At 38.7% G+C, this 72,089-nt stretch overlaps 3 protein-coding genes across 3 annotated transcripts in view; all 3 read right to left on the bottom strand.

Moving 5' to 3' along the window:
- Positions 1–1,568, bottom strand: part of LOC308264122 (NF-X1-type zinc finger protein NFXL1-like) — a gene marked incomplete at both ends in the record, with an annotated part of 16,816 nt that extends 15,248 nt beyond the window's left edge. The window contains one exon of the mRNA XM_080697250.1: positions 1,354–1,568. Within this exon, the coding sequence (XP_080553376.1) occupies positions 1,354–1,568 (215 nt within the window). The remainder of the gene's footprint in view (positions 1–1,353) is intronic.
- Positions 1,569–13,752: 12,184 nt separating this feature from the next.
- NFXL1 (nuclear transcription factor, X-box binding like 1) lies at positions 13,753–22,861 on the bottom strand (the record flags this gene model as incomplete). Its single annotated transcript, XM_080697391.1, has 4 exons — positions 13,753–13,887; positions 15,236–15,345; positions 20,037–20,210; positions 22,609–22,861. The coding sequence occupies 4 exons, from the start codon at positions 22,859–22,861 to the stop codon at positions 13,753–13,755; spliced, it is 672 nt and encodes a 223-aa protein (XP_080553517.1).
- Positions 22,862–43,959: 21,098 nt separating this feature from the next.
- Positions 43,960–59,871, bottom strand: CNGA1 (cyclic nucleotide gated channel subunit alpha 1; the record flags this gene model as incomplete). The annotated part of the gene is made up of 8 exons (XM_080697923.1): positions 59,756–59,871; positions 58,775–58,891; positions 57,527–57,589; positions 54,131–54,172; positions 53,938–54,045; positions 51,389–51,496; positions 50,066–50,172; positions 43,960–45,374 (listed from the first exon to the last, which is right to left on the bottom strand). Exons 1-8 carry the CDS (start codon positions 59,860–59,862, stop codon positions 43,960–43,962), a joined length of 2,067 nt encoding a protein of 688 aa, XP_080554049.1. The 5' UTR covers positions 59,863–59,871.
- Positions 59,872–72,089: the final 12,218 nt, after the last annotated feature.

Here is a 72,089-nt window from a genome sequence, read left to right as displayed (position 1 = left end):
AAGACAGGAGCATTGCAGGATCAATAAGTAGTGAGCAAGTAGTGAGGCTCTCTTCAACCTAGTGAGACCCTGTTTCAAAAATAAAAATAAAACAGGGCTAGAAGTGTTGCTCAGAGGTAGAATGCCCCTGAGTCCAATCCCCAGAAAAAAAAAGTATATATATAAATTTATGTAGATAATGACCTAAAAATCAAGCTAAACTTTCTTTTCTTCACTTAATTATTCTGATTTGTTATTCCCATCACAAATTTATTCATCTATGCAGATATGAAAGTATCAGTGAAAGGAATAAATCTAATAAAATGCTATAGTCAATTCAAGCAACTAGTCTGGCTGTTTTTAAATGTAATTAAAGTAAAATCAGCTCAATGTTTAGATTAGTTTGGCAATTATTTTCAAATCACAGCATCAGAAACCACCTAAGGAAGAAAAGTGGAGATAAGCTAATTGCATGTCTTTCCTGGTCACTTCCCTGACTTCCAATTGGTGAGAAATACAGCTACAACCTGTTGTAACTTTTCATTCATGAACACTAGCCAGTTACTTAAAACCTATGCTGCCATCCTAATCCTTCTGGACTTCTCACATGCCCAAACTTTGGAATGAAATACAGAATATAACTGTCTTAAAGAAATGTAGGGTTTTAACTCACAGAACAAGTTTAAGTATATAAAAATGGCTCCAAATAAAATACACCTTACTGAAAAGCAATTAAATATCAAAACTATTCAGAAAATTTTTTTTAAAAAAACCCTCAAGTTACAGTGTGTAGACATACACAGGGCAGCACAGGACAGCAATCTCTATGAGAAGGGAAGCAAGGTGAGTCCTGAGGTCTCCCAGCTACATAAGGAAGAAGAGCACAAGAAGAGTCTGGGAGCCTCAAGTCCATAGCTCAGGGAGGCCAGTGAGGAAAGAATTTGGGTGAGGAGGCAAGAGACCATAGAGCTCTATGATAAAAATATTTTTCACAAAGGATAAAGATATTTTCAGACAAAGTTAAAAAATTCATGACCAACACTATAAGAAATGTTAATGGAAATCCTTTAGAAAGAAAATGAAACGGGATAGAAAGTTGAATCTAAACAAAAACATTAAAAACACCAAAAGTCAATATGATGACAAATATTAAAAAGACTGTATTTTTATTATAAAATCCATACCAATGTATTAAGAATCAACTCAGGGAAAAGGGGAGTGAGATTCCTGGGAAAAATAGTCTCTGGTTTCTCCCTGAGGGGGCCTCTCAACTGGAATCTGTGAAGCCTGTGGCAGTTGGGAGTTGGAGCATATCATCCCGGAGCTGAGTCCACTCTGGCTGAAGTCAGGATTCGGGGAGTTTGTTTCATTCACCTTATCTGTCCAGTTTCTCGAGCAATTCTGTCCTTGAGTAACCCGGGGCACCCCTGCCTACTCTCTCTGGAGCAACGGTTGGCTCCAGGGGCCGGCACACAGCGGCAACAAGATGTGGGTAACAATCCTCCTGGTGATCCACCTCCGGCCCTTACTGTGGTCCTAGGTCCTGGAGGCAGGCTCACAGTGGGTTGTGGGGTGTTAGCCAGGGGCATCAGGGTCGTGCTGGGGCTATACTGGGAGTGGGGATCCTCTTTAGTGGGAAGCTCAAGAAAATGGCAGGCAGACTGTCTTTTCTGCACTTCTGCCTCGACTGTGTGTCCTTAGAGGACAGAACCAGAAGGTGTGAGGGTCGGGCTGGCTGGCTCTCTCTGAGGATCTGCTGGGGATGGTGGTGGTGCTTCACACCAAAACGCAAGCCCAGCCTGGAAGGTGCACCATGTCCCATGGCTCACATGGCGCTAGATCAGCAGGTATGTAGCCACTGTGTCATCAAACGTCCTGCTTGACACTGACAGACAGGTCTGGTGTGTATCATAACCCAGGCAACACATGACTGTCCCGATTGCAGGCTTCCAGTTTGGGCAGTAGCTCCCTAGGAGAAGGTGCGTGCTCCTTACCCTGTCTCAGCCATGAGTACTCCAGGATTTCATCAGCAGTGGCCCTCAAATCCAGGTTAACAGTCAGTAAGTGGTTGAGGACAATTCATGGCTAGACAGTGATATGAGGGGGCACCCTGCAGTGCCTTCTCCTGCAGGTGGTGCTGGTGACTGGGATGCAGCCTATGAGCATAAAGTAGATGACAACCCCCAGGCTCCAGAGGTCTACTTCAGGGCAATATCCTTGTCCCTTGCAGACCTCTGGGGCACAGTAGGTGGAAGTGCCACAGATAGTGGTCAGCCTGTGCCCAGCCTTTAAGCAGTAGCTCAGCCCTAAGTCAATGACTTTGACATTCCCTTTCAAGTCCAGGAGGATGTTATTCAGGTCTCTGTGTAGGATGCCTGTCTTGTACAAGGTGTACTCACAACCTGCTGGAACAGTTGTGCCTCCTCCTACTCCAAGCTACAGAACTCACTGATGTGGTGCAGAAGTAGCTCCTCCATACCCATACCCACCGCTAATGTGCTCAATCACCAGACAAAGTCAGCAATGCCTACTATGATCTGAGACAAGTGGACAACATTCAGGTGCTCCACTGCCCTCATAATAGCAATTTCAAATAGAATGAAGGGGCTATCCCTAAATGAAGACAAGACCTTCAAAGCCACCTTGGTCCCATTGAGGATAAAGCAGGCCAGATTGGCCCAGGCAAAACTGCCCTTAGCAGTGTCCCTCAGGACTGACTGTATAATTGTCCATGAGAACGTTATTACAGGAAGAGCTGGCTTGAAGGCCTGGCCAGGCCTCTCTACTCTCTCTCCTAGTACTGTCCATGGAAAGCCACAATAGCAACTACCAATACTATCTTAAAAAACAACCAACAAACAAAAGTACACAAAGTAAGAAACCCAAACAAACATGCATACAAAACAACAAAGCCAAAAGCTCAAACCAACAAGTCAGATACAAAGCCACCAATTCACCAAAAGTGCTAAGAGTCTGACAGGCCAGGGTCTTATATAGCCAGTCTTGGAGATTCCCTCACAATGGCTCCTTGTGAGATCACATGGCTGGGTGTGGCCACTGTGACCATTTCACCTGTGGGCCCCCAGGACTCTTCCACTTTAAAAAGAATAAGAAGGGCTCTAGAAGCCTTTTTGTTTTGGTGGGTTATGGAGGCTGATGCTTACTTATTTAGGAATTAAAATTTGTAGGATGTTTCAATGGTTTTTTTCATACATATATATTTTTATTGGTATATTATAGTCTCCTATCATAATGCAGTTCATTGTGATAGTGACACACATATACATGGCACTTGGTGGGCTTTCCTTCAGCTCCTTCCCACCCCCACTCCCCATACAGGAAGGATACTGAGATTGACATTGGCATTCTCACATATGTACATGATGTTGGTGGAAATGATTCTTTCATTGATCCTTCCTCTCTTCCCTCCCCTAAACCATTTCCCTGGCTCCACTTAAGTTTCTATTCCAGATCCTTCTGGTACACTGATTACTCTATAGCTTCCATATATTAGAGAAAACATATGAGCCTTTACTTTCTGTGACAGAATAACCTCATAAGATAATGTTCTCCAGCTCCATCTATTTTCCCACAAATGACATTATTTTGTTCTTCTTTAATGCTGAATCAAATTCCATTTGTGGATTTACCAAAATTTTGCAATCCATTCATCTGTTGATGGGCATGTAGATTTGTTCATAATTTGGTTGGTGTGAATTATATTGCTATGAACATGGATATGCATATATCACTGTACTTCTCTGATTTCAGTCCCTTTGGGAAGATACCCAGGAGTGGTATAGCTGGATAAAGACTACATTTTAAATTCTTTTAAAAATAACTATTTTGCCTGACATGGTGTTAAATGCCTGTAATCCTAGTACTTGGGAGGCTGAGATAGGAGGATCTCATGTTCAAGGCCAGTCTAAGCAAATTAGCAAGACCCTATTTCCAAATAAAAAATAAAAAGGGCTGGGAGGCGGGGTTGAAGAAATACAGTGCCACTGGAGTCAATTCCCAGTACTCCCCGAGAAAATGTAAAGATAAAAACAGTGTATTGGAAGTTAGTTAAAATATGGTTATAAAATGATGAGAATTATACATTTTAGGTCAAGAGAAAGAACATAAAAAACACTGTTGGAAGGTTCTTAAAGAATACAAGGACTACTAAAGCAACCAGCCAAAGGAAAGAAAACTAGTTATAACTAATAAGCAATTAAAGAAATAAAGTAGATAAAGTAGAGTCATTGGAAATACTAAATCAAAGAGAAAATAAAAAGGAGAAAGAAATAGATGGACAAAAAGAATATAAATATCAAGATGGGATATTTATTTTTCCTTTTTGTGGTTGTGGGTATCAAACCTGGGGCCTGGCACACACAAGCACTAATAAAGATCACGTCAAGTGATCTATACTTAAATAAATGACAAAGACTGTAACTTGGATAAAATTAAAAAACTAAATGTGCATAAAATGCACTTTTAACAAAAGGATATGAATGGGTTAAAACTTGAAAAAAATGGAGCTGGGTGTGATGGCCCTCACTTGTAATCCCAGCATTTGGGAGGCTGAGACAGAAGGAGAATGATTTGAGGCCAGCTTCAGCTACTTAGTGAGGTCCTTTGCAACTCAGTGAGACCCTGTTTCAAAATAAAGAATAAAACATAGGGTTGGGTGTGTAGCTCAGAGGTAGAATCTCCTGGGTTCCATCCCCAGTACCACAAAAAAAACTTTTAATAATGAAAAAATATGTACCATGTTAACACTAGGCAAAAGAAAGCTGAAATCATCAGTATATTTCAATAAATTTAAGAATAAAGGATCTTACCAGAGAGAAAAGGATATTTCATAATAAAAAAGGAACCTAGAAGAACTACCATCTATGGACTCAATAAAATATTCCAAATACACTTATATTGAGCCAAACATCAATAAATAAGAACAATTGAAGTCAGGTCTCTACTACCACATTATCACTCTAACACCACTAATGATGTTTTAAAGTTATAGAACAGAAAAATCTGAGAACCAAACTGAGAATATAATAGTATAAGGAGACTTTTCATTTAAAAAACCAACAGATTTCCCACTAATACACACAATTACATTTAACTTACAATAGTAACATTTTATACAGAAAACGTGCTTAAACATTTGAGGACCAAGTCAAGAGAGTATATATCATAGGCCCAAAAGTAAAAATTTGAGACAACTACTAAATCAGTTTCCCAAGCTTGCTACACGTACATACCTTTCTCCTACACTGATGCTTCTGACAGTCACGCATCTTAACACATTTAGTTTCACACAAATAAGGTTTATGACATGGCATTCGTTTCGTATGCTTCCCACAGCGACAATGCTTTTCCACTTCCTAGAACAATCCAAAGAATAGTATTAAAACTTACTTCTGCTAATATACTAGTTTTCCACATTGCAACATTTTAATTATTAAAACATGAACAAAAACCATAATAGCAAATTTGTATGAAACCCTCTACCAAAACCAAAGCCAAGTCCTCTAAAATACTTGTTCTATCTCATTTGTTCCAAAAAGGACTTCTTACAAATTTATTACAAATTAAATAGTAAATAATAAAAAATTTATCATAGCTGGGTATGATGGTATATGCCTATAATTCCGGTACTTAGGAAGCTGAGAAAGGGGGATAACAGGTTCAAGGCCAGCCTCAGCAACTTAGTGAGACCCTTTACCAAAATAAAAAATAGGTTCAGGGGTATAGCTCAGAGGAGACTGACTCTGGGTTCAACCTCTAATACAAAAAAAAATTTTTTTAAATATCTTTTTTTTAAACTACACATCTATACATTTTTCTTAGTAGAACAAGAAAACTGATTTATCTAATAACCTAACTTGTTGGCTTTGTATGGTCAAATCCAAAATGGCATATATAACTTTAAATTCTCAAATCTAAGCATGTGTTTCTTTCCATCATCACTAGGCCTAATTCATCACCACTCTTGGGATAAAAAACCCCACACTAGACTATAATGGTAAAAACATTACCAACCAAAAACAAAAGGTAACATACTATCTTGCCTCTTACCATAAATATTGTCATATATATCACATCAATGCATATGGAAGTAAATAATGGACAACAATCACGGAACAATCTCACTTGACATATTATGATATGCAGCTCTTAAAAGTAACTACTATGCCAGGAGTGATGGCGCACGTTTGTAATCCCCACGCTTGGGAGGCGGAGACAGGAGGATCACGCAGGTTGAAAGCCAGCCTCGCTGGCTCAGGAGACCCTGTTTCCAAATTAAAAAAAAAAAAAAAAAAAAAAAAATATATATATATATATATATATATATATATAATAGGTCTGGGAGTATAGCCCGGAGGTAGAAGGGTTTCCAGGAACCCCAGTACCACACACACACACACACACACAAAAGTAATTACTACAAGCCAGATGTGGTGGCAAATGCTTGTAATATACCAGTACTTGGAAGGCTGATTTAGTAGGATCACAGTTCATAGCCATCCTTAGTAGGTCTCTCTGCAATTTAGTAGATCCTATTTCTAAATTAAAAAAAAAAAATTAAATAGGGCTGGGGGTATAGCTCAGAGGTAGAATGCCCAAGTTCCATCTCTAGTACCATACACACACATACACACATACACACACACACACACACACACACACACACACACAATTATCTTTAAAAGACTTTACTAACTTGTCTACACGTTTCACAGGGACCTCTATGACAACGCTGTGAACATCTATGGATTCCACATTCAAGTACTTTGTCACAACTGTCTCCACAAGTTGGTACATCTTCTGTACAAGGCAAAGAAAACTCTGAAAGCAAACAAAATGCCAGTTAATATATTGTTATCAACCATTAAAAAAGTACCATGTTCTTAGGCTCCCTAAAGATCATAGCATTTCCAACTATAAATTTTTATATGCATGTAATTATTGGGGGGAAATTAACTTTAATGAAAATAACTCCTAATATTTGTGAGATTTATTTTTTTTTAATTTGACATGGGACAAATAACCATTCTCAAGAAACACCTTTGCATGTGCTAGCAACTTTAGAAATAATTATCTAAAGAAATGAGGTGAAAAATTTTCATAATCACAAAATTATTTTTTTAAAAGTTTGCTCTTGCTAGGCATGGTGGTGCACTATTTCAATACCAGCATTTGGGAGGCAGGGACCAGAGGACCACAGTTCGCAGACAGCCTCAGTTACTTAGCGAGGCCCTTCACAACTCAATGAGAACCTGTTTCAAAAAATAAAAAGACCAGCCAGGCGTGGTGGAACACGCTTGTAATCCCAGCGTTGGGGAGGCTGAGACTGGAGGTTCGCGGTTCACGGTCAGCCTCAGCTACTTAGTGAGGCCCTCCGCAACTTAGTGAGACCCTGTCTCAAAATAAAAAATAAAAATAGGGCAGGGGGTATAGCTCAGAGGTAGAATGCCCCTGGGTTCCATCCCCAGTACCACACACACAAAAAAAAAGTTTGTTCTTAAATTTACAAGATTAATAAAACAGATTTTAAAACATAAACTTATTTCTAACAAACATGACAGTATTAGAAACATTAACAAATAATGCATACTATTATTGGTAGCATCAAGGAAGCTGACACAAACTATAATCCAACTTTGCCTTTATCACAAAGCTGCCAAAAACAAATTCACCTATAACCTAATATGCAATAATGACTATGGCACAGCATCCCCACTGAATGGTCCATTTGTAACAATTGATAAACTTACAATGATATATATCATAATCACCCAAGTACTGTAGCTTATACTCTTTATGTTAAACATCTTATGGGTTTGAACACATGTATAATGACATGAATTCAGCACTATAGTATCATCCAGAGTACTTTCACTGCCCTAAAAATCCTCCATGCTTTACCAATGATCACTCCCTCTCCCTAATCCCTGGTAACCACTGATCTTCACACTGTCCCCATAGTTTTAGCTTTTTCAGATTAGCTTCTTTCCCTTAGTAATGATGATCTAAGTTTCCTCCACATCTCTTGATGACTGAATAGCTCATTTTCTTAAAAAAAAAAAAAGTCTTACTTGATTTCTGACATGGACAGAATCTTTTCCCAGATCGAGGGCATTCTCCACAAGCACCCACATGGCAAACCTGCTCACATGTATGATTACCACATGGCAGTGTTTTCCCACATACCTAAAATGAATAGAGCACTGAAGATTTAGAAGTTAACAAAGCAGACTTTGTATAACATAATCCATTTTCAATCACAAATAAACAACTTCATGCCCCTCACGGTGTTATATACATATACACACACATGCACATCTATACACTCATACATGTGTATATTTTAAAATATAATGAAAGAAAAAAGTATATACATCTTCATATGACCATCCACCAAAGACTTCCAAACAGTACTAAAACCATGCCAACTTCAACACAAACAACCTTAAAAGAAAAATCCTACTTCCTCAAAGGGATTAACTCAAGAAGGGGGAAGAGGTTAGTTAAGGAAAAGGGAGAGAGAAAAAGGGAATGAAAATAAGTAAAACTGTACTGAATTCAGAATTCAACAAATAGCTGCTACTTTGAAAATTTTTCTTCCTTCCAGTAACTAAGATATTACATTGAAAAGTAGTCTTCTAAGCCAGGCGTGGTGGCGCACGCTTGTAATCCCCATGCTTGGGAGACTGAGACAGGAGGATTGCGCAGGTTCAAAGCCAGCCTCAGCTACTTAGTGAGGCTCTCAGCAACTTAGTGAGACCCTGTTTCCAAATAAAGAATAAAACAGATCTGGAAGTGTAGCCCAGAGGTAGAAAAGCCCCTGGGTTCTGCCCCCAGTACCACACACACAAATACAAACACACACACACACACACACACACACACACACACACAAACACAAAGTAGTCTCCTAATACATGATATAGTTCATCTGAGTTCTTATTCTTCCTTACCTTTTATTCAACTAAACCAGTCACTTATACTCTCTGTATTCTTTAATACCCACCCCTCTAAGGTATATACACTTACTTGATCACAGTGCCACAGTGGACTTGCACAACTTCTTTCAGCTACTTTTTTACCACAGACACATTTCTGTCTACTAACCCTTGGACAGGGCTGACAACTTCCTAAAACCAGAATGATAAATTAGCTCACAAACCGTTTGTAAAGGCAACAAAGATTGCTTGGGGTTTTGCTTAATAGTCATACTACCTAACAGGTATTACACGGGCTTTTACCTGCATGACAAGGATTTTCACACTTATGTTGCCCACAAAGCAACTTGCGCCCACATGGCAGCTGACAGGACCATTCCTTGGTGCTACATCTACGAGGGATGGGCTTTGCTTTCTTACAGTAACAAGTAGTTGTGACCATCTTTGGACAAGGAGGGCAGGGACCTGAAATGCAATGAAAGGGAAAGAAAAAAATCAGAAGTCAAAAATTAAACCTTTGAATTCCTATACCTAGCAGTGATTTCCAGAAATCTATCAGGAATTGACCATTTAAAATGCAATCACTTTCAATATCTTCTCACAGCAAACTCAAGTTATCAATTCAAATGTCACAATTATTTTTTTTACCTCAACATTAAAAAGAAAAGGCTACCTAGAGTCAACTAAGAATATAATACGTAACTCACCTGGATGACACAGGAGTAGACATTTATGACCACAAGGAGGTTTAAATTCTCTCTCACATACTTGGCCACATGAATGAGGAACAAGCCATGGATCTAAAGGTGGATCTTCTACTTTTCCACAATAGCAATAGTACCTACTAGGAGTTTCTGATTTTTTGTATTCAAACCTACATTTTGGGCTACAAACAAGATTAAAATTATTAAAGTTCATTTCATTTCTAAAGCAACATAAGAGATAAGAATATAAGTATACCTAGTAACAAACTCTGTTCTATAGCTTTGTGTTAAAGAACTCTCCGTTCCATCGTAATAGTAGTAAAAACTAAAATCTTACTAAAAAACTACTTAATAATCTAGAACAGCTCTGTATGATATAATTTCCTGAGACAATGGAACTGTTTTGGTACTGGTCAATACAGTAGCCACTAACCACATGTGGCATTTGAGGTTTGGCTAATACATACAACTGAGGAAAGATCAGACTTTTTTTTCCTGGTATTATTTATTTTATGTGCCACCGAGCGTGGTGGCGCATGCTTGTAATCCCCGTGCTTGGGAGGCAGAGACAGGAGGATCACGCAGGTTCGAAGCCAGCCTCACTGGCTTAAGAGACCCTGTTTCAAAATAAAAATATAAAAATATGTCTGGGAGTGTAGCCCGGAGGTAGAAGGGTTTCCAGAAACCCCAGTACCACCAAAAATTAAAAATAAATAAATAAATAGCCATATGTGGCTAGATGCTAAGCATTAAACATACATATTCAAAATGTAACCACAAAAAGAAAGCAGCATTAGTTTATACTAACCACTAGAACTTTATTTTTGAAGTAATCACCCAGATTTCTAAAAAGCTTTTTTTTTTAAAGTTTGGTTATGTGGTTTCAAAATATATGTTAGCAAAAGCAAACAGAAGAGCAGTCAGGTTAGAAATGGGCAATACAGTAGCAAGAAACACAAATTATAGAATTAAGGGGAAAAATTTAAAAGTAAACAAATAGTTGTATACTTTTCAGCATCTAATACAAAACAGATTTCTCCTCTCTCTCCCTTCTTCCCCCTCTCTTCTCTCTCCTCCCTTCCTCCTCCTTCTCTCTCTCTCTCTCTCTCTCTCCTTCCCTCCCTCTCTCTCTCTGTATGTGGTACTAGGGATGGAACCCAGGGGCATTCTACCTCCAAGCTCTATGCTTGGCCCTATTTTGTTCTTTATTTTTAAAACGGGGTCTAAGTTGTAGATGGCCTTACAAGTTGCTGAAGGCTGGCTGTGAACCTGTAATCCTCCTGTTTTAGCCTCCTAAGTACTGGGATTACAAGTGTGCACCACCTAACTCAGCTCAAAATAGATACATTTCAAATGGGCTTAAGTCAAAGAAAAGCTCAAACACCACTTTGTATTTTCTGCTAAAGCAGAAAGAATAGTAGCCTACATCTTAAAAATAAGTTTTGGTATTAGAAGCTTCAATCTGTAGCTCTATCAAAAATTCACTTGTAGACCATCATAAATCACTTCATTCCCAAAAGATGCTCAAAGCCTTACAATCTCCCAAACAAATGAGTATATTTAGAATATTCTGGAACAGTTTCACACCATCACTTAAGTTTCTTGTGTATCAAAACCAATGTACTTTCATTGTCATAAGAAAATGTTGTTTCCAAATACATACCACACAAATGTTCAATAAAACTGAGAGATGTGCTCTTGTAATTAACAACCAAAAACAAAATGCCATGTATTATAAATAACTGGCATGTTGTTAATTTTCCTTTACTAAAGGAAAAATGTCTACAATTCCTGTTAGCTACTGTGGAAAGGGAGATGTTTTTTAATAAGCCTGGATATGGATGGCTAAAATTAAGCACACATTAACACTACTCGTCAGCACTGAGATGCAACTTTCAGCAAGGGCAATATTTGCAAATGCATGAGTTGTTTCTTAAATGCCAACAAGAAAATGTGATGATAATAAGCATCTTGTTCATCAACAAGCAATGTTTTAATACAAACACATATTTAAAATTTTTTATTTCCATAAGACAACTAATTTAAAACTTAACATTTTTGCACGCTTGTAATCCCCGCGCTTGGGAGGCTGAGACAGGAGGATCGCGCAGGTTCGAAGCCAGCCTCAGCTACTTAGTGAGGCTCTCAGCAACTTTAGTGAGACCCTGTTTCCAAATAAAATATAAAAATAGGTCTGGGCGTATAGCCCGGAGGTAGATGGCCCTGGATTCCATCCCTAGAAACACACACACACACACACACACACACACACACACACACACACCTACCTAACATTTTCACCAAGTTCTCACTTCATCTTTATGACAATTAAACAAAATGAGTTCTCAGGCAGAAAAAGCCATTTATTTTCTCTCTTAAAAAATTGTAAAATAGCCGAGTGTGGTGGTACATGCTTAAAGACCGCAGGTTCATGGCCAGCATTGGCTACTTAGTGAGGCCTGGTTCAAAATTTAAAAAATTTAAAAACAGGGCTGGAGATGTAGCTCAAAGGTAGAATGCCCCTGAGTTCAAACCCCAGTAACACACACACACACACACACACACACACACACACACACACACACACAATGATATACATAATGCAAAGCATTTTACATAGTTGATTAAATTTTTCCTTCTTTTAAATTTAGGGAAAAAAGTAGTAGTTTATTATTCTCTTAACTGGTAACTTCTTCCCCGATAGCAAAAAGACTACTTAAAATAGAAGGGAGGAAAATAAAGTGTTATGTGAGGTTTAAATTAACCTCAGAATTAACAATTAGAATACCTGCTTTATTTCTGTACCCATTAAAGTACCTCTACCATAAATATATAATATATAATAGCAAAATATACTTTAATGTGAACTATTTCAAAGAAGCAAATATTCAATGAACAGAAAACTAGTAACATCTCCTCCAAAAGCAATACCATAAGACAGAACTCATTTGGAAGAATAGAAAAAGCACCAAATTTAGAAGTCAGAAATTCTAGGTCTCAAATCCTGGCTCTAAGTCTGAAACTATGGTTTCCCTTCAACTAACTTCAATTTCCTCCTTGATAAAAGGCAAGTAAAATCACTGACTGCTAAGAATTATTTTTACAAAGTAATAGGCATGTCTGAAATCTTTTTTTTAACTACACCACCATGATTTTACAAATTTATTAGTATTTACTATAAGGTTTATCTGAAATAAATCCAGGTTTTGTGAAATCTGAATCATATACAATTTGGGGGCTTCTGTTAAGTAAAAAACCCACAGAATTATAAATATAAAATTAGTTACAAAAATGTGAAGACACAGAACTCGTAAGTTTCACAGTTAATCTATACCTCTGAGCTACCAATATGGATAAATTTTTTTTACTGTATTTATTTAGCAGAGATACAGTATTTTTCACTCTACAATTCTTCTTCAAAGTAAAACAGAAGTCTGATATCGAATACTCACCAATAAGAAAAACTAATAATGTAGAAAAATTAATGGTATCAGACAATATATACCTGCTGTTTTGAAATATCAAGGATAAACTTGGGAAGCCTAAAGATCAAAACAGGTTAGATAGCCATGCATGGTGGGGCACACTTGTAATCCCAGCATTCGGGAGGCTGAGACAGGAGGACCACGGTTCACGGACAGCTGAAGCTACTTAGTGAGGCCCTTTGCAACTTACTGAGATCCTGTTTCAAAATAAAGAATGAAAAATAGGGCTGGGCATATAGCTCAGAGGTAGAATGCCCCTGGCTGGGTTCCATCCCCAGTACTACACACACAAAAAAAAAAGTTAAATAATCTTGTACAATGTGAAAGTAATGTACACTAATAGAAATTCATATAGTGATACCAAATGAAGAATGATTTTCAGTCCCACAGAAGAGAAGTTAAAGTTCTCTAAAGGCATAATTAAGTTTTTTTGAAAAAAAATAATCCCTGAATCATTTATTGAAAGAAACTAGTACTCGAAAGAAAAAAAATAAAAGCATTACCAAGGTTCCATGTTGTCAAACCATACGACTAACAGCCAAACATGGATACTGAAACTGCCAATAAAGCAACCTATGACCAATTTTCATTTACTCTACAACTTAAAATTCAACTAATTAAAAAAAGTTACCAAGGCCAAGGATAATCTTTCTTTCCAAAATCATCATCCGTCAAAGAAGACACAAGAAACTGGCTGTCTTTAGCCCACTTCTGAATACAGGGCATATGAAATATACAGAAACATCCCGAACAGCTCCAAACCTAAGACAAAGGTGTCGGAAATTAACCTGATGCAATGATTTTTCTTTGTCAATTCCATAATACTTTAAAAAGAGTATTATACTAAATTATTTCCAACCTGAGGATTAAAGAAGAAACGTTTTCTTTGCAGGAAGCCCTTTGAAGAACCATGTAAGGCATGCCCTGGACTGCCCCAGCCCAGCCCCATTCCTAGTAGGAGGCTGGGGTATTCATCCATCCAGCTATCCTGTGATGGAATGTTGCTCCAAGGGATAGTAACTCCCCAGTACTACACTATCCCTATAGACACACTAAGTCAGTTCCTAAGGAGAATGCTTTGAGGGGGGGAGAATAAAAACCCACAAAGAGCAAGTGTTGAAAATGGAACTGTCAGAGACTATTCATCCACTGCAGGTGAAATCAAACTAGGCCAACCAAAGTCGGGCGTGGTGCTGCACACTTGTAATCCCAGCATTCGGGAGGCTGAGACCAGAGGATCACGGTTTGCAGATAGCTTCAGCTCCATAGTGAGGCCCTCCACAACTTAGTAAGACCCTGTTTCAAAATAGGGCAGAGGGTGTAGCTCAGAGGTAGAATGCTCCTGGGTTCCATCCCCAGACCCGAAAAAAAAAAGTAGGCCAACCAGCTGTGACTCTGAACACCAAAACCAGCCACATCTGCTACATTATCCCCTCTGTTCTAAGCATGTTAGATTTCTGATTCATTCTATATGACCAACACATTTCATCTAGACCAATTTAAGTTTCCTCTTCTCTAGGCAATGTAGCTATATAATAGCAATGGACTGATAGGAGGTCTAAAAGTTGAGTCTCTTGCACTCAGCTGTCACTTCTCTTTAATTGTTTCATTAATGTTCTTTTAAATTTATATATAGATAACTTCACCATTAGTCCACAGCTCCTCCAAGAAGTCAGAATTTTCTCTCCCCAATGACCCCTGTCACTTCCCATGATGCTTTTAAAAGAGAAGAAACTAAGAAATCATTTGTGTCACTGCCAAGTTCTAATTCTGTGAGGGTCTTTTTTTTTCCAGCACAATGAAGTAACAGAGCACATTTTAACATTGCATATTTGTGTAAAACTCTAAAGTACAGATGCTAAAAGTGCCTTATCAAATCAACGTGTGTATTGAAGCTGGTGATACTTCAGATATTAATGTGCCAAAAATACTGGAAGTGCATTTCAAGGTAACATTTTTAAATTTCAGATTTACAAAATGAAGATCAATTCACAAACAAAATTCTCAAATGAAGTATTTTAAAACAGATAAAAGCAAAAATAATGGTTAAGTATTATAAACGCAAATAAGATACTGGGGAGGAGACATATTAATAAAGAGAAAAACTTACTGCTTGGGTTCTCTTCACTGAAGCAATACAAATTAAACATGTCACAGCCCCTGCTTGAAAAGCTTCATTTACATACTGTTTTGTTCGCTCTAATTCACGTATATCTCCATCTTGAAATTTAAAAATTGAGAATCTCATGTTAAGCAACATCTAAAAATAACACACACTTACTAATAGTGTCACGTTATGTGACAACTGTTGCACAATATTAATTGTTCAAAAGAGAAAAAGAGTACCAAATAAGCTGTCAAGAAATTAAATCTATATACTTGATTCAAAAGCAGTACCTCAATTCTCTCAGTATATACTTACATTGATTTGTTAGCATCTTTAACAAATTGGTGGGGGCAAAACCATAGGCAAAAGCATCAAGATGGAAAATAATAAGAGAAAGCAAGAAAGCATTAAAAAAAAAAAACAAAAAGAAAAGAAGCTGGGCGTGGTGGCACAAGCCTGTAATCCCAGCATTCGGGAGGCTGAGACAGGAGAATCGCAGTTCGTGGACAACCTCAGCTACTTAGTGAGGCCCTCGGCAACTCAGTGAGACCCTGTTTCAAAATAAAGAATGAAAAATTGGGCAGGGGCCGTAGCTCGGAGGTCAAATGCCCCTGGGTTCCATCCCCAGACCCGCAAAATAAATTAAATAAATAAATAAATAAATAAATGAATAGAAAGAAAGAAAGAAAAGAAAATCAACAGCGGGAAAGATAATAAAAACTGACACTAAATAGGACTATGTAACATATAAGCATAGGTGTGTGGTGTAGTGTGTTTGGCATTCAGCACATTCTTAAAAACTGCTGAACAAAGAAACCCTAGGGTCATTATGGTACAATAAATATGTTTCATTAAATTCTATTTGATATTTCTACTAAAAAAGGTAGTATAAGCGTTTTAGACAAAAAAACTTCCTAGACTGTGTTTTAAGCAATTATTGAGTACTTATTTGATAGGCACTATACTGTTAGTATTTCCATAGGATTAAGTGAACTATTATTTTCACTTTACAGATAAGAAATATGAAACACAGAATAACTATTTAAGTTTGACTACAAAATGAGCTCTTTATTCTGTTTGTGTTGGTAGTACCGGGAATTGAACCCAGAGGCATTCTACCAGAGCTCCACCCCCAGCCCTTTTATTTTGTATTTTTAGTTTGAGGCAGGGTCTTGCAAGGTACCGCATACACTGGCCTTGAACCTGCGATCCTCCTCAGTCTCCCAAGTACTGAGATCGCAGGGTACACGACCCCAAGCAGAGTGAGGACTCAATCCATACGCTGTGCCCTATAGCAGGGTTATGGCAGGAAGGTTCAAGAAATAACAGGTAACAGCAAATTGAAAGAGAGAACAAGAATGCTAAAGCACAAATGACACCAAAGAGAAGGACTCCCGGTCCCTTCAGTGTAACAAAAGTGTGCCTACATGCCTTCAGTACAAGAAAAACGTTCAATACAGGCTGCCTGAGGCTTCAACAATAGGAGATTAATAGTATAAACTAACCGAAGTACAGAATTTACAATAGTAATAAACTGGTTTAAAAATTTAAGTTGCCAGAAAGAAAAATTAAATAAAAAAGACAGCTTGGATAATTCTTTACATTCTAAAATCATCTAAGTAAACATAGCACTTATAAAAGCTTGTCTTACCATAATATAAACACAAATGTAATCTAGAATATTAAAAAATACATGTAAAGCACTCCTAAAACTCGAAAATTAACAAAGACAATAGCTTTGTCTTAAATAAACACTGGAGTTTTAAAAATAATCTTAAAAGCATAATAATGAAGTTAAGCATTCTTGCTTTGCTTTTCAACACAGATGGCTTTAAAATATATATAACATTTTAAATTTCATCTAATTTGACAGCTTAATCATATAATTTAGAATTTAGAAACAAGATGAATTAGGTTTTTGCAAATAAAGTATAACTTTATAGTTCCAAAATTTATGTTAAATTTCTTTGACACTTGATGAAAGTTTGGCTGCAGAAATAAAGCAGACTACCCAGCATGTCACAGTGGGTAAACATGGCATTTCACATCATGCATTTTAAAAACATCACTCTGGAAACCAAAGAAATATGAGTATGAAGAGGCCAAGACTGGTATTACCAGTTAAAGGCAGATAGAGCAAATTTTTAAAAAATGAATCTTGAGTAAGTTATTAATGTGTGTCAGTTTTTTATTCAACTAATAGTAATAACTTCACAATTGTCATGTAATTTTAATCTATATATTGAACAGCTATAAAATGTGAATTAGGGAGTGATGGTATGTTGGAAAGACAATCAAAATATTAATGGATACTAAAAAAATGCCGTAACACTTTAAAATGAAAACCAAATAAAAATGTATAAAATGTATAAAGCTTAAAAATTCCTTAACACTGATATACTGAGGATATACTGACTTACATTCCTGTATTTCCTGTTCATCTAGAATGGTTTAAGTGAAGTCCTCTTAAAGTACAAATTTTAAGATTACTTTCTCTGAAGGCATCTTGAAGCAAGAAACCTCTAAAACTTAAAGTTCCTTTTTGTCACCTTTTTCCTTGCTAACTTAAACTTCTTAGCCAAAGTTCCTACTCTTAACCCCTTAGCAAGTAAGGAAGATTCCTTAGAAACCTGTTTGAAAATGTTGTTCCTATATTTAGGATCCCATCAGGACACTCAAGCAACTACCAAATCCCCAAACACAGCTCACTCTGTGTGAGGGGAAGAGGCCGACTATATGAATCTCTATACCTGAGGATGTCACTAAGCCTCGTGCTTTTGAATTGCTTTTATTCCATCTTGTACTCAAACTCTGCTGTGCTTCTGATCCTGTTGTACCAACTGTCCTAAATCCTGACAGCATTCAGCTTACTCTTCGCAAGAAAGTTCAGTAATAACTAAGGAACATAGCAGGGACTAGACGAAAGCTGATGTGGTCTTATGACATGAGTGGGGCATTATGCCCAAGGGAAGGCAGGATAAAAAGGCAAGGAAAAGGAAAAACTAAAGTAGCTTCTCTAATAATCAAGCTCATAAAATATATTAAACATTATTAGCAAACAGATATACAGCAAATACCACATGGTAAACACTAATAACTTATTTCATCCTAACTATTCTAGGGTATTTACTATCATTATATCCATTTTACAAAAGAAGAAACAGAGGCCCAGAGATGTTAATTACTATGTCAAACATCATTTAGCCAAAAGGAAAGCTAAGATTCAAACCTTGGCAGTTTGGCTTGATAATCAATGTTCTTAACCACTGTGATACTGATTTTCCCCATAAATAGGTGCAAAAGCAGCAGTCTAATCTACCTCAGATTTTTTTCTACTTTTACATAGAGAATACAATCAGCCTAACAATGGCTCAAAGGCTCAGTAAACTAGATTTAAACCCAGATCTGCCATTTACTAACTGTATAACTCTAGGAGAGTTACTTCTATGCTCAGTTGTTTCTAAAAAAAAAAAAAATTTGTCTTGGTTCTAACAAGGCCCTAAAGTGACAGAAAGAACTGAGCAAGAGTTAAGATATATGTTACTAACATAAGAGTATAAAAACAATAAAATAGCCAGGCGTGGTGGTGCACGCTTGTAATCCCCACGCTTGGGAGGTAAAGACAGGAGGAAGACGCAGGTTCAAAGCCAGACTCACTGGCTTGAGACCCTGTTTCCAAATAAAAATATAAAAAATAGGTCTGGGAATATAGCCTGGAAGTAGAAGGGTTTCCAGGAACCCTAGTACCACCAAAAATAAATAAATAAATAAAATATACATATGATATATTTTATGTTGATAAAAAAGATAAATGTTAAATTATGTTGATAAAAAAGATGATATACATCTAGAAAGTATATAGTATATACTGATAGTCTAAGTATGTATTGGTAGCATATGCAAGAATGTTTCTAATTAATGCCTAAGTATAAACTAGGGGAAGTTTAATAATACCTGTATTTACCTTAAATTAATCTATTTTTAAAATATAATACTGTCAGCCGAGCGTGGTGGCACACGCTTGCAATCCCCGCACTTGGGAGACTGAGACAGGAGGATCACGCAGGTTCGAAGCCAGCTTTAGCTACTTAGTGAGACCCTGTTTCCAAATAAAAAATATAAAATAGGTCTGGGAGTATAGCCTGGAGGTAGAAAGCCTCTAGGTTTCACTCCCAGTACCACAAAAAAAAAAAAAAATATATATATATATATATATATATATATATAATACTGTCATATATAGCCTTAATCACGTTCACCCTCTGTAGGATTAAAATGGCTTGAAAAGCAATCCTGACATATACAACAGATAACATGAATATACACGTCAGATCTGAAGAAATCAAGTTTTTAAAAATAGTATGGAAGTCAAATACAAGTAAGATGTAAGATAAAGTAGTAGGTGAACTGGGTTCAAGACATGATTGGTATGATAAAAAGAGGAAAAAAATAAAGAATAAATTGAAAGGAGTATCCAAAGTCCTCTAGTCCAATCAAATGACAACCAAGGAAACATGCCCTTGCCATCTCTCAAGGAGTTTTGACAGTCCCCTCCAAGCATTCTACTGAAATGCTGATTAAGGTCACAGGAAAAGTATTATAGGAGGCCACTGCCGTACTATTTGTTGTATAGAAAGAGTAATATCAAACAACATACATCTCAAATAGAAAACGTACTAAAATTAAAGTCCGTAACACAACATGCTCATTCTTAAGATACAAAAACTATTCCATACACGGTAAGTGTTACCAAAAAATATCAGAAATATATTTTAATTGATGTCAAAACTTAAAAGAACAATACCTGTTTGAGTAGTGTATGTTACAAATGTATTAGCAACTATTTTCCCCTGTTTTCCTTCAAAATCTTCATCTCCTTCATCTTCAGATGAAGAGCTAAACTGCTCTTCAATGAGTTTTTTGGCTGCAGCTTGATTAGCCTTCTTGATTTCCTCAAATTTTCTCTGAGACATTAGCTCTGTTTAAAACAAATAAAACAAAAAATGGTCTCATTACTACAAATCAAGCTCCTCGAAAACCAAGGTATGATATAACAATACAATATTTCTAAACATGCATTTGAAAGTCACCTTTGGAGCATTCTCTTACTAAAATCTATGAGAAAAAGTACATTGAAATTTCTTGACACAAAGACTACAACAAAAATGTTTGCCTTCATAAGGATCCCAACAAAAGTAAATTGTTATAGAAATAGTCATTAAATAAAGAAAAAATTATAAAGGTGATAAAAAGTATAAAAATGGTAAAAAGTATAAACAGGTTGATGATCAACCTTAAGATAAAAACATTAACAAATATTAAAATGCAATGCTTTTATAATGCACACAGTGATCTCAAGAGGCAGGGGCACATGCTCACTGGAAGCACATCAGAAGCAAGGGGATAGGTGCTTCTTCAAACTACCTTATTCTGAACTACAGCCCAGTCCAACCTAGCAGAGTTTGTGCAGACAGTATTCACTGTGTACCTACTATATTTATAAACAGCTTCTTAGAAAGCTCAAAAATGTTTGACCCTTCATGTGGCTTTTGACACTGTTGGTGATGAAAAATAAATATATTTAACACTGACCCACAATAGATGTTACCACGGAAAATGTGCTTCTTTACATCTTCATTCAAAAGAGAACATGAAATCAGTTTGCATTTGTTCTTCCACTATTCTCCTTAGTACTGTCTGTACCTCTCATTTTGTTATTTGATTAAATAATGCAAAACAGAATTAGACTACTTTACAGCACATATTCCCAACAGACTTCAATCCTCTTCAGAGCAAAGACCAGGGGAATTTTCTTCAAGCAGAAAGTGTTAATAAGCTCTTATGAACAAAACCACAGTTTATGAAAGGAACCACAAACAGTTGAATTCATTAGTGCCCATATTGGACAGATTTTAAATTTACTAAATTACTAATCTAAAATTCACTTTATATGTAAAACTAATGAGCTCTCTTATTTCAGATAAGCTCTCATGTTAGGTGGTGTATTTGTACTTAATAATGTTTTGTCTTTTATTTTCTTGTGAAATATTTTCCTTCTCTTGTTACCGCCAGTTTGGAGATTATTAATCAAAACTGTTATTTCAAGTAAAGCTGGAAGAAAATGTGTACACTGCTAACCTAAAAATATTTGTATACAAGGGAAAAAGTAATAAGATATATGACTTAAAATATAAGTGAGGTGATTAATGTCATTAATCGATAGAAAACTAGCACTTAAAAAAGACTTAAGAAAAAAAAGACTTAAGAAAAAATGCTGAATTGTACAGATAAAATGAAAAACATATATATAACCATATATAACATATATATGACAAATTAATTTCCCTGAAATCCTAAGAAAAGGTACAGGCAAGTTGACAAAACAACCTTTATACATATTATTCCTTATAGGCCAATCTCAATTAGAATATGCTTGCTTGCTTTCTACCCACAAAATCCAAAAAAGTTTACTAAAATTGTTCAGAATTCTCCAAATTGATTCTTCCCCACCACCATCACCACCAGCAGCATTATAAATTCTGTAACTGCAAGCTATGGGAATATCACCCAACTTTAAAATTAGCTTTGGAAAAAAGCTGCTCCTTCTCCCCAAAATAAGATATTGTGAAAAATAAATTCTAGACAAAAAGTAAAATGTCAGTGAGTATTCCCTCAGTCCATGTACAACTGTGTTCCACAGCTCCACTAAAACAAGGTCTTGGGTTGCAAGAATGCCATGAAACACAGATATACTCATGGAAGGCCAGGAAATCTGAAAATAGGAACCACGGGGAAACAAAGTACCACCAAACAGAGTGCTCACAGGGCTTAAACAAGTTAAGTCAATAAAAGAAGACAAATGGCAAAGATGCCAAATGCCAACTGGTTCCAAAAGCTGGAGTGACATATTTAAGATGGCTTTGTCTACTCCCAGTCTGGATAGTATTTCTGTGCCCTCAGCCCAGCTGACCGTTGCCATGCACAAAGATATTAATGCCACAAGATCTTAAAAAGTTAAGTAGATTGTTATGGGATTTTTAAAGAAGAAACAAACGCCAGCAACTAATTCAATTTAAAGTACTGTGGTTAAACAAACAACAGCATGGACTGAAAGACAATTTAAAATTTATGGTCTTGGGATTCTGGTGAACAAAAATGAGTGGCTGGCAGAGTACTGGGCAGATGAGTAACAAAGACAGTATCAACTAAAACGTCCACGAAAGAGCTGTGATGGAAATCTGCCTGAAAGGTTTGAGAAGGGGATCCAATAACAAACTCCCATAGGAGGAAAAACCGTGAATGAGTGAGGGCGAGTGCAGAGGCAGCCCTAACCCGGAGAGGGCCATAAAGAGCATCCAGGTGATCGATCCCAGGCCCGGGGCCATTCTCACCATTGGCCGCGGAAGCCTGCGGGGCTTCAGCTCCCGCGGGCCGGTGCCGGCTACCTGCAGCCGCAGGGGTCGCGGCTCCTCCGGGGCTGGGGCCACCGTGAGCGGCGCCCCCCGGCCCCTTCTCTCGCCCTCCTCCCGCACCGCGGAGAGGGACTCCATTTCCAGGGGAGGGGGCTGCAGTGGCCCGTCCTCGGGCGCGGCCTCGGCCACCGGCCACCTGGCGCCAGGAAGCTTCCATCCCTGCAGAGGAAAAATAAAGAGGAAGGAGGGTTAGGGCGGCGGGTCCCGCGGAGAACCGACGCTGGGGGACGCGGCGCGGGGGCTGAGCGGCCAGGGCCCCCAGGCCTCCAGCAGGTCGCGGCCCGGTCTCTCCAGGAGGGCGAGTCCCCTCCACGCCCGGGCTCGGGAGATGACCGAAAAGAGGACCAGGTGGGGGAATGGACCGGGGAAAAGAGCGCCCAGAGCCGGAGAGGAAGACCTGGGACACAGAAAGCACCTCCTCAGTCTCAGGGAAGTGCGGTGGAAGAAGAGCCGCAAGCTGACCCCACAGCTCCGGCCGGGAACCAACTACAGAAGTGGACCCCAAGGAAAGCTACGTCTCCTTACCGACGGCGCCCGCCCGTGGCGACTACAACTCCCAGAAGACCCCGGGCCTCGGAACGCGTGGCGGCGCCGGCCGCGTCCTTACGCGGAAGCGCGCCAGGAGGGGCGGAGGAGCCCTAATGCGCGTGCGCAGATCTAGACTCCGTGCGGCTGCGAGAACTACAATTCCCGACGTGCTCTCCGGCTCGGGAAGTGTCAATGACCAGATTGGATGCCAGGCGGGGAAGTACTCTTGACCTCACAGCTGCTTTCCTGCAGTTGAATTAAAAGCAGCTGGGAGTGGGAGGAAGTGTCTCGCTTCGGGTTGATGGCTTTGAAAAGGGAAAAACAGCCAGGCGCGGGGGCACACTCTTGTAATCCCAGTACTTGGGAGGCTGAGACAGGAGGGTTGTTTCAAGGCCAGCCTCAGCAACTTAGCAAGACCGTTTCAAAATAAAAAATCGAAATAGCTGGGGTTGTAAATTGGAAGCAGAATGTCCCGGGGTTCAATCCCCAGTACAAAAAGAAAAGGAAGGCCGGGCGTGGTGATGCATGCTTCTACTCTCAGCATTTGGGAGGCTAAAACAGGAGGATCACGGTTCGCGAACAGCCTCAACTACTTAGTGAGGCCCTCTGAAATTCAGCGAGACCGTTTCAAAATGAAGAATAAAAAATAGGGTTAGGGGTGTAGCTCAGAGGTAGAATGCCACTGGGTCCCATCCCCAGGACCGCAAAAATAGGGCCGGGAAAGGAAAGCAGCCTGGACTTTGTGGGAGAGTAGCTCTAGTTGAGAAGGCACCCTTCTGAATTGCAGGGGTGATGCAGAAAAATTCAATGCCTATTACTGGCAGACTTCTTTAGAATTTGCAGCATGCTTTCCATGGAGCCAGCCGGTTTTTACCTACAAGACCTAGAGAACATTATGTTAAGTGAGATCAGCCAAGCACAGAAAGAGAAGGGACGTATGTTTTCTCTAATTTGCCCAAACTAGGGAGCATTGGGGATACCAGAGAGACTCCAGATAATGGAGGGGAAATCTCAGCAAAGCTAGAATGGAAGGATAGGAGAGGAAGAAGGCTGAGGTTGATTAATGGAGAAGCAACATCCAAATATGTGTAAAAGTATGAGTGTCCATGATTTAACCTGGACACTCATTGTTGGGAGGGGGGAAGAGGGGAGAGAGCACCAAGCACAGTCTAAATGTATACCATTTTCAATATGTTCCACATATAAATAAAATTTTAAAATATAAAAAATAAAATAATTTTAATATAAATATATAAATGTATTAAATATAAATATATATTAATATATAATAATTTTAATACAAACATATTAAAATTTAAATAAATACACCTTTGCCCAGCCATTTGAAAATGTAATTTAATTGTGTTTGTTTTTCATTATTAACAAATATTCCTTATAACTTGTTTTTGCTAGGATATCTATACAGTCTCCCCAAATACATTTGTCATTGATAAGTACACTTATGTAAGAATGTTCCATATCAATGTATTGCCTGTCTACACCAGTTCACACTTCTGTAATCATGACTTTTTTTGGGGGGAGGGTATACTAGCGATTTAATCTAAGGGTCCGCTACTACTGAGTTACATCCCTAGCCCTTTTTATTATTTTTTTTTAATTTTGAGACAGTGTCACCTAAACTTCGCAGCTTGAACTTGTGATCCTCACTCCTCTACCTCCCAAGTAACTGGAATTACAACCCCATGGCACCTGGTGGCTCAGCAACTCCTTTTAAACATCTCCACAGAGAGATATATTAAATTGTCATATTTTCTCAATAGAGGGCGCTAGAGAAACATTACAGGAGGGAAGATGTGCTCCTGGTATTTCCAGCGGTCACACAGCATATCCGCCACTTGCAACCTCGCCTGGCCTGGCAGTGACCGTCTCTGACTATCCCTCTCAACATGGAAATTGTCCCGAAAGCCTCCTGTTCATTCTAGCATCCTGGTCCCTAAGTCGCTAAGTGAGTCTAGCAGCTAGTCAGTCACCAGTCATCCCTTCTGCTCACAGATGAGAAGGACTCGCTGTAAGTCAAAAAAGGATGAAGAGTTCATGAAGATGCTCAGAACTGGGGACAATCTTAGGGGAAGAAAAAGATTTGAATGGATGGAAGAATATCGGGACAGCATGAACCAAGTGTAAGAAGTGAGAAAAAAACTGGCCTGTGCTTGAACCAGAAAGAAAAAAACAAAACAAGCAAACAGAAAAAACCCTCCTGAATCCTAAGGCAAAGGTGGTAAATAGGGTGAGAAAAGCTGAACAGTTTGGTCTCAATGTTGACATTAGTAAGAAGCCACTGTGAGATGAAAGAGAAGGGAGGTTGCAAGCCCCCCCCCCCCCACAGGAAAACCAGTGTAGAAATAATGAGATGACTTGAGAAGAGTTTTATGGTACAATGGCTACCTAGAATTAAAATGGCAGCAGGCTTGACCCCTAGTTCACAGATTCATATGAAATGTCATATGACTTTCAAACAACTCTGTTATATTTTGACTTTCAACTATGAAAGTCATAGTCTTTCAAACAACTCTATTATAAATTCAAACTCTAAATTTTATCTTCTCGGGTTTACATGGCAAATTGATGTGTTTATTAATTTAGCCAAAAAAATATTGAGATCCTATTGTGTCCCAGGGACTTTCCAGTACTAGAGTTAGAGCAATACATGAAATAAAATATCTGTCCTCGTGGAACTTACATTTTAGTGGAAGAGCTCAATTACAAGTAAATTAAAATATAATATTGAGTAGTGATCTGTGAGGGAGGTCAAGTAATGGAGGTTGGAATTCAGATTAAGTAGTCGGGGAGGGTGCTCTGACATTTGAACAGAATGAAGGAGCACCGCTAGCCTTTGGATGAGGCGGAAAGAGCTTCCCAGAAAGAGGAAAAGGATAGAGGGCATAGCAAAAGGGGACATAACTTGGCATATTCAAGGACAGCCAGGAGGCCAGTATGATTATGAGTGGGCAGGAGAATGGTAGGAAATTAAGTCAGAGGTCACCAAGGGCTACTTCATACAGAGCTACGGTGAGGATTATGTTTGATTTTAAGCGATCTGTGGCAGGGAAGATGTGCTTTGCTTTATTTTTAAATAATCACAGTGACTACTACATAGAAATGAACTACTGGGGGGAAAGGAGCTAGAGAGGAATTACAGAGGCCAGGTAAGAGACTCTTCTAGTAGTATAGCTACAGGATGCTTTGACATTTAAAGATCTGATGAGAGCCAGGCGTGGTGGCGCAAGCTTGTAATTGCAGTCGTTGGGAGGCTGAGACAGGAGGATGGCAGGTTCTTGACCAGTCTTAGCTATTTAGTGAGGCCCTCCACAACTTAGTGAAATCTTGTTTCAAAATAAAGAATAAAAAATAGGGCTAGGGGTGTAGCTTTGACGTAGAATGCCCCTGGGTTCAATCTCTGGTATTGGGGGAAATAAAATCTGAAGAGGAAGAAGCAAGGGACTTGAAATTTCAGTCTGAAAAATGACCAAAAAAGCCTTCTGAAAGTCAAGTAAAAAAAAATGGTTCAATGAAGAGGAAATAGCCAGATGTGGTACTGCACACCTATAATCCCAGTACTTGGGAGGCTGAGACAGGAGGACCTTAGGTTTGTGGCCAGCCTAGGCAACATAGCAAAACTCTGTTTCAAAATTAAAACAGGCTGGGGCCAGCTGTGGTGTCCCACGCTTGTAATCCCTGCGCTTTGGAGGCAGAGACAAGAGGATCACGCAGGTTTGAAGCCAGCCTCACTGGCTTAAGAGACCCTGTTTCCAAATGAAATATAAAAATAGGTTGGGGAGTGTAGCCCGGAGGTAGAAGGGTTTCCAGGAACCCTTAATAAATAAATAAGTAAATAAATAAATAAATAAGCTGGGGGTATGGCTGAGAGGTAGAATGCTCCTTAGTTCAATCACCAGTACAAAAGAGGAAGGAAGGAAGGAAGGAAGGAAGGAAGGAAGGAAGGAAGGAAGGAAGGAAGGAAGGAAGGGAGGGGAATTGATCATTTCTGCCAAATGTTACTGTGAGGTCTAGTGGAGCTTAGACTAAGAACTGACCGCATTCGATGTGACAATGCAGAAGTCACTGGGAGGTTTCTGTGGAGTGATAGCAGCAAAACTTAATTGTGTCCAATCCTAGAAAGAACAGTAAAAGAGAAATTCTACAAAAGCAAAGTCTACAAAAGAGTTCACAGTAAAGGAGAGCAGAGAAATGGGGTGTTAGCTGGAAGCAGAAACAGAGTCAAACAAGTGTTTCTTTGATATTTGAGCCATTGCTCACTATGGCACTATCCTGGAGATAAGTGAAAAGGTCATACAAAGCAACTAATATAACATCAAAATGATCTAGTTTTGAGGAGGAAAGTTGATAATTAAATTTCAGTACATTTTATAATGTAGCCCTATAAAATATTTCATTAAAAGAAAAAGAATCATACAAAACAACTATATGGTTATCAGAGAATAGCTATTATAGTTTTTTATCTAAAAGCAGTGATAATTTTTCATTTCTCTAAGGCCTTTAAAACTGACTGCTTCATCTTTTCAGGGATTACTTAGGTGAGTTCAGTAGTAGTTTAATTGACCTCTGAAGATTATTCCCAGGCTTGTTACCAGATAATTCTGTTGAGTTTATTTTTAGATGGTTTTCATCAAAACTAGAAAGATGGAAACATGATAGTTCCTAATCAGGTCTGGAGATACCCCGAAAAGCACCTAATGCTCCCAATGTTAGTAGGTGCATTTATTTCCACAATTGTGTGTTCTCTTTTTTTTTTAATTGGTGCACTGTATTCATACAGCATAATGGGATACAAACTTTTGTAGACATACATGCACACATCGCCCAGTCAGCCCCCACCCGATGCCCACCCCATTCTCTCCCCATCCCTCCCTCCCATGCTTGGCTTAGTGGTTGACATCTAGTATTATGGCAATTTATCCAAAATTAAAAATGATAATCTCACATAACAGTTTCATTTGTCTGATACCAAGCTTTTGATGACTTAAAGATGACATTTCAATATTTCTTTTTACTTTCTTTCTTACCAGAGAATATTTTTTCTATTTTTTTAGGTGAAACTATCATATATTTATATATTTATTTTTCCGAAAAAAAAATCTATCCTAATATGGAAAATGGACTCTAGATACCCAAAACGATCTTGAAAAAGAACAAAGCTAGAAGATATATATTTTCTGATTTCAAACCATATAAAGCTACAATAATTGAAACAGTGTAGTACTATTATAAAGGCAGATATATAAACCATTGGAGTTAAATAAAAGCCTAGAGCTAAATTCTTCCCTATATTGTCAAGTTATTTTTGACAAGGTTTCCACAAACATTTGGTGGTGGAAATAATAATCTTTTAACTAAATATTGTTGAAACATAATAATTACATGGAAAAGAATAAAGTTGGACCCTTACCTAATCCTATATACAAATATTAACTCAAAATAGATAAAATACCTAAATATAAATATTAAGACTATAAACTTTTAGGAGAAAATCTGGGTCATAAAACCTCACAACATTGAAATTGGCAGTGATTTCTTGGATATGATTTCAATGGCACAGGCAACAGAAGAGTATACAAACTCCCTAAAAAATAAAAAAAAATATTGTATATCCAAAGACAATGTAAACAGAGTTAACAGTTACTAATAGAATGGGATAAAATATTTCCAAATGATATATCTGAAGGTATATTAATATTCCAACTAGAAATCCTAAAAATTAACAACAATAAAAGCAAACAATACCATTTAGAGATAGGTAAAAGACTAACATAAATAATGAATCTCCACAGATAACCAATCTTAGTTGTCTGTTGGATGGAAACTCTTGTTTCTCTGGTTTTAGGTGTGTGTTACCTATTTCTTCTTTGTAGTTAATCTCTTTGAGTATTTTCTCTAGTGCTGGTTTTGAAGACATAAATTCCTTCAGTTTCTGTTTGTCATGGAAGCTTCTTATTTCTTCATCTAATTTGATAGAAAGTTTTGCTGGGTAGGAAATTTTTGGCTGGAAGTTGTTTTCTTTCAAAATTGGGAATATGTTACTCCAAGCCTTTCTGGCTCTCATAACTTGGTTTGGGAAGTCTGGAGTGATTCTAATTGGTTTGCCTCTGAATGTCACTTGGCCCTTTGCTTTTGTTGCCTTTAAGATTCTCTGCTTGGCTTCCACATTGGTCATTTTGACAATTATGTGGCGTGGGGATCCTCTTCTCCGATCCTGTCTAAAGGGAGTTCTATAAGTTTCCTGGACCTGCGTATCGACCTCTTGCTCTATGTCTGGAAAATTTTCTGCTATTACTTCCTTGAAGAGATTGTTGATCCCTTTGGTTTCACTTTCTTTTCCCTCCTCTATTCCAATTATTCTTAGGTTAGCTCTCTTAAAATGGGCCCATATTTCTTCAATGTCAGATTCCTGCTGTCAGATATTTTTTTCTAGATTAGAAACTATGCGTTCATTTTTGGATTGCTCATCTTCTAAGAGCAAGATTCTGTTCTCCATGTGGTCTAATCGATTGTTTGTGCTTTGAATTGAGGCCTTTACTTCATTAATTGCATCCTTTATCTCTTTTTGGCTCTCTCTGAGTTCTTTTTGAAGCACCTCTATTATTTCTACAGTTATTTTCCTGATTTGATCTTCTAGAAATCCCTGATTTTCTGTTTTATCGGGTTCTGATGTTGTGGGGTTGTGGGCATTCATTGCTCCAGTATTATTCCTCTTTCCCATGATTTCAGAAGTTTGTGCCTTCTCTGGGTTCTTCCCTTGGGTCACTATGACTTCACTTAAGGTGTTCTGGATCTCGAGTCAGTAGTATCTCAGACCCCACTACTCCTTTACTGGGTTGTATCACAGAGTCTCCGACCCAGAGAGTCAATAGAGGCTGCTTTAGACTGTGGGGGGTGCCAGGTTGCATGTTCTCCTATGGTGTGATATCTCTGCCACCGCCCCTCCCCGACTGGGTCAAGTCCCAGGGAGTACAGTACTGGGATTTCGCCTCTGTGGCCCGCAATTTGACTCACTGTTCTTGAGTACGCCGATGTAGCTGTACTGGATTCGGTGAATTCTCTGCTGCTGCTGCCGGTGGCAATATGGCGCCGCTGCCACGCCCTCGGCCGTGAGGCTGGCGTATTTCTTCTTGGTTTTGATTTCCACTCTGAATCCCTGCAGCGTGTGCTGAGCTCAGCCACTGGGAGCTTTAGATTTTACCTGCGGCGAGAAATCCCTCCTGGCTGTTCCGCAGTGGCTCACCTCGGCTTGCTGTAGCCGTCCGGTGAAGTCGCCACATGCCACCAGCAGTATGGCGCTGTTGCTGCGGCCTCGGGCGTGAGGCCGGTGTATCTCCTCTGTGGCTCTGAGCTCTGTTCTCAGTCTGCTTTCTCTCTGGAGCCTGGTGATTTTTTTGTTTCTCTGGTGATGGTGTTTTCTGGCTATGAAAGGCGCTGATTTTGTGGTAATGGAGATTAGTTGTTAGTGGGGCTCTTAAGCCCCGCTTTTCTCGGTCGCCATCTTCCCGGAAGTCCGTGTGTTCTCTTGAAGAGAAAATAAAATCTGAGACATCCTTGAGCTGAGGAAACTCAGTGCTTCTTATAAAGCATGTTTGCCAGTTGTCTGTGATCTCAAAAAGGAGTCACTATACAACTAAATGTGTTGAAGGTAAATCACCAATAAACTAGAAAAGAAACCCCTGCAAATAAAGTTGACATTCAGAGGTCACCTTTAAAAAAATACATAAATAAAAGAATGAGCCAGACATGATGACACACTCCTGTAATCCCATTAGTTGGGAGGCTAAGACAGAAAGATCACAGGTTCAAGACCAGCCTCAGCAACTTAATGAGGCCTTCAGCAATTTTGTGAGGTTCTGTTTCAAAATAAATAAAAAGGGCAGGCTAGAAATATAGCTTGGAGGTAGAACATCCCTGAGTTCAACCCTCAGTACTTAAAAAAAAAAAAGAGCTGAGAATAGGGTAATTCATTAGTAAGTTTTAGGTTCAAGGATTAATAGGCCACCACCCTAAAGAAAAAAATTGATATTACTAATTAGAAATAATTAAAGTAAGTTCAAATGGAGAGAATTATCATGGGAAGATGAGGGGCAATGACTTTTTAAACAATTAATATGGGCATATATAATAAAAATTGGAGTATTTCTAAAGTTGCAATGTTTTAAAATTGTATAGGTCAAATCAAAACAAGTAATCAAAAGGGAAATCAGAGAAATGTATTTCAGAATTTACTATGTAAAGGCTTTGTTTTAGTGTACTATGAATAGCAAAGGGCATAAAATATATCTTGGGTATATTAAAAAGCTCAAATTCCAACTAAACAGGTGAAAAATATTCACAAAAATCAACGTTATATAAGTGACATAAGCTTAGAAGTGCATGATTCATGTGTACAAGTGCTACTAGAGATAAGGTAAATCTTTTTGAACTCTGGTGCCTGGGAAATCACCAGCAGAAATAAATAGAAATAATAATATAAAGCTATGAATTCACCATGCTGTCTTCTTTCTTAATCTTAAGAGTAAAATTTACAATTCTGGCAATGTGTGTGTGTGTGTGTGTGTGTGTGTGTGTGTGTGTGTGTGTGTGTGTTACTGGTGATTGAACCCAGAGTCATTTGTCATTCTACTCTGAGCTGAGCTACATCTCCAGCTCTATTTCTATTTTTCTTAGCATTTAAAACAGAGATTCAATAAATTGCAGAGGGCCTCACTAAGTTTTTGAGGCTGCCCAGTCTCAGCCTCCCAATTACTTCAATCCTGTCTCAGCCTCCCAAGTACTGGGATTACAGTGCGAGCCACCAAGCCCAGCTTTATAGTGATAATCTTTATTTGGTACCTGAGACTGACAAAGTGTACCTCTGAAACAAATTTTGGGAGCAGCATATGTGTCCGGATATTTACTCTCAACTATGGCAATGAGCTAGGAAAAAAAAAACATGTTTTAGAACTATTGACTTGATGTTTTATATGAAGAAACTACCAGAACTTGACTATTGTATATTTTCTGTTCTCCTCCCATTACATGATTTCCCTCCTCTCTTGCCTAAAGTGAATTTTTTTCTCTCTTCTTGGAAATTTACCATTCTCTGGAACAGCTTTTTTTTTTTTCTTAATTGCCAGTGTGATGTATTAATTAAGCATAAAAATCAATTTAGCGGTTTGCAACAAGCATTTTTTTTTAAAGAGCTAAAATAGAATAAGACTAGAAAAAAAAAAAAAAGCCAGAAACTTCCCTAGTGCACTGAATGTCTTAAGGGTGAGTACCCGTTTCTGAAAATTCTGTTACAGTTGCATTTTCTGGGTCACAACAGAAAATGCACTTTCCAGCGTGGATCATCCTCCAGGAGGTTTGAACAAGACTGGCCTAGAAACAGCCACCCTCATTATTGCATCTGCCCTCAGTCCTCAGTATCATTTGGTCCCCAGTGAGAAAAGCCTTTCAAGAGTTTTTGTACCGCTGTGGCTGTGTGTCTTAAAATTGCTGCACACACTGGGGAAAGTCCGCATTGCAGAGCAACTTGAAGGGCAGATGCATGGCGCTGTGTTTGGCTTTAAGACCAAGAGTGATTCCAGGTTATCTTTCAGTGTGCTTTTCCTCTCGTTATCAAGGAGAGGCCTGAGGTTTTTCAGCCTTCAAGGGACCTTTATAGACTGAGTGTCAGAGGATGTGACGAATTAGTGAATGTTGTCTTTCTATTGTCTTAGTAAACACCTGGGTGTCTCTGTGTTTTTTGTTGGTGTTGCTTATCTTTATTTTAGTTTTATCTCTCCATTTATCTATTTACTCCATTTTTAAATACCTTTATTGGTGCAATGCAACTATACATTATAGTTAAATTTAAAGTGATAAAAACATACAGGCACACAGCACTTGGCATATCTCCCTGCATATACCTGCACCCTCATTTCCTTCTTTCTCCCCATACATGTTGGTGAGATTGGTAGTGGAGCTTTGTATGGAGATACACAACAGGTGAATAAAAATATGTTGCTTGTTTTTGAAGCACAGTTCTCTCTGCCATTGTCTTTCTGGGCTGGTGCCCCATGTGTCTATTCTACCCCATGTAATCACGTGTGGGGACTCTATCAGACTTTTTGTAGTGATTCTCTAGACCTCTGATAAAATATATTTGGCCTTCACAAAACAAAACAGTATACCATTTCTAAATTCAGACTTTCAACCAAAACAAGAAAATGTATTCTTTAAAGTTCTCCCTAATGAAGCCTAGCCTTTTGGTGCTCTTTTGTTATTTTTCCACTGGGAACATTATAAACTACAAAACTCCTTACCTAAGCCTTAGATGCATTCAGATGCTTACAGCCAATCTTTTTTTTTTTTTTTTTTTTTTTTTTTGCGGGTCTGGGGATGGAACCCAGGGGCATTTGACCTCCGAGCTACATCCCCTGCCCAATTTTTTATTCTTTATTGTGAAACAGGTCTCACTGAGTTGCAAAGGGCCTCACTAAGTAGCCACGGCTGTCCGCGAACCGTGATCCTCCTGTCTCAGCCTCCCAAATGCTGGGATTACAAGCATGTGCCACCACGCCCGGCTCAGCCAATCATTTTAAAAGTGTAATTTGAATTCTTTTGCCCCAAGTGTGCATCAGTGAAATTGATTCATGCTGAATTTATCCAATGGAGTTTCTCCATATTAAAACTTATCTGCTAGTTTTAATACACTGTTTAAAGACATTATCACTATTATAGTTCATATCTGGAATATTCCCCAAAGGCTTGTGTGTTGAAGCTTAGTTCCCTGTGCGGCAATGTTCAGAAGTGGGGCTTTCAGGTGATGACTGAATCATGAGGGCTCTAACTTCATGAGTGGAGCTATTAGTGGATTCACTATTTGAATGGGTTGTTGGGAGGTTGTGGAAACTGTAGGAGGTGGGACTTAGTTGAAAGGTGTGACCAGACATGGTGGCGCACGCTTGTAATCCCAGCGTTTGGGAGGCTGAGACAGGGGGATGGCACAGGTTCGAAGCCAGCCTCAGCTACTTAGTGAGGCTCTCAGCAACTTAGTGGGACCCTATTTCCAAATAAAATATAAAGTAGGTCTGGGAGTATAGCCCCGGAGGTAGAAAAGCCCCAGATTTCATCCCCAGCACCACACACACAAAAAAAGGTGTGGGTTTGGGGGGGAGTGTTCTCTCTCTCTCTCTCTCTCTCTCTCTCTCTCTCTCTCTCTCTCTTTTTCTCTCTCTCTCTCTTTCTCTCTCTGTCTCTTTCTCTCTTTCTCTCTTTCTCATTTTCTGACTACCATGAGCAGAGAAGTGCTTCTTTGTCATGCTTTTCTGCCATGTTCCCCTCATTTCAGAGCAATGGAGCCAGCTGACCATGGACTGAAATCATGGGCCAAAATACATCTTTTCTTTCTAAAGTTGTTTTTCTCATGTATTTTGTCATAACATAATTCTGTCATAACATAACATAATGTCATAACTGACTGCTGCCATGAGGACCAATACCTATTTATTCTTACCACTTATTTCATGATATCTGTTCCCAGCCTCATAGACTGTTTTAAAAAAAAATCATCATCACTATTGTAATGACTCTTTTGAAGTTTACTTCTGAAATTTTCTTGTGTACAATCTACTTATAGATCAAACATTATTTAGCTCTAGCATCCTGTTTGAGAGGATCATAAGCCTTGAGGTAAGCCACCTTCACTGGGTTTAGGTAGCAAATAATAACACCAATATTTATAGCATATTGTATTTGATTACAAAAAGCACTTGAAATATGGCTGGTCCATATTATGTATGTGTATAACTTTTGTAATTTATTTTTGGCCGCTTTATCTGAACTGAAAAGATATACACCGTTTTCTAGTTTGACATGGAGGCCAGAGGAATAGGCTCTTTCTTGAGGTAAAAGATAGAAATGAGATTATTTCTATGGTGATAATTCAAGAGATCAGTATTAAAGAGCTTAGTATAAAAATCAAAATAAGGAATTTCTAAAAAAAAGGAATATTGTTTCAGTTTGGTAAAAACTGATTTATTTTTTAATCACTAGTGAGTCTTGTTTTTCTTTAATCAAGAAATTTCAAGTCAGGCATGGTGGCACACACTTGTAATCCCAGCATTTGGGAGGCTGAGACAGGAGGATCTTGGTTCAAGGACAGCCTCAGCTACTACTTAGTGAGGCTCTTTGCAACTCAGTGAGACCTGTTTCAAAATAAAGAATAAAAAAAATAGGGCTGGGGCCAGGCGTGGTGGCGTGCATGTGTAATCCCAGTGCTTGGGAGGATGAGACAGGAGGATCGCACAGGTTCAAAGCCAGCCTCAGCTACTTAGTGAGGCTCTCAGCAACTTAATGAGCCTCTGTTTCCAGATAAAATATAAAATAGGTCTGGGATAATAGCCCAGAGATAGAAAAGCCCCTGGGTTCCACCCCCAGTACCACCAAAAAAAAAAAAAATTAGGGCTGGGGATGTCTCTCAGAGGTAGAATTCTTCTGGGTTCCATCCTCAGTACAGCAAAAAAAAAAAAAAAAGAAAAAGAAAAAAAGAAAAAAGAAAGAAAGAAAGAAAGAAAGAAAGAAAGAAAGAAAGAAAAGAAAAGAAAAGAAATTTCAAATTTTACATTACTTTTTATATATTTTGTGCTTTGGGGGCTATATCTGAATGGAGCAAATCATATCTGAATACTTGCACTGTAGACCTATTAATTATCAGGGGTTTTTTTGCTTTTGCTCTCTTTTTCAAACTAACACGCTAGAAGTAACTTATTAAATTTAAAAATGAGTAGGTTGCCGGGCGTGGTGGCGCACGCTTGTAATCCCCGCGCTTGGGAGGTGGAGACAGGAGGATCGCGCAGGTTCGAAGCCAGCCGCGCTGGCTTAAGAGACCCTGTTTCAAAAAATATATATATATATATAAAATAGGTCTGGGAGTGTAGCCCGGAGGTAGAAGGGCTTCCAGGAACCCCAGTACCACCAAATAAATAAATAAATAAATAAATAAATAAATAAATAAATAAATATGAGTAGGGAAATGTTATCACCATTCTAGAACTCTACTGATAATGGTGTTAATGACCCCAGAGTGCCACAAAGGGGTCAGTTGTCATTCTTCCAGTGGACAGTAAAAATGAGGCCACTGGGCAAATGATGGAACACTTGGGCTTTGGTGCTACCAGGGTACCCGTGCTCCTCACGGTCTTTGTGACAAACCCAGGAAACAGGCTCCCAGCTCTCTGAAGTACTAAGCCAAGTAGCTTCTTGGACCACATCCAGTTGGCTAAAGCTCAGCCCAGATAAAACAGAAACGAGCCTATCTGGAAAGAAGAGAAATTGGCAGCCTGACAAGAAATCCAATATCAGCTCTTTTGAAGGGTCCACATTGTCAGGCTGGTGAGTAATTTTGTGGCAAATTGCTATTTTCAGCATCCCAGAGGAATTCACTGGTGAAACATCCATTCTTTCACCTCCAACTAGCCAGGAAACCAAGAGCCAGACGTGAAATGTAATTCTAGAAAGTACTGTCTCACATTTACTCAATATAACCAGCCTAACATGGGGACATACAGATAACAGGCATGCTATCACCAAGCAGAAACCCATAAAGCACTCAACTTGGTCTGTGGAGACAGCAATCAAGTACAGCCTCATAGCGAAATAAACACTGAGACAGGGTCAAAAGTCCAGGCTTCGCCACTAAACTAGCTATGTGAATTTATACTAAACTCTTCCTTTTTTTTTAAATCCCTCTTTAATCAATTTTTTTTTTTTTTTTGGTGGTGGTACTGGGGTTCCTGAAAGCCCTTCTACCTCCGGGATACACTCCCAGGCCTATTTTATATTTTTTTATATTTGGAAACAGGGTCTCTTAAGCCAGCACGGCTGGCTTCAAACCTGCGTGATCCTCCTGTCTCCACCTCCCAAGCGCAGGGATTACAAGCGTGCACTACCACGCCCGGCTTTAATAATAGTTTAAACATATCAAAAACTATAGAGATCAACATATATAATATTGTATTTGTAATATGTTATATAATATATAATATGCTATTATATATAATATACTTTATATGATATACTTTTATAATAATTTGAACATATAAAAAACTATAGCGATCAATATATATTTATAATATATATATATATTAATCTGGCTTTGCTAAACTTTAATGCTTGGATTTTTTTCAGATTGTTTTGAAACATACAAAATGTCATAGACAGTTGAAAGTCTATATGTTTCTCACCCTCCTGCCTTCCCATTGTCCTCCATCCCCCGCAGAAGTAGCCACAATTCTAATAACTCTAATTTCTGGAGTCTACCAGTCTACCATTCCTCTGGCTATTATTAACTTTTTTTATATCATAGACACAGACATATAAGCACTATTCAATACTGTGTTCTATGTTTGTCCTTTTGTGTAGGTGGTGTTGCATATACATGCAGAAGTCAGCCCAAGTGAAGAGGTTAAGTTCAGAGACAATGGAGCCACAGTGTGTAGGTTCAAATAGCAGCTGTGCTTCTTCCTTTTGGGGGACCTCAGGAAAATCATCTACCCTCCCTATTTCCCTACTTTTTCATCTGTTCCATATGTTACCCTAGAAATTGTCCTGAGAATGCAACACATTGTTTTTTGGAAAGCACTTGTGATAGTGCCAGGAACAAACTAGGCACTACGTAAGTGCCATCTGTCACTATTCAATGTTTCCTAGTATTTTTGTTGTATGAATATATTTTAATTTAAGCCAGGCATGGTGGAGCATGCCTGCAATCCCAGTGCCAGGGAGGATGAGACAGGAGGATCCCAAGTTCAAGGCCAACCTGGGCAATTTAGTGAGGCTCTAGCTTAAAATAAGAAATAAAAAGGACTGGAGTTATAGCTCAATGTTAGAGAGCCCTTGAGTTCAACCCCAGATACTACACACACACAAAAGAATGTATTCTAATGTATATACTCAGTCTCTTTCGTGAACATTTTGGCTGTTTCTAATTTTTTTTTTTTTTTTACTATTTTTTACATCTTGTATATGTCTCCTTGTGCGTATGTGGCAGAATTTCTGCCAGAGTGACTACATCTAAGAATTAAGTTGCTGGGTTTCATATCATCTCAAACTTGGCTCTCCCATATACTAGCATATTGCCCTCCAAAGTATGGCAAACATTCCCATACTCACTCAAAGTTTCTAATATTGTTCGCCCTCGCCAACTTTATTGTGGCCTGATCATCATTTCTGTATTTGTGTAATGTGGAGCAATGAACCACATTTTCTTCTCTCTTAGAAATAAACTAGTCTAAGGACGATCAAGCTATGTTCTGAGTCTAAAAGCCTGTTGTTTGGAAATATTTGTTCTGAACAGTCTATAAGCTTGAACATCCTATAATACTATTTAAGAAATTCTCAAGTAGCCTAGCCAGACTTCAATTTAGCCGGGCGTGGTGGTGCACTCTTGTAATTCCAGTACTTGGGAAGCCGAGACAGGAGGATCACGCAGGTTGGAAGCCAGCCTCAGCTACTTAGTGAGGCTCTCAGCAACTTAGACCCTGTTTCCAAATAAAATATAAAATAGGTCTGGGAGTATAGTCTGAAGGTAGAGAAGCCTCTAGGTTCCATCCCTAGAACCGCAAAAAAAAAAAAAGGAAAATAAATAAAATAAATGATTCAATTTAATTTTGTTACTTTTTCAATTCAATTTACATTATAAATTTATTGGATCATCTTTTTTATTATAGACTAGTGCATACTTTGCTATACAAAACCCTTCTGGAAATATTCATATTTTTAAATACTTTTTATTGCCAAAGAACACTGCTTTTTACTACTTACAAATTCTTTTAATTTTTTACCACTGGACCAAATTTCCATATTTAATTTCTAGAAATAAGACATGAGTGAAGACTTTTGTAACCCTCAATATGTGACACATTAAATGAGTAGGTCCCTGAGAGCTTTAAGTAGTTTATAAATAAGCTCAGCCCTAGGCTGGACCAGACTGGTACAAGAAACTGACATGAACACCTGGACTAAAGAGCCCACAGTCCTCTAGTCTCCCTTCCTCTTACAATGAAGTGAAGGCGAGGAAAGCCAGAGGCCTAAAATGATCCACAAATCGGATCATCATTATTTAATAAGTCAGTTATTTTTTTGCCTGGCGCAAATTATTTTTTGCCATCATTAGCATACATTAGCAGTGACTAAGGTTGATATTAAGTTGGAAACCTCAGTATGCAACACAGCAGCATTGTACGACAATATGAATTGAGTTCTTTCCAGCTTGTACATGCGAGCCATTTTCAGAGAAAAATATGGGTAGTGTATACATAAAATGTGAGTAAGTAACTTAAGGATTTATTTTGTTTCTGCAACAACTACGTATGTACTAATGTTTTCAGTCTGTTTCACCAATTGCACAAATTACAACATTGTTTTATTTCCAAGTCAAGATTTCATCAATAGAGCAAAGTGTTTGTGTGTATTCACACGTGCGTGCACACGCACACACACACACGCGCACACACACACACACACACAGCTGCAACGCTACTTCAGTTTTTTAATTTCCTCCTGATACTTCTATGCAGCAATGCTTTTATTCTGAGAAGTAAAGCCTATCTGCTCTAATGACTAAACAATACAAGGAAATTTCCCAGAACTGTGACTAGGCACAGGCGCTTACCTTGGCCTGCCAAGCCAAACCATAGGTTCTTGGAAGTGGATGCCAGACCTGTACTTGAGTCCCAGGCAAGACCCAAATCTGTCAGGTGAAGGCAGACATCTGTCACAGGTACCGAACATCTGGGTCCATGACCATTGTGGAGGAAAGGAATTTGTTATTGACTCCGCTCTTAATAGAAAATCCTTCCTGGCTTTTGAATAAACACGTGAATTGCACAGGTGAATGAAGGCAGACTAGGTTTTTACAAACAAAATTTACATTTAGTTTACATAGAGTTCCGGTCTTTAAAATATTTAGCAACTTGTAGATATATGAGCCACTGCTTAACATTGTTTCATATCAGGACTGAGGTCTGGGAATGAAGTCTATGTGTGCTCCCCATATTTTCTGAGAAAAACATGTGGCTTCAGGCTTTGAAGGTTATAACTGTAGACCAACACTGCCACCTAATGGTGAGAAGCTTAATCACACAATACTTAAGTTTGAAAAAGGTGGGATTTTGTTTTTGTTTTTGTTTGTGGTACTGGAGATTGAACCGAGGGGCATTCTACCTATGAGCTACACCCTCGTCCCTATTTTATTTTGTTTTATTTATTTATTTCTGCGGGTCTGGGGATGGAACCCTGGGGCATTCTACCTCTAAGTTACACTCCCAGTCCTCTTTTTAATTCTTTATTTTGAAACCGGGTCTCATTGAGTTGCAAAGGGCTTCACTAAGTAGCTGAGGCTGTCCTTGAACCGGCATCTCTGGTCTCAGCCTCCCAAATCCTTGGATTACAACAGGATCTCACTGCTGGGCGAGGTGGCGCACGCTTGTAATCCCTGCGCTTGGGAGGCTGAGACAGGAGGATTGCACAGGTTCAAAGCCAACCTCAGCTACTGAGTGAGGCTCTCAGCAACTTAGTGAGACCCTGTTTCCAAATAAAGCATAAATTAGGTCTGGGAGTATAGCCTGGAGGTAGAAAAGTCCCTGGGTTCCACCCCCAGTACCACCAAATTAAAAAAAAAAAAAAACCAGGGTCTCACTAAGTTCATGAAGCTGGCCTCAAACCTGCATTCCTCCTGTTTCAGCCTCCCAAGTACTGGGATTACAGGCAGAGGCCACCACATCTGTCAGGACCTGGGGCTTTTCAATGTATGAAAAATTATGAAAGAATATCTTCCTATATGAACATCACATTATAATAGAATTTGGGATGGCAGTGTAAACACTCACCAGACATACGGCAAGATGAGGAGACTGGGTTTCTATTTCCTCACTGATCTGCCATCTTGGAATCCCAGGATTCATTCTCCTCCCCTCCTCTCCTCTTCATGATTCAGGTACTAGGAATCTTCAAGCTTCAGCCTATCTCCCCTTCTTCACTCTCCCCTTCTCCCTCATCCTTATTCCAAGCCCGTCTGTGTCCTGATATGCTAAGATCCTAAGATGTTCATTCTGAACAACAAGTTGGCATCTATAATCAGTTTGGAATATGGATGATTTCTGCCTTGCTTTTCAAGGTGAGCTCTTTCTTTGGCATCTACTTGTACCAAGGTCAGTACTCTTAGCATGAGTTTTCCCAAAGCCACATGTTCCTGTCTTTAAGAAAAAGAGTCCCTAATAGTTGTGAACCTCCGTATTGCACTTACTCCAGGTGTCCAACCTGGAGCCCTCAGCATTGAGCCTGTCACACACCTCAACCTACAGGAGTCTCAAGAAAAGAATTGGCTAGCCTCCTTGCCTAGAGCCTTGGAACTGAGAAAGCCACCCAACCCAGGGCAGCATTAGCAAGAGTCACAGAGCTTGAGGATAGAGGTCACCAAATCAGAACTTTTGTCCATGTTTCTAGTCCAGGTCAGGTTCAAAGCACCCCCACTTGCCGGGTGTGGTGGCACACACTTGTAATCCTTGCACTTGGGAGGTGGAGACAGGAGGATGGCGCAGGTTCAAAGCAGCCGCACTGGCTTAAGAGACCCTGTTTCCAATAATAAAAAGGTATAAAATAGGTCTGGGAGTGTAGCCCAGAAGTAGAAGGGCTTCCAGGAACCCCAGTACCACCAACAAAAAAAAAGCACCCCCACTCTACCCCGGGTGCTGTGATTGAGGTTGCTTCTGTGGGAGTCAGCCCTGAGCTAGTATGTAACTCTCACTCATTCCTGTGCTATCCTATCTGCAAGCCTCTACAGGGCCTTAGAGGATTTTTGTTGCTGTTTGTATTTTGGTTTTGGTTGATTTTGTTTGTTTGTTGTTTGGTTTTGCAGATGAGAGAAGGAAAGATAAGAATAATTAAGGAAAGACTAAAAGAAACACTTGTCTCAGGCAGAAGCTGTGTTACATCTTACATACAGAGCACCAACTTGAGAGCCAGCCATTTCCTTTATTAAGAAAAGATGCCTGCTGGTTGATATTGAAGGAGTAGGCAAACATTTAAGGGAAATGGAGGACTGAGAAGATATCATCGTTCAGTGCATATTCTAGTGATAGAGTAGAATAAAATATACCATAAGCATCCACTGATTGAAGTCATATAAATATGTTTGAAATGTTAAAATTAACAGGAAGCCATGTTCAACAATGTCACTATAGGCAGAAAGAGAAACCTCCTCTCAGTTCTCGTGAGCTAGGTTAAGGACTTTTTGAACCACATCTGGGTTTAGCAGTACAAAGGTGTGTGATCAATTAGCAATGTGTTCTATAGCCACACATTCTTCAGGAAGTTCCCTTTTATTTTTCTCTTCTTTTCAAGCACTGGCCTCCCATTGCATCCTTTCTGGTTTTCCAGAAACCTGTTTCTTGAGTTTGAATCAGTATTAGGGATCTTAATAAAATGCAAAATCTAATGTAGTAAGTTCAGACAAGAGCATGGCATTCTTCTCTCTTTCTCTTTCTTTCTTTCTCTCTTTCTTTCTCTCTCTCCTCTCTCTCCCTCCCCCTCCCCCTACCTACCTCCCCCTCCCCCCCTCTCTGTGTTATTGGAGATTGAACCCAGGATCTCATGTCTGCTAGACAAGCAATCTATCACTAAGTTAAATCCCCAGTCCTGGGATTCTGTATTTCAAAGACTCTCTCAGGTAATGCCCATGCTTGTCCTCAAAACTTTCAGTTCCCCTTGTCTAATATTACAACAATTTCCTTCATTAATTACTCAATGATATTATTTTCATTTCTATTCCTATTGAGTAGGCAGAAAAGTAAGATAAAGCCACTGTTGTCAAGTCTTAATACTTTAAAAATGTTTAAATGCAATATATGAAAGATCCCTAAAACATTTTATGATTTTCAATATTATATATTTCAACATTTATGTGTATAGAGATATTCATGTAGTGAGGTCTTATTTATCGTGCTTTTGTCAGTAAGACTTTCTCCCAACCACCTTGAGTCTTAGACCACACCACAATGACTAGGGTTCTTCAAATGACCTTGAAGCTTTGTGATGTCCTAAAGTCCCTAGTTACCAATTAATTCATATTCACTATGGGTTCATAATTAATTTTACTTTATTGCATTCTAATTATTTTAAAAATGGTATTACACACATGATGTACACAGTAATTTCCAGTTACTCTGAATATATTTTACTCCTCAACAATGCAAATAGTCTGAAAGTGAGGGATACTTATTCACTTTTATGGAGATTATTACATAATAGGAGCATAAAAGACTGCATTCATGTTGGATATCATAGAACCTATGTTACCAACAATGGTAGTAAAAACTTAAAACTCCAATTAAGAAACCAGCCACCTCAAAAACATATTCAGAGTCCAGCACAGGAGGTGGTATTAAAAAAAATCAGAAGATACAGACACCAACAAGCCAGTTGGTTTATATCTTTGCACATTATTCATCTTTAAAAATCCCAAGATAGGATGAGTCTTTAATCATATTACCTCACAGAGAGTATCTGCCTTGTATCATGCACCCAAGCACATTTTCCTTTTGGAAATAGTTCCAGCTGTCCCTTCTCCTTCTCCTGTTCTTCCTTCTCCTCTTCCTCTTCCTCCCAAATTTCAATTGCCCTTGGTAATATGATCGAAAGGACCATGAGATGTGTGTGTGTCCTTATTAGTGACCAGCTTTTTTAGTCCTGGGTAGAGTCTATGGGCCCACTTTCTCCTCCAGGTTCCTCTAGACCTGAAAATTCTGTGTCAATAATTGGTTTCAGGAATTTCTCAACCTTGGTCAATCTTTGCTTCAGCTTCCGCTGCATTGACTCATACTCAGCCAAGATCCGGGCGAATCGTGTTTGCAGGAGGTCTACTGAGCCCTCCATTCGAGTGACCTTCTCTTCGAGATCTTTAGGATCACTGCCAGCATTTGCAATGTTTATATCCAGGAGACCATCTTTCATTAAGATTTGCCTCCCTTTCTCTTCCAGCATGGTTTTGGCATCTGGGTACTCAGTTAGAGCTTCCATGAGGTCATCTTTTGAGAGACAGAACAGGTCTGAGTAGCCAATACTTTTAATATTGGCTGTTCTTCGGTTGCCAGCTTTGCTCCCTTTAATGTTGAGAATGCTGATCTCACCAAAGTAACTGCCATCGCTCAGCACCACAAACTGAGTGATTCCGTCATCTGCCACCACAGCAAGTTTGCCTTCCTTGATGATATACATCTCTCGTCCAATATCCCCTTTCTTGCATATGTAATCCCCAGGACTGTAGACTTGGGGCTGTAATTTCAAGACCAGCTCCACCAACAGACCAGCTTCACAGTCAGCAAAAATGCGCACCTTTTTTAATGTGTCTAAGTGAACGTTGATAGCAATTTCTGCCCTTAGTTTATCAGGTAGATACCTCAAGACTTCTCTTTCATCAACTGTTTTCTTATTGGTCCACAGATAGTCAAACCATTTAATAACCCTCTTTTCCATGTCTTTGCTTACATTTCGAAAATTCATATATTGCTTGATAGCATCGACTCGTGCTTGAAATTCTGCCCTAGCTGCATTCATGTTGGAAATCATAGAGCCAATGTTACCGACAATGGTAGCAAAAATTAAAACTCCAATTAAGAAATCGACCACCACAAAGACATATTCAGAGTCCAGCACTGGAGGTGGTGTTTCGCCAATGGTAGTCAACGTCAGTGTAGACCAATAGAGACTGTAGACATATTTTCTAGCCAAACGGCCAAACTCAGGGTCATTAACATCAGGGTAGACCCAAGTATCATTACCAAATCCAATAGCTTTCGAAATAGAATAGTATACGCATGCATTCCAATGGATAATGATGACGATGTACATAACAAGGTTAGAAATTCTGAACATGTTTGGATAATTCGTCCTTGTTTCTGTTCTCTGGAAAAACTCAAACATACGAGAGATCCTTAACAGCCTGTTTAATCGAATTTCTGGATAGTTCCACCCTAACTTCAAATACAGCAGATCAGTTGGTACCACTGACAGAACATCGAGTTTAAATTGCAAGTTTGATTTATATTTCTCTATGAGTTTCATTTTTTCTTTTACCAGCAATCCTTGTTCTAGATAACCTAAAACAAAAAAGAAAAAAAAATAAACCTAATGTTTCTCCTTTGTATACCACTGTGAAGTTTTCTTTTTTTAAAAATTTTTATTGGTGCATTGTATTCGTACATCATAATGGGATAAAAAACTTGTGTAGACATACATGCACATATTGCCCAGTTAGCCCTTACCCATTCCCCACCCCATTCCCTCCCCATCCCTCCTTCCCATGCTTGGCTTAGTGGTTGACATCGATATGTTTGGTTTTTTTTTTTTTTGTTTTTTTAATGGTACTGGGGTTCCTGGAAGCCCTTCTGCCTCAGGGCTACACTCCCAAACCTATTTTATACTTTTTATTTGGAAACAGGGTCTCCTAAGCCAGCGCGGCTGGCTTCGAACCTGCGGGATCCTCCTGTCTCCGCCTCCCAAGCGCAGGGATTACAAGTGTGTGCCACCACGCCCGGCGATATGTTTGTTTAAGTACATCATGTGCTTTAAAAAGTTTCTAAAGTAACTCCCAACTTTGTTGTGGTCAAAACAAGAATTCATTTTCAAAAAATATGCCTTTAGCAATGTCAAATGATGTGAAAATCAATCAACAGGTGGCTGTGGACAATAGTCGGCTGTGGAAATAAAAAGTAAAGCTTTCTACATGTGAAATACATTTGTGAGATGTATATATATCACAGTCCAGCATACTCATCCAGATAAAGTCATCCCTTTTGCAAATAGGATTCACATCCTTGTCATAAGATGATATAATAAATTATATGTTTAGTTTCCATTCTCATTTCTTCTGTCACAGAGCTCTTAAAATCTTTGTAGCTTCCTAAGCCATGTACATGGTTGTTCTATCCTTCATACTTTTTTTCTTTTTTATTGGTGTGTTGTCATCATACACATAATGAAATTCCCAATGATAAAGGCACGCATGCGCACAGCACTTGGTGGGCTTCTCCTACTCCTTCTCCTTCACTGTACATGATATTGAGATTGGCATTGATAATTTCATATATGTCAATTGAAGTGTTTCCTTAATCAAATCCCTCTCCCCACTTGCCTTCCCTCTCTAGATTCATCACTCCACTAGAGTTTCTCCTCCTTTGTCTGGTGTCCTTTCTGCATCCCAATTTCTCCCTAGCTTCTGCTTATGAGAGAAAACACATGACCCTTCATTTTTTGTAATTGACTTGTCTCACTTAGCATAATATTCTCTCGTTCTATCCATTTTCATGCAAATGATAGAATTTTGTTCTTTATTGCTGAATAGAATTCCATCGTGTGTGCCGGGCATGGTGGTGCATGCTTGTGATCCTAGTACTTGGAAGGCTGAGACAGGAGGATCGAAGGTTGGCAGCCAGCCAGCCTCAGCTATTCAGTGAGGCCCTTCACAACTTTGTGAGATCCTGTTTAAAAAAAAAAAAGAATAAAAATAGGGCTGGGAATGTATCTCGGAGGTAGATACACCTGGGTTCAGCCTCCAGTTCTGTAAAATAATAATAATAATTCCTTTGTGTGCATATCCTATAATTTTGTAATCCATTCATCTGTTGATAGATACCTAGGATGGCTTCATAATTTGGCTATCATGAATTGTGCTGCTATAAACATAGATATGCAAGTATCTGTATTATTCGGTTTGAACCCCTTAGGAAAGATACTCAGGAGGGATATAGCTGGATCCCACAGTATTTGGATATCAATTTCTGACACAGAGCTCCTAATCCCTTGGAATTTGTAGGCAATATGTGTCTTTTATTCTAAGGAAGCAACCCTTGGAGGACTCCTAGATGGGAGCTGATTCCCAGAAAGATCAAGCCATGTTTAGAAACTTAGAACTTTGGGTCCCAATCACCCACTCCTCTTCTTCCAGGAAGGGCAAAGGGCTGGAGATTAAGTTAATATTCTATCATCCCAGATGATTAAATCTTCCATAAAATCCTTAATTATGGGATTCAGAGAGGCTCCGGGTTGGCAAATCCAGGCACAGTGCTAGAGAATAGCATACCCCAGTTCCATGGGGGCAGAAGCTCCTGCTCTGAGGAACTTTCCAGACTTCCCCCATGTATCGTTTCATCCGGCTGTTTATGAAATCATTTATAATAATACCCTTTATTGATATAACAAACTAGCAAATGTGTTTCTGTGAGTTCTGTGAGCCAGGCTAAAAAATTATTGAACCTGAGAAGGACGGTGTGGGAACCCTGATTTATAGCCAGTAGGTCAGAAGCACAGATCACACCCTGGAGCTCATGACTGTCCTCCGAAGTGGGGGAGTGACTTACGGAACTGAGCTCTTAAACCTATGGGTCTGGACTTACTCCAGTTAAGGTTAAAACTGAGTTCAGTTGGAGGACACCCAGTTGGTGGTACACAATTACTTGGTGTGTGGTGTTTCCCCACACACATTTTGGTGACCACAGTGTGTTGGATTGAGAGTATAAGTAAAAAAAAAAAAAAAAAGAATTTGTATTTCTTTTTCTTACCATGCACAGTTCTTGGAAAGATTCTTGAACACCCTGGCACTATGTCTAAAATCATGTTGCTCTCTTGACAGAATCCCAGGCCTACCCTAGAAGCTGGGGTACCTTCTCTCCTGTCTGTTTTACATATTCATGCCTTACCCCTTCCATGTGAGACATAGTGCCCTTTGAGGCTAGATTTTCATCTCTTACTCTTGCCCCCTAGGCTTCCTTAGTCACGTGGGCTCTTTCCTTCTATGCTGTTATCATAGGCCTGTGTGTCAAATCTGGAATTTCAGCATTGTGATACCTCAGGTTAGGGAAAGAGTTTGTTCCTCTGGCTGTCATAGCTACCAGAGCTGCAAACAGGACAGAAAAAATGCCCAGCATTGCTCCATGGCACTGATGCATTGAGAATGTCTTAATTTCCCATAATAATTTATAAAAACTTCTACTCTACGTACACCAGTTGTATTTGATATGGAGAGCTGTACAGGAAAAAAAATAGATTATGCCTACTTACCTAAAACATTTTAAGTAGGAAGCTATCAGACTCTGCCCCTGGTCAATAACGTCCCACCATGAACCACAAAGTTTATGCCTTCGATAATATTTCTAGTTTGGCTCTGCTGGGTGAAATGATAACTCCCCTTGCCTTTTTATTTTTTTTATTTTTTATGTGGATCACATTGAAAATGACTGTGCTTGGTGCCCTCTCCCACCCCCACTTCCCCTGTCCCCCGAACAATGAGTGTCCAGGTTGACCATGCTACATTCATACTTTTATATACATATTCGAATGTAGCTCCTCCATTAATCAACATCAGCCTTCATTGTATCCTACCCTTCCATTCTAGCTTTGCTGAGGTTTCCCCTCCATTATCTGGAGTCCCTCTGGTATTCCTAATAGTCCGTAGTTTGGACATATTAGAGAAAACATATGCCCCTTCTCTTTCTGTGCTTGGCTGATCTCACTTAACATAATGTTCTCCAGATCTTTCTATCTTCTTGCGAATGACATGATTTTGTTCTTCTTTATAGCTGAGTAAAATTTCATTGTGTGTATTTTCCATAATTTTGCAAACCATTCATCTGTTGAAGGAGACCTAGGTTGTTTCCATATTTTGGCTATTACAAATTGTGCTGCTAGGAACATGGGTGTGCATATGTTACTGTAGTTCTCTGGTTTCAACCCCTTTGGAAAGATACCCACTAGTGGTGTAGCTGGATCATATGGTAGATCCATTCCCAGTTTTCTAAGGAATCTCCACACTGATCTCCATAGTGGCTGAACTAGTTTGTACTCCCACCAACAGTGTAAAAGAGTTCCTCTTTCCCCACATCCTCACCAGCATTTGAGAACCTAAACAGAAAGCCTACAGAATTGGAGAAGATCTTTACCAGCCACCACTCTGATAGAGGACTAATATCCAGAATATACAAAGAGCCTAAAAGACTCTACACTAACAAAACAAACAACCCAATCAAGAAATGAGCAACTCAATTGAATAGACACTTCACAAAAGAAGAGATACAAATGGCCAGAGATACATAAAAAGATGTTCAACATCATTAGCCATCAGTGTGATGCAAATCAAAACTACACTGAGGTTCTATCTAACCCCAGTCAAGTGGCAAGCATAAAGAAATCCCCTTGCCTTTTTTTTTAAAGGGATCTCCCTATTAGGTAACAATTGTTCTTTCTCAAAGAGCTGGCAGAAAATATCTGTTCTCTCTAGTTTTCTTGCTCAGCATAAATGCAGTGAACAGGAAGATAAGTACTCAAGAAAATTCATACTCAAGCCAGGCATGGTGGTGCACACTTGTAATCCCAGCATTTGGGAGGCTGAAACAGGAGGATCTTGGTTTGCGAACAGCCTCAGCTACTTAGTGAGGCCCTTTGCAACTTAGTGAGACCCTGTTTCAAAATAAATAATTAAAAATAGGGCTAGAGTATAGCTCAGAAGTAGAATGCCCCTGGGTTCTATCCCCAATGATGCAAAATAAATAAATAAATAAATAAATAAATAAATAAATAAATAAATAATCCATACTCAAAAGATTGCCTAGTAACATCTTTCTGAGTCTGTTGGTGTAGTCAAAACCCATGAATACATTGTTACTCTTGATTTCAACTGTGCTTTTTTCTCTAACAAATTTTTGTGTGTTTATTCTCATGATCCTTGGATTCAAAAATTTATGTAATAGAGGTAAAAGTATAAAATTTTAGAATATTCAAAACTGAACATGTTTACCTGTTCTTGTTCGTACAAACATATCGAGAAGATAGACTACATCTGATACGTAATCCAAAATGAGCCAATATTCTAGGTAATCAGATTGAAGTTCATCAAAACATGCTCTGTAAAAGAAAAAAAAACTTATATAAATAAAATGAAAGGGAGATTAATAAAAGTACAAGTGCTCTGTGTTATTTTTAACATGATACAAAGATTTAGGAGGGGTCCTTAGGACATATTTACTCTATCATGGCTTTCCCAAATCTTTCCCTCAGTGGCTCAATCTTCTTTTTCTCATACTTCTGAATTCCAACATTCTTTCCATTAATACTAATAGGAAAAAACACCAAATAAAAATAAATGGCCCAAGTTAAAGTGAAAACACATTGGGTAAATTACACAGATCACTGGGTTCATATCTATGCCTGAAATGTTTCAGTAAATCATGTTTGCTCCTATACGGCCAAGATATTTAACATCTAAAAGATACTAGAGCTTTGACCATTATTGGACAGATTTTTTTAATTATATGGTAGTACTTAATTGGCATCTACAGAATATTTCATCCAATTGGTGCAGAATACATTTTTTAATCAGTATACAGGACATTCTCCAAAGTCGATTATACATTAGGCCATAAAGCGAATCTTTACAGATATAAAAATCTGAAATAATGTCTTTTATATTATTGGATCATGATTAATAAAATTAGAAATGAAAAAAAATTCAGAAATTATGCAAATACAAAAATGCAAAGGAAGATTAAAAATATTTTTTGAGTTAACAGTGGGTCGTTGAAGAGAAGTCAGTTTAGAAAGATGACTACAATGCACCAATAAAAGAATTTTAAAAAAATAAACAAGAGAAACCAGGAAAAAAGAAATTAATAATATGCCAGTATCAGAGAAAAATAGAAACAGAACCTAGACTGTAGAATAAAGTGATGCTGTTGGAGGAGGAAAGTTTAAAGCTATAAATGTCTACATTAGAAAAACAGAAATTTTAACTAAAAATGTAATGATGCATCTTAAGGCCTTAGATTTTTTCTTATAGGCCCAAAGAAAATATATATTCTCACAATGTTCTTATTATATGATTAAGTAAATGGAAATTTAAAAGTACCCACTACCCCCTGTACTAGTACTGAAGGTCTGTATACACTAAAAACCAAAACACCTCCTCCAGATCTCAAAAAAATACATTAAGAATAATTCAGCCTCTCTTTACAACCTGTGGTATATAAAAGGAGTGTGTCCTGAAGAGCTCCAGGTCAAGTTCTTTAGTCAATGACTTGGAACCTAGAAGTGGGTTGAAATACACAAAAAAGTGTATAAACACCTTGCAATGATCATGGTCCAGTTGTACATCACAGGTAAGGTGATGCAAAACAGCCAGTTGTAGTATGAGTTTCCTGAGGGATCAACAATCACAACTTCTTTCTTCTCTCTAGCAATAGAAATAAAGGGGAAGGTTACCAAGAAACAAGAATATTTTCATTTACTGTATGGTTACACCCACAATTAACAAAATAGAAATAAGCTGGAGAAACTCACCCTGAAGTGGGAAGATTAGCCTAGTAAGTGCACTAGTCTTAAGAAACTGGTTGGTGAGGGGTGAATACATTAGTTATCAGCTGTACATTAAGCCTTTGATTAAACTTTTGTTAAAGCTTCGCTCTTACTGGATTGCTGCAGTCACTTCTATTCCACAGACACTGAGAGAGGGAAGAGTGGCATCGATTATGAAAAACTATGGCTATTCCACGGACTCCTCTGGAAGTTTATGGAGAAGAATGAGTTTGCCACCACCTCTCAACCAGGTAACAAAATGACCAGGAACTAAACTGTGTGTGCAGAGGGAGAACTCATGGCTTCTTTCTCATCTGTAGAGAAAGAGTAATCTGATAAGATTAGATAACCATCTAATTAATTAGATAATAATTCGATGATAATTATAATTTATAATATTAAAACAATACAATAAGCACTTGCTCATAACATGTAGTGAGGATTCTTCAAGAGAGGTGGTAGTGAGCAAGAAGAAGAGAGGATAAAAAATATATATATATATACAGTCAAGTTGATTTAAAAATAAATATTCTGAACTGGGCCTGGTGGTGCAGGCCTGTAATACCAGTACTTGGGAGGCTAAAATAGGAGGACAACAGGTTTGAGGTCAGCCTTAGCAACCTAGTGTCAAAATAAGATAAAAAATAAAATAGGGCTGCGGGTATAGCTCAGAGGTAGAACACCCTTGGTTTCAATCCCTAGTGCAAAAAAACCCCCAATTTTTGTTTTCATTTTATACAAATATGTCAACAACATTCTAAACAGGCCCAGAGAGTAGAACCATTGTCTGATGAAGAGTTTTGTTTCAGTAAGCTCAGAAAACAAGTTGCCTTTAAGAAAAGGTGAAGAGAGTGTTGCCAAAGTCACTTGGCCTTACCCTTGTGAGGTTCTACCTCTCAAATGTTTTATTTTAAAATAATATGTCAAGCCGGGCGTGGTGGGGCACGCTTGTAATCCCCGCACTCGGGAGGCAGACACAGGAGGATCACGCAGTTTCAAAGCCAGCCACGCTGGTTTAAGAGACCCTATTTCCAAATAAAAATATAAAATAGGTCTGGGAGTGTAGCCCGGAAGTAGAGGGCTTCGAGGAACCCCAGTACCACCAAAATAATAATAATAATAATAATAATAATAATAATAATAATAATAACAACAACAACAACAACAACACTAATAATGTCAAGAGGCTGGTGTTTGTACAGCATTCACACTGCTCTCCAAGCAAGGCATGCCTCTTCTGCATTTGCCATGCAGCATTTCCTATTCAAAAATGTTAATAAAATTATAATTCGGGAGGGGGGGGTCACTGGGGATTGCAGGAACACTCCACCTCCAAGCTATCCCAGACCTTTTAAAATTTTATTTTGTTGTTCTTTTGAAATAGAATCACACTAGGTTGAGAGTTGCTGAGGGTCTTGATACATTGCTAAGGTACTGGTAATTCTAAAATCTCAGCCTTCCAATTATTGGAACTACAGGCATCCATCACCACACCCACTGAAATTATTAAATTTTTATTTGAAATGTTAAAGATTGATGGTTACATCCTGGGCACCCATTCTCCTTGAACCTAAATATTTTCCAGTGGTAAGTTTATCTTCGCCAATGCTTGCTGAAGAGAATTATTTATAAGTGCAAAAATTTTTGAAGCAAACACTAATAATTGCTCACTTTAAGGCACTTAGAAAAGTTTTAATTTTAATTCGCATCTGATAGCAGTTTACTTTTAAGTGCTTCAAACACTTATTCTTTATACAGATTTTTTACTTTTTACAATAAAGTTTCTTCCTACTTTTTTTTTTTTTTTTTGGTGGTGCTGGGGTTCCTGGAAGCCCTTCTACCTCCGGCTACACTCCCAGACCTATTTCGTATTTTTATTTGGAAACAGGGTCTCTTAAGCCAGCACGGCTGGCTTCCAACCCGCATGATCCTCCTGTCTCCGCCTCCCACGTGCAGGGATTACAAGCGTGCACCACCACGCCTGGCTCCTACTTTCTTTTTTTTAACTTTAATTTTTTCTTTCTACTTTTTCTCATAGGAAATTATCCCTACATCTAAAATTCACCACAAATTTATTTCATTTCATTTATTTTTTATTTTTTAATTTTTATTTATGTATTAAATTTTTATTGGTATACTGTATTCATACATCATAATGGGATAAAAAAAAAAAACTTGTGTAGACATACATGCACACATCGCCCAGTTAGCCCCTACCAAGTCCCCACACCATTCCCTTTCCAACCCTCCTTCCCATGCTTGGTTTAGTGATTGCCATACAAATTTATTTCTAGTTTTAATTCCAGTAAAAATACTTACTCTTCTTTCTTATCTTTGCTTTTCTCCTCTACTTTTTTCTTCTCTTTGTCCTTTTCCTTCTTTTTCTTCTCTGGATCCTTCTTTTTTTCATTTTTATCATCTGACTTGCTAAAAAAGTTAAGTATGTAATTTTAAAAAATGAAAATACTGCAAGCAAATAAATGTTGGGTCTTTGTGCCAAAACCACACTTACCTCTTCTTTTCTTTTTTCTTTTTCTTTTTTTCTTTTGGTTCTCTAAAGAAGAAACAATATTTCTGTCATATAATCACTTTACACTCTCATTTCTGTTACACTCTGGTTTCTATCCCTTTTTATTTTCCTCTCCACTGATCAAGAATTCTCAGCCTTGCATTTAAAAAACCTGCCCCAGTGCTTAGGAAGTAGACATTTGATCTCCTAATGGAGATTTCTACAAAAAATGGACAGTTATTTAGATAATAAAATGAGCAAAATTTCCCAGGTTAATCAATGTGAAAACTGAAGAAAATGGAGGTAAGTAAAGGCACAAACCCAAAAAGTTAACTTAAGAAACAAAATTCCCCCAGATTGTCTTTCAAAAGTTTTGATGTGTTTTTAAATTTTTTAAATTCAAGTTTCTTGACATTATTTCCATTTATCCTTAAACAAAAGCATCAAGAACTTCAAGAAAATGGCCTCACTGACTAAAGCAGTTCTTCATGAGTAGTCCAAAAGCGTTGTTCTAATTCAACCCAGTCATAAGATTAGGTAGTAATCCATCAGAGTAAATCTGGGATAGAGCATGAGCCAGAGGGAACAAGTAAGTTGCCCAGCAGGTAGTTAAATGCACCCCTCCTCCAGGCCACTTACCATGGCTGCAGGAGCACCCATCCCTCAGTGCCCACCTATGAGATGTGGAATTCTTTAGAAGCAGCTGATGGGTCATGGCCCATGGATGGGTCAGCTTGGCATGTGGATGCAAAATAGACTGTGTCTACACCATAGTAACAGAGAGGCAGCCTTGAAACACAGTAGTGAGATTAATCTCCCCAACTGCACATTTTCAAGTGGTAGACAGTTAAATACTTTGTGTGGAAAAGAAATGGCTCAACTTAAGAATGTTTGAGGACTTATGGGCAGTGACAAATGCCTTGACTGGTTGGTCAAGGACCTGTATGTGAAAGATTAAGGAAAAGAGGTCTGGAGAAAAAGAAGACTTGAGGGACTTAGGAGTATGAGCACTGAGTTTGAAAAATTTTGCATCCCACATTAATGCCCATCAAATAGCATCCAAACAAAGGAAAGATACAAAACAAACAGATAGACAGAATGACTCAGACACCTAATAAAGCCAGCCTCTCTCATATGGGTTGGGAAACTTGGGGAAATGCTGGAACAATGTGATTATAAATGGAGGTGTATGGTGGCAGAGATAGAGGCTCTGTATGGGCCCAACATATGGCTGCCCACTCACTAAGGCTATCGCTAAATATCTAGCCTAATGTTACGGAGACCAATCCTATGATTCCAGCACAGCACTAGCCCTTGAGGAAAGTAATCAGTATTTTGATGGAAAGTTAACTACATTAAACCTTTGCCATCATGAGAGGGGGCATAAAATACATTGATATAAATTGATATTATACTATGAATATTCGTTTGCTTTCCCTTTTTTGCCATTAGAATTTCAACAGTGGCATTATTAAAGGATTTTAAAAGTATGATCCAGCCGGGCGTGGTGGCACATGCTTGTAATTCCCGTACTTGGGAGGCTAAGACAGGAGGATCGCAGAGGTTCGAAGCCAGCCTCAGCTACTTAGTGGGGCTCTCAGCAACTTAGTGATGCCCTGTTTCAAAATAAAATATAAAATAGGTATGGGAGTATAGCCCAGAGATAGAAAGCCCTGGGTTTCATTCCTAATACCACAAAAAAATTAAATAAAAGTATGATCCAAAATATTGCATGACATCATTTTGGACGAAAAGACTTACTTTACAGCACAGGGAATGTGGCATTGGAAACTTGAGTGTGGAATTTAACAGTATCATATGCTACACCACTCAGAAGCTAAGAAGTAGCTTTTGGAAGGCAAGTTTGAGATGATATTATAGAGTTCAGACTCATGGAAGGTAAGATGCCAACCTTCAGAATTTTGTATATATGAAAAAGGCAATGCTCCTTAAATGATGCTGTGTGCTTATATAGAATACATAGTTCTTGGAACCAAGAAGTTGAAGTAGGGAGATTCTCTTAGGAAAGGTATACTTCCCACCCCTGCACCTGTAGGCTCTGTGGGTCTAGAGGTCCTGGTTTCAGGGGTGGGGTCATGCTTCTTTCAGGAAGCACAATTAAACATTAATCTATGACTACTCTTCAGCCAGTTTGGATTCCTCATGCCAAGTATCTAATCAACAAGGAAGAGTCACTAAACTGGGAAGTCACTGACATTGATCATCAGAAGTATGAAATGCTGCTGTTACATAATGAAGAGATGAGAAATATATGTGGCACCCAAGTGATCCACTGTGATGTCTTTTGGGATTTGGTCATAAATGGACCAGTAGCCATAACCCAAGAAGCGTGTAATGACCAGGGGCTCAAATCCTTCAAGGATGAGTGCCTGCATTGTTCCACTGGGTAAATCATCTGAGGTTTTAGCCAAGGGTAGAAAAACTATAGAATGAATGGGAGGAGATGAAAAATTCCAGTTGAATCTTCAAAACCAGCCACAGCTGTGAAAGACCTTAGTATGTTCCACTAACCTTCCTCTTAGAAGTTTCCCTAAAGAAAAAGAACAACCAGAATCCTGAAGTAGATATGCCTAGATGAGATTAGTCTTCTATAAAGAATGTGTATCTGAGCAGTGCCTAAGTAGACTGGACATGAAGATACATGGTATTCCAGTACTCATTCCCCACCTGCCAAGAGTGTTGGTGCTGATAGCTCATAGTTTTTCCTACTCCTTTGTAGGAAATAACATCATTGCTAATTGTCTTTGGCTGAAGGAAACTACTATTTTGAAGGTTATTCTCTACTTCCTAGGGTAAGCCCTTATCCAATGACTGTACATAGGCTCAAAGGCTTAGTTAAGTCCTATGACCTAAATATGGGTCAGCTCTGAAAAACCATCCATGCTCCAAAGCTTCCTTTGGGATCACATTGTATATCAACTCTAGTCTCTGAAATTCAACTCTCTCTGCCCAATTCTCCCCTCCAGCTCCTTTTCAGGTACTGTTCCTGAGAGCATTCCCAACAAACTTCTGCATTAAGACTTCATCTATAGACTATCTTCTGGGGAAACTGACCCAAGACACATTGGTCCATGCTAGAAAGAACTAATGATGCCTCATGTACTTTTTTCAGCCCTTGTCTGACAAGGAAAGACAACTGCATGTGCACTAGAGATATGAATCTTCAACATTCATTCAAATAAATGAACAAGTGAATATATATACTACTATTAGTATGATATAAATTATCAAACAGAAAAATAAAATAACATCATTGCTAATTGTGTTGGTTTGCCTAATAAATATTTGCTCTATATCAGTTTCAGACATACTAATATCAGATTCTCTGGTGTTCTTTACAACAAAGCTTTTGGTTTTTTTAATTGTAAATGTACTTACTGGTCTTTATTGCTGCTGTTGTTAACATTGAAAAGTGCTATGGCACCAGGCAGGTACTGCTTCCTGGGAAATAAGACACAGTAAAAACATAATAGTTACCATCTGTATAATGTCCATGGTAACCAAGAAGTCTAAAAAAATCCAATTCTTTTCAGTTTCTAGTCACTACTAAAGATTGCTCAAATGTGTTTTGAAAACATAGAGCCTGTATAAAGCACAAGTCACCAGATACCAGTGCCTTGAACCAAAGTGGTTGGAAAATGTCTGTGGATCAATGTTCATCCCAAGAATTGGCATTTTCTTTGACCATGAGTGAACTAGGTTGGATACTACTAACTCCCAACAAGTGACCCAAGACTGTCAGGAACTTTAAAAAGAGGGAAAAAGGCCGGGCCGAGTGTGGTGGTGCACACTTGTAATCCCTGCGCTTGGGAGGTGGAGACAGGAGGATCGCACAGGTTCGAAGCCAGCCATGCTGGCTTAAGATACCCTGTTTCCAAATAAAAATATAAAATAGGTCTGGGAGTGTAGCCCGGAGGTAGAAGGGCTTCCAGGAACCCCAGTACCACCAAAAAAAAAAAAAAAAAGAGGAAAAATGGAAAAGAATAACAATGGGAAAACTGGAGCTAGTTGGGGGGGAAACAGGCAAAAAAAAATGAAGTTAATAATTTCAAAGAATGGAAAACCTTGATTCACATCAATGCCTCCTTCTGCATCCTCATGGTCCCATGTTTGACTATGACTTTGACTTCCTACTAGATTGTGTCTTTTCTTTTCTAAACACACCTTGCTCTATTTCCTGGAATGAAGGTCAAATAAGCTATAACTGGTTAGAGAATGATGGCCAAGCTTTTCACACACAATTGTTTTAGGGCCCTGAAAAAAACAGTCCTTTTTTTGCTTCAGAAAGAAGCAGGAAAACACAGGATGGGGGTGTGACATTTCATCAGAAATAGACATAAGTCTCAGGGAAAGGATCAAGTATGTCCATGACCTGGAACCCCCTGTCAGGCAGTAGCATCAATAATTTGCAGGTAATGGAGGTTTTCTAAAAGAGAAGGATAAGGAAGAGAAGGAAGGAGCAAGTTACACCCAAAATCCTGCCTAGTGCCTGGATTTGAGAGTATCTGCTGGCTTAGCCCAGGCTTCGGAAAGGAGTAGATGATCTCCCAGACTGTAGGAGTAGACGATCTCTCATCCAAATAATGGCTTAAAACCACATCCTAAGGGCTAGATCATCCAGCTCACCTCTGTGATGGTTCTCCCCTTCTGTGTGAGTTTGTTCTAGAGGAACCCCTGGCATGGGGCTTCTCATTCTCTGAATCTTCAGATACAGAGGCACTGTCTTCAATATCGGAATAGGAGCTACAGTTCAACAGGAGGCAGAGAGGAATCCAGTTAATGCTTTTCACTGTGGTGGAGGAGCAATGGAGCAGCGTTTCTCATTAGGGGCAACCCCAAGCCTCATCTCTTCCTTTCCCTCTCACAAACACAATTTTTAATTAGAATGAAGTGAGAACTGTACAGAAGACATGGTATTCTACAGAATGCATGTGCTATGCAGGAAAATATAATTAATTAAGAAATCACATTCTACATTTTCCACAATCCTGTTTGATGTGTTGTTTGATGTTAAAATTTGCCATATACAAAAGTGCTATGTCTGGGTTTTAGGTCATATTATATAGTTGCAGAGATTCTCATTTGCTAACATGTACTCCCACTAAAAGAAAATTCAATTATATTCGTTCATTTATAGTGTAACCATTTTAAGTTGTCATTTTAAATCATGTTTATGAGCATTTCATACTTGATATACCTTTTCCCACTTATCTATGACAATGTCATCTGTTTAGATTTTATTTTATTTCTTTTCTATTTTAGTTTCTATTTTTTGTTTTTTTTTAATTTTTTATTGGTGCTTTGTATTCATACATCATAATGGGGCAAAAGATTTGTGTAATCTGTTAATATTTGAAATGTCTCATGATGCAAGACCCTGCCAGTGACTAAAAAAGTATCTGGCTTAGGTGCTTCATATGTATTTCTGAAAAAATTTGGACCACAATAATATCTATGGTCATTTGTTAGACAAGTTATATTGTTCCAAAGTAGAAATAAATTCACTAAATTGAAAATATTATAAAGCATAATGTTATAAATTGAAATTGAAAATAAGCCCAGGTAAATTAGAGAATGGTGGCTGGGATTAGAAATGAATGGATTTACCTGCATGCCCCATTTTCCATTCTTCTTATTTCCTTTTCAATATCTGGTACAATCACATTGGGGACGTTTACAAAGGAGAACCGTGTATTGATAATACTTGTCTTCATGGTTAATTTAATATCTGAGAATAAAAATATTATTAGTGGGAAGACTTGTATGTATTTATACATATAATCAAAAGTTTCACTTATCATTATTGTAAAGCTATGATGACATTCATTTTCAGTTGTACCTAGAAATTATTTTTGAAAGAATACAGACATGGTTTATCCCCTTAATTTTCACTGGCCAGTGTCATTGTGTACTTTAATTCAGAAGTATACAAAGGTGCAGAGATTTTATTTATTTATTTTTATTTTTTTATTTTTGGTGGTACTGGGGTTCCTGGAAACCCTTCTACCTCTGGGCTACACTCCCAGACCTATTTTATATTTTTATTTGGAAACAGGGTCTCTTAAGCCAGTGCAGCTGGCTTCAAAACTGCACAATCCTCCTGTCTCTGCCTCACAAGCGCGGGGATTACAAGCGTGCGCCACCACGCCTGGCGGAACTTTTATTTTTAAATTGGGTTTTACCCCAGCTTTGGAATATTCAAGCAGTGTAGGTATAGAACAAAATCACAAGGGGTCCTAGATAACACCAAATAAGCAATAATAAAAAGTAGCAAAATAAAATGCCAAAGCATGTGCATTCCACTATGAATTTCTAAAAGCATTAAAAGAAAAAGGGAGTTTAACAAGTCACTTAAATACTGAGGATACACATAGTCCAAGCAACATCTTATGAAAAACACTGGCCTACCCTCCAGTCAGGATGTATCATTTTCTTCGAGCAGGCAGGGAAGATTGCAACTCACTGTCTGGTGGCTTCCAGCACCAGCACATCTGGATCACTGCTGTCTACTGTGATGCCTTCTCCCCCTACGTCAGCTTCCCTCAGTTCATGATTTCTGCACATGCTCCTCATAAAGGACCTTCTCCCCCAATCTGATGGTAGCCCACCCCCATCCCAAGAATACCAGACATGAGAAGAACAGCGTCCTCTGTTGCTCCTGCAGCTACAAATACTCAGTTCCAGAATGGTCATGGCTGCAGAGTAGAGAACATCTTCCCCTCTATCCCAGCTGGCCTAGATCCCCTAGGCCTGTAGGGTGATCCTCACCCTTAAAAGAGCCACCGCCTGAAAGAATATGTCTCTCTACACAAAAATCAGCACATGTGAGACACCCCTAGAAGGATTTGCAGGAAAACCTTGGGAGACTCTTTAAGGTGGCAAGGCTGGATGGAGATCCCGTGAGTGTATTTGTGGATGAAGCAGGAAAAGGAATTATATGCTGTTCATAACCATGCAAAGACTCCATAGCCCAAAGACCTTTAGGTTACACAGTCATGCACATTCGAACCCCGTTGCTATTTAATGGTACCCTCTGAGACAGTAGATCAGTTAGTCGGATATAGACTGTATCATTTCTCATTGTAGTGCCCAACAACTGAAACAGTAGTGAAATATTTTTAGTGTTCTCCCTTCCCAATATTATTATTTAACCATTTTGTTCACAGGGCCTCCGCTAGTTTACGAGTTCTGGGAATCCAAGATAGTTTCTTTTTTATTCCTCATCTATTATGATGCTACACAATGAGCACATGCTCAATAAGTGGTTTACTTAGTTACCAAACCAATCCATCAATGGTCTGCTATTACAGAAGATTTCCCTTTGGTTACACATTTTAAAAATGGAAATGATGTGTTCCATTTTAAACAAAAACATTACAATTTATATAATGAATTTTTCAAGCGTGAGCTATGTTATAAAAGCAGATATTTACAAAATAGTGTGCTGGGTGCAGTTCTCTGACCAAGCCATGCTATTTCACATCGCCATCCCTTTGCACATGCACTCCTTAGATCCAAAAGGTACCTCCCTTGACTCCAAATAGGTGCTACCCATCATTCAACTCTTCTGCATCCTCGCCCTTAATAAACTAGTCCCTTTCTCCTCTTCTCTGCCACTGTATTTTGTATACATATCAATTATTTTTTTCCTTTGCTTAATTGTTTCATGCTTTTTCCTGTCTTCCCTCTGCTCTGGCTGCCAGAAAGAACAGGCAAGAAGACAGTGGGCTTTCCAAGGTAGCAATTCCTCTCTAGTCACTACCATTCTGGGTACCAAAGGCATCCTGTCTGGAATGGATCTAGCAGGAGTGGGGTGGCCTGTGAGCCCAGTTGCAGAGGAAGTGGCTTCCTGATTTCTTGCTCACAGCTAAAGTGATGCGTTCTTGCATGGCCTGGAGAGGGCTTCCTCAGCATCCACTTACCGGATTGTGAAGGAGGATCTCCCCTGGGGACCAGTTCCGGTACCTTGCTCTCGAGTCACACTGGGGTTTAGTCTAGAGCCTACAGCCCACACCCTTCCAATGATTGTCACCTCCTGAATTCCCAAAATTAAAGAACTATTTAAAAGAAACAGTGTGCTATTTAGTTTTTGCAACTTAACAGATTACCTTCCTAATAATTCTCAACGCAGGGGATGCTGAAGAACACTGGAAATGGTTGTTGAAATGAGAGTAAAGAAAAAGAGAAAAAGGAAAGAGAGCGAAACATGATAGGAGGAAAAGAAAAAAGAAAAGAGGGAGGATGGGCGAGGTGGGAAAGAAAGCAGAGGACATTGCCCAACTGCTGTTCTTGTCTGGAGAAATAGGGGAGGATTGTTAATGGACAAACTACCTTTTGTGCGGTCACTTGACAATCTACATTATAACAAACTCCAGAGTTCATTGCAAAATTTTATATTAGTCTCACTTTTCTAGACAATGAGAGCATTACTTCATTAAATATATTCATGGATCTCTTACGGAAGGAGCAAAAGTCACTGCTATATCTGCCCCAAATTTACAAGCACTAAAAGAAATTTAAAGAAAGGCAAGGTTAACAATGATGCAGATTAAGTGACTTTAGGAACCACCCATCAGATATAGACTAGATCTCACTGAATATAAAGAGTAGTAAGGTTTACAAATACCGAGGAACCTTAGTTAGCTTTGGCACTGATCTGCCCTGTAAGCATCTGAGACTGAACCAGGCAGAAGTGCTTGATATTTCTGCTCATGCTGATCCCAAATATGGAATTCTTGTCCCTTTTTTGTTCTTCAAGGAAAAATCCTCTTTGTCCTTAAAATATCAGTTCACATATGACCTTTGTGAAGACTTCTATAATGACTTGGGTTCAAGAATGCATCACACCCTCCTTTTTGCTCACATAATTCTGTGTTTACGTCTTTACACACTGGCTAATACACAGCTCCTGACATATCTGGCTTCCCGACTGGACTGGGAACCCTTTGGAAAAGTTCATCCAATAGCTGCTGAACACAATACTTGGAACATACCTAAGTTTTTTAATATTAAAGTAAGATCAATCCTGTACCATTCTGTGAGCCTACATAATTCAGTATTGTAATTATTTTATTTTCCAGTGAAAACAGAAGTTATAAAATGAATATATATATTTATGAAAATATATGAATATATATATATATATATATATATATATATATATATAGTGTGTGTGTGTGTGTGTGTGTGTGTGTGTGTGTGTGTGTGTGTTGCTGGGGATGGAGCCCAGGAGCAGTCTCCCTCCAAGCCACACCCCCAGCCCAATGTTTTATTCTTTATTTTGAAACAGGGTCTCACTGAGTTGCAAAGGGCTTCACTAAGTAGTTGAGGCTGTCTACAAACTGTGATTCTCCTGTCTCAACTTTCCAAATGCTGGGATTGCAAGCCTGAACCACCATTCCCAGCTTGCAGACTATATTTTTCTTGAAGAAATAAAATCACTCATAGCTCAATTATCCTGATTGTTTATTAAGAAATTTTAAAACATAGGGAAAAGATGTTATGTGATCAATTGAAAAAGACATGACAAAGCATGGAAATTTTGAGAAAGGTAGGGAAAATAGAGAGGAAGAGAGGTTGAAGTCACTGGAAGGATAATTAGGTGAGTCATGAGTGCTGACCCTGACTGCATGGGCTGTGTCTTCACAAAAGCTGTCCTGCTTAATCAAAGATCAAGGAAATATCATACAGAATCTTTTTGCTTTGTTTTGTTTTTTTGGTACTGGGAGTGGAACCCAGAGGCATTCTACCTCCAAACTACACTCCTAGCCCTATTTTTTTTTATTCTTCATTTTGAAACAGGGTCTCACTGAGTTGCAAAGGCCCTCACTAAGTAGCTGAAGCTGTCTGCAAACTTGTATCCTCCTGTTTCAGCCTCCCAAATGTTAGGATTACAAGCATGTGCCACCACACCTGGCTCAGAATCTTAAAAAAGTCAAAATCAATAACAAAAATATAATGGTATATAATATCTAAAAGTTTTTGTCCAAGCAAAAAAAAAATGTCAAATTCAATTGTTTCTATTTTTAACTTTGGAAACTTCAATATTTTATGGTCTTAATGTGAAAACAATTATAATTTTTAAGTATTTGAAAGAAAGCCCCCACCCCACCCCTATCTCACACCACCACAAAAATTAAGTTACAATGAATTATAAACATAACAGCTAAAATTATAAAGCTTCTAAAAGAAAACATGGGAAATAGCCTCGTGTCTTGTAAGCAGGGTTTCTTAGAGAGGACACAAAAAGTCAATACAACTAAAGAAAATTTTTGGTAAATTGGACATCATCAGAATTCTAAAATTTTGTGTCAAAAGACAGTAAAGAAGGTACTGCCAAGCCATGAATAAGCATTTTCATAGTAAATTTATCTGAAAAACCATGCATACACAATATGTACAAGAAATATGTACATACAACAATAACAAGAAAAATAACTCATTAAAAATATAGACAAACAAGCCGTGCTTCGTGGCACACACCTGTAATCCCTATGCTTGGGAGGCTGAGACGGGAGGATCGCACAGGTTCAAAGCCAGCCTCATCTATTTAGTTAGGCTCTCAGCAACTTAGTGAGAGCCTGTTTCCAAATAAAGTATAAAATAGTCTGGGAGTATAGCCTGGAGGTAGAAAAGACCCTGGATTCCACCCCCAGTACCACCAAATTTATATTATATACACACACACACACACACACACACAATATAAATCCTTTCCAAAAGAATGTATAAATGTGGCCAGTGAAAGCAGAGCAAGATGGCGGCTGAGTCCCTTCAGTGGTCATTTACCCACAGACACAGCAAGTTGAACAGCTGGGCTCAACTATCTTCACAAGAGCTATGATAACCAGGTAAGAGCATTGTGTCTGCTTTCAGCATAAGAAGATGAAAAACTGCATTGGAGAAAGCAATAAGGGAAAGGCAATAAAGAAAGATGTAATGTAAATATCAAAAATTTTAAATGTGAGGAGAAAAAGAGTATAAATATAGTTTAATTATTAGTGTATTTTCTCTTGTTCTTTATTTCTTTATGATCATGTTAAGTTGCTGTCATTTTAAAATAGCTGGCGATAATAAAAAATGTTTTTGAAAGCTTCATGATAAGCTGTATAATAGACAAACCAAAAATAATAAACAAAGAATCAAAACACACTAATAGAATAAATCACTAACCACATAAAGATTATAATTGAAAGAGTCATTAAATGAATAAATAATAAGTTAAATAATGGCTAAGATCTTAACTTTTCAATAATTATTTTGAAGGTAAATTGATTAAATTTTCTTTTTTTAACTTTTTTTATTGGTGCATTGTAGTCATACATCTTAATGGGATACAAGACTTGTGTAGACACACATGCATATATCATCGAATTTGCCCTTCCCCAACCCCCACCCCATTTCCTCTCCATCCCTCCCTCCATGCTTGGCTTAGTGATTGACTTTAATATGTTTGTTTAAGTACATCATGTGCTTTAGAGAGTTTCCTTCTTCCCCCTCACATCCCCTCAATTAGCTTGCCTTATTTGCTCCTCTAAAGGATCTCCTTCTTCATCTAGAGTTCCTCTTGTTACTCATTTCTCCTTAGGAAAAGCATCTGATTTCTTCTTCTTTTTTTTTTTTTGTGGAACATATTGAAAATGACATACATTCAAACTATGCTTGGTACTCTCCCCCCCTTCCCCTTCCCCCCTCCCAACAATGTTTGTCCTTCATTAATCAACTTCAGTCTTCTTCCTAACCTGTCCTTCCATTCTAGCTTTGATGAGGTTTCTCCTCCATTGTCTGAGGTCCCTCTGGTATCCCTAATACTCCTTAGTTTGGGAATATTAGAGAAAACATAGTCCCTTCTCTTTCTGTGCTTGGCTGATCTCATTTAACATAATGTTCTCCAGGTCTTTCCATCTTCTCGCAAATGACATGATTTGTTCTTTTTTTTATAGCTGAGTAGAATTCCATTGTGTGTATCTCCCATAATTTTGCAATCCATTCATCTGTTGATGGAGACCTAGACTGGTTCCATATTTTGGCTATTATGAATTGTGCTGCTATGATCATGACTATGCATATGTTACTGTAGTTCTCTGATTTCAACCCCTTTGGAAAGATACCCAGGATTGGTAGAGCTGGAGCATATGGTGGATCCACTCCCAGTTTTCTAGGAATCTCCATGCTGATCTCCATAGTGGCTGCACTAGTTTGCACTTTCAACAAATTGTGGTTGAGAAAATTAGATGCCCATATGTAGAAGAATGAAACTAGTCCCCTATCTTTCACTGGTTACAAAAATATCAACTTAAAATGATTTAAGAATTACAGTTAAGACCTGAAACTAAGAAATTACTAAGAGAAATGCTTCCAAACTTAGAATGTGGAGAAATTTTCTGGACAAGATCCTAAAAGCACAGAAAACAAAAGCTAAAATAGACAAATGGGATTATGTCAACCAAACAACAACAAAAAGCTTCTGCACAGCAAAGGAAGCAATCAACAGAGTGAAGGGGTAACCTATAGGTTGGGAGAAAATGTTTGAAAACTATACTTCTAACTAGGGGTTGATGTCCAGCTATATGAGAAACTCTAATAATTCAACAGCAAGGTAACCAATTTTAAAAGGGACAGTAAAAAGGGAAATAGATGTTTATTTTTTATTTATTTGTTTCCTTTTGTTGGTACTGGGGTTCCTGAAAGCCCTTCTATCTCCGGGCTACACTCCCAGACCTATTTTATATTTTGAAACAGGGTCTCTTAAGCTAGCGTGGCTAGCTTCGAACCTGCGCGATCCTCCTGTCTCCGCCTACCAAGCACGGGGATTACAAGTGTGCGCCACCATGTCCGGCTTAGGGAAATAGATCTAAATAGACATAGTGCAAAAGAATACAGACAAATAGCCAACAAGTATGTGGAAAATGCTCAACATCACTAATCATCAGGGAAATGCAAATCAAAACCACAATGAGATGTCCCCTAACCCCAGCAAGAATGGCCATTGTCTAAAAGACAAAAGCAATCAAGAGCTGGCAAGGATGTGGAGAAAGGGGAAGGCTTGCACACTGTTGGCGAGAATGTAACTTAGTAAAAACCACTATGGAAAAACACTATGGAGGTTCCTCAAAAATTTTAAAATAGAACTAAGCATATGAGCCAGCAGCCCGTCCTGGGTACAGAGCCAAAAGAAATAAAATCAGCATGTTGAATCATCCATATTTCCATGTTTATTACAGCACTAGTCACAGTGGCCAAGAATGAAAACAGCTTAATCATCTATCAATGATTATGAACAGGTAAAGAAAACATGGTTCATATACATAGTTTAGTACTGTTCAGAAATAAAAAAAAAATCAGCGAGATCCTGTCTTTTGTGGCAACCTAAATGGAACTGGAGATCTTAATGACAAGTGAAATAAGCCTGGTACAGAAAGGCAAGTGCCACATAATCTCATCATACGCACTATTAAAATGTTTACTAAAGCTGGGTGTGGTGGCGCACCAGCATTTGAGCGGCTGCGACAGGAGGATCCTGGTTCGTGGACAGCCTTGGCTACTTTAGTGAGGCCCCTTGCAACTCCGTGAAACCCTGTTTCAAAATAAAGAACAAAAAATAGAGCTGGGGCTGGAGCTTGGAGGTAGAATGCCTCTGGGTTACATCCCAGTACCACAAAAAAATGTTTAATAAATACACTATTAAAATGTTGATCTCAAGAGAAGTTAACAGCACAACAGTGGCTACCAGAGGCTGGGGACAGTAGAAGTGGGTGTATGAGAAAGTGCTGATCAATAGATTTTAAGTTACATAGGCGCATCTTCTATTGTGCTATTGCAAAACAGGGTGACTATAAGTAACAACAATGAACTATGTATTTCAAAAAGATATAAAAAATGAGCTGGGCGTGCCGGGCGTGGTGGCGCACGCTTGTAATCCCCGCGCTTGGGAGGCGGAGACAGGAGGATCGCGCAGGTTCGAAGCCAGCCGTGCTGGCGTAAGAGACCCTGTTTCAAAAATATAAAATAGGTCTGGGAGTGTAGCCCGGAGGAAGAAGGGCTTCCAGGAACCCCGGTACCACCAAAAAAAAAAAAAAAAAAAAAAAAAAAAAAAAAAAAAAATGAGCTGGGCGTGGTGGCGCACGCTTGTAATCCCAGCATTCGGGAGGCTGAGACCTGAGGATCGCGGTTCGTGGACAGCCATAGCTACTTAGTGAGGTCCTCTGCAACTCAGTGAGACCCGGTTTCAAAATAAAGAATAAAAAATAGGGCAGGGGGTGTAGCTCAGAGGTCAAATACCCCTGGGTTCCAGCCCCTGACCCGCCCAAAAAACAAAAAGATTTAAAAAAGGATTTTGAATTTTTCTTTCTTCTTTTTGGTACTGGAGATGGAACCCAGGGGTATCCTACTTCCAAGCTACACCCCAAGTCCTATTTTTTATTTTGAAACCGGGTCTCACTGAGTTGCAAAGGGCCTCGCTAAGTAGCTGAGGCTGTCTGTGAACTGGGATCCTCCTGTCTCAGCCTCCCAAATGCTGGGATTAAAAGCGTGTGCCACCACGCCCAGTTCAAATTTGTTCACCATAAAAAAATGATAAATACTTCAGGAGATACATATGTTTAGCATGACTTAAACATTATACAATATGTACTTATATTTAACACATTATATGGCACCCATTAATATGTCCAATTTTATGTTTCTGCATAGATTAATTAAAAAATTAAAGCCAAGAACACATGAAAATTTGCTTAACATCACAAGTCATCATTTCTATTTATAACAAAAATTAAAACTACAAATAGTGTTTAGCATCCAATACAGTGGTTGACATTAAAGACTGGCCACCCTAAATGTCATATTGCTGATGGGTGAGGAGATGATACGGCCTGTTTTGCAAACTGTCTGGCAGCTACTGACAAAGATAAACACACACCTGCTCTGTAAGTTGCTATGACATTTCAGATGCACAAATCTGAACATTGGATCCATTTTTGCAAAATAACTTTACAAGGAATACTAAAAATTTATACTAAAGGAAACTTTATAACTTAAAATGAGAAACATAGGGTTAACTTTGAAAAATAATGAAATTCACCATATTACTAAAAAGAAGATAAGAAGAAAGAACATATGCTTATTTTAACAGGTGTAGAAAATGCATTTGACAAAACTCAACACATACTCATAACAGGAGGTCTTAGCAAAGTAGCAATATCTCAACCTGATAAAGAGCTTGTACCAAAAAAACATACAGTTAACACCATACTTAATGATGAAAGACAGAATATTCCCCCCAGGAATAGAAACAGATCAAATATATCCTGTAAGTATTTAATATTGTACTAGAGGTCCTATCCCTTACAATAGGCAAGAAAGAAATAAAAGGTTTTCTAATGGGTAAGGAAGAAGAGAAGCTATCTTTATTTGCAGATCGCTTAATAGTGTATGGAGATGCCGGGCGTGGTGGCGCACGCTTGTAATCCCCGCGCTTGGGAGGCAGAGACAGGAGGAACGCGCAGGTTCGAAGCCAGCCGCGCGCTGGTTTAGGAGACCCTGTTTCCAAATAAAAATGTTAAAATAGGTCTGGGAGTGTAGCCCAGAGGTAGAAGGGCTTCCAGGAACCCCAGTACCACCACCACCACCACCACCACAACAACAACAACAACAACAACAACAACAATAGTGTATGGAGACAACCCTAAAGTAACCACAAAAAAATACTAGAATAAGTGGATTCTGCAAGCTCACAGGATTAAAAACTTAATTTGAGAAAGAAATGTTACTTCTATATACTGACAATGAACGATTGTAACATAAAATGAAAATAAAAACTATACACTCCAAGTGATCACATCTGTGCCCAGTTGATATATTGCAAGGATAAAGAGAGCAGGTGGGAATGGCCAATGGCTCTCAGAGCACAGAGAAACTGAGGAGCATAAGTGGGTGGGATTCCTTAGGTAGAAATGCAGTAGGAAAGAGGCCTTCCACTCTGGGTAAATAGGAATTCGTGAGTAAAGGTGTGGAGGTGGGAGGGAAGGAAGAAACCAACCTGGAGAACAGATATTAACCTGGTTTAGTTTCTACACATAGAAGGTTAGAAAATGAATCTGTGAAAGTAAAGGCACTTTTTCAAATAGGGGATCATTCTTCTTTCCATTATGAGGAGTTATTCAAGATTTTAAGGCCAGAGAATGACATTATCCCCAGAGTATTTTAGGAAAATTAATCCAGTAGTTGTATATGGGGAAAAGTGGGTAAGATGCACTATAAATCTCACAATGATGTGCAACATGCTTACTATTGCTCATAAATCCTCTTCCTGTGCCCATAGAAACTGTTCTAAGACTCAGACCCCACTTCCACCTTCTACCCACAAAAGACATTTCTTTACATCATCTAAAGTTTACGAAACATTAGTCACATAAATCCCTTCACTAAGAGAAAAAATTCTGGAGGAATGAGCCAAGTCTCCATCACCAGCCAGCATCCTACAGCACTTCACAAGACAGTGACTGGACTGATCTGGAGATCCCAAGAGTAAGAAGTTATTAGAGAACCAAGTTAAAATGAGAAAACGCCTGGATGACTGTGACCCTACTCTTCTTCCATCTCTTCTTTCATTTTTCTTTCCTTCCACCAAAAATATTTATCAATATCTATTAACAGCAGGCATTGTGTTCAATGCTGTGAATACAAAGATTTAAAAATATACGATGCATGCCTTCAGATTATTGAGTAAGACAGAAGGAATATCCAATAGGTAAATAACACCTCTGAAGGGGAGTCTCAGTCAGAAACCAGCCCAAAACAAAGGCACACTGAAAATGGGATTGATATAGTTTGGATCCAAAGTGTCCTCCAAAGGCTTATATGTTAAAGGATTGGTCATCAGCTGGTGGAGCTACTAGAAGGCAATGACACCTTTAAGAGGTGGGGCTCTTAAAGTATGCACACCACCATGAGCAACAGGAGAGAGCCAGCTTAGGGATTTTTAGAAGGATTCCAGGGTATCGGTGGGGTCCCAAGTGATGCAGAGGTGCACGCAGTGCTGTGATGCTGCCATTTTCTCTCACGATGCTCTGTGGCACATGTGAGAAAGAACCCAAAAAAGGCAAGTATCTGGAATCATCTAGGATCACACATCAATCTTGAGATTGGGTTTTGGTAGAACAGGTGAACAAAGGGTCAAAGGAGATAAGGAAATGGAGAGGCTTGTCTAAATGACAAATAACATATTCTAGACTGCAGGGAGATGAAGGAATATATTGGGGAAGGACAATATATTATGAAATCAAAGATCAGGGGCAAGCCGGGCGTGATGGCACAGGCTTGTAATCCTAGTACATGGGAGGCAGAGACAGGCTGATTGCAGGTTCACAGCCAGCCTCAGCTACTTAGTGAGGCCCTCCTAAAGAATAAAAAAATAGGGCTAGGGGTGTAGCTTGGAGGTAGAATGTCCTTGGGTTCAATTGCCAGTACCAAAATAATTAATAATAATAATAATAATATCAAGGGCACAAATAATTCATTTCATTAATGTCAAAGAACCAGCCTAATGAGAAAGGCAGTAAAAGTGGAGAGCAGAACTGTGGACAGGAAATGGGATGCCATGGTAAAGGTTGTGATTGCAAAGGCCAGACACCTCCAGCTGGAGGAAGACGAGGAGCCAAGATGCTAGGGATGCACATGTCCCAGGTGGTCATAGTTCACAGCTATGTGGTTTGCATGGAATGACAGTGAGTCTTCATAGGATGTGACAAATAATTTGAAAAATGTGGGCCAGCAACAAGCCAATCAACAGAGACCCAAGACAAGAAGTAGAAAGGCAACTCTCAGTGGGAAAGCTAGGGTGCAATGAAGGACTTAGGCGTGACAGGAGATGCCAGCCTCCCCAAGAGCATAGGGTGCTTCCAGGCTGGGCACTGTCAGAATCTCCCCAGTGTTTGAACACTTC

This window comes from Muscardinus avellanarius, assembly GCF_963383645.1.
Source record: "Muscardinus avellanarius genome assembly, chromosome: 6".
Taxonomy (NCBI): domain Eukaryota; kingdom Metazoa; phylum Chordata; class Mammalia; order Rodentia; family Gliridae; genus Muscardinus; species Muscardinus avellanarius.
Note: the sequence above shows the minus strand (reverse complement) of the source record. Positions and strands in the feature narration are given on the sequence as shown.